This window comes from Pituophis catenifer, unplaced genomic scaffold, assembly GCF_029215685.1.
Source record: "Pituophis catenifer annectens isolate HBS135680 unplaced genomic scaffold, rPitCat1.0.hap2 SCAF_9, whole genome shotgun sequence".
Taxonomy (NCBI): Eukaryota; Metazoa; Chordata; class Lepidosauria; order Squamata; family Colubridae; genus Pituophis; species Pituophis catenifer.
The window spans coordinates 3,225,976-3,294,891 of NW_027256889.1; the positions used below are offsets into that span (position 1 = coordinate 3,225,976).

At 47.6% G+C, this 68,916-nt stretch overlaps 4 protein-coding genes across 6 annotated transcripts in view; 3 read left to right on the forward strand and 1 right to left on the reverse strand.

The window, feature by feature from the left end:
* The first annotated feature begins 286 nt into the window (after positions 1–286).
* NOP53 (NOP53 ribosome biogenesis factor) lies at positions 287–15,872 on the forward strand. The gene is made up of 13 exons (XM_070949334.1): positions 287–530; positions 1,299–1,363; positions 3,092–3,176; positions 4,382–4,584; positions 5,646–5,716; positions 5,799–5,894; positions 6,095–6,199; positions 8,263–8,463; positions 9,098–9,273; positions 11,091–11,157; positions 13,519–13,595; positions 14,517–14,573; positions 15,806–15,872. The coding sequence occupies exons 1-13, from the start codon at positions 301–303 to the stop codon at positions 15,810–15,812; spliced, it is 1,440 nt and encodes a 479-aa protein (XP_070805435.1). The 5' UTR covers positions 287–300; the 3' UTR covers positions 15,813–15,872.
* Positions 15,873–22,966: 7,094 nt separating this feature from the next.
* Positions 22,967–30,441, reverse strand: LOC139320861 (gap junction delta-2 protein-like). The gene is made up of 3 exons (XM_070949335.1): positions 30,371–30,441; positions 25,429–25,894; positions 22,967–23,329 (listed from the first exon to the last, which is right to left on the reverse strand). Exons 1-3 carry the CDS (start codon positions 30,439–30,441, stop codon positions 22,967–22,969), a joined length of 900 nt encoding a protein of 299 aa, XP_070805436.1.
* Positions 30,442–57,695: 27,254 nt separating this feature from the next.
* On the forward strand, positions 57,696–62,054 carry SELENOW (selenoprotein W). The gene is made up of 6 exons (XM_070949871.1): positions 57,696–57,798; positions 58,946–58,970; positions 59,251–59,304; positions 59,899–59,973; positions 60,683–60,798; positions 61,504–62,054. The coding sequence occupies exons 1-5, from the start codon at positions 57,770–57,772 to the stop codon at positions 60,755–60,757; spliced, it is 258 nt and encodes an 85-aa protein (XP_070805972.1). The 5' UTR covers positions 57,696–57,769; the 3' UTR covers positions 60,758–60,798; positions 61,504–62,054.
* Positions 62,055–64,687: 2,633 nt separating this feature from the next.
* LOC139321158 (histone H3.3A) overlaps positions 64,688–68,916 on the forward strand; it is a 5,695-nt gene continuing 1,466 nt past the window's right edge. For 2 of the 3 annotated variants that reach the window (XM_070949794.1, XM_070949796.1), the window contains exons 1-3: positions 64,688–64,818; positions 67,384–67,542; positions 68,843–68,916. The exon at positions 68,843–68,916 is cut by the window's right edge. In XM_070949794.1, coding sequence (XP_070805895.1) covers positions 67,415–67,542; positions 68,843–68,916 — 202 coding nt within the window. In that variant the 5' untranslated portion in view covers positions 64,688–64,818; positions 67,384–67,414. The remainder of the gene's footprint in view (positions 64,819–67,383; positions 67,543–68,842) is intronic. The other variant, XM_070949795.1, reaches the window with a different exon arrangement.

The window sequence follows — 68,916 nt, forward strand, 5'->3', positions numbered from 1 at the left end:
TAAATTCTATTGTATTGTATTGTATTGTATTGTATTGTATTGTATTGTATTGTATTGTATTGTATTCTATTCTATTCTATTCTATTCTATTCTATTCTATTCTATTCTATTCTATTCTAATCCTTTCTCCCTCCTCTTTGTGGTTTAATGAGGGGCGAACTCCCACCTCCTCCACGCAAATGGCGCCACCCTCCGCCGGAAGCCCCCTTTCCCCCTTCCTATTCCGTGAGGGCGACGCTCTTTCCCCCGCTCTTCCGGTTCTCTCTCATCCCCCTCCGTCTCTCTTTCTCGTGGCCCAAGATGGCGGCGCCGGGCGCTGTTCCTCAGGCGGCCGCGTCTTCCTCCTCCTCCTTCCTGGGCTTCAAAGCCAACTCGCGTGACCCCAGCCGGCTCCCTTCGCGGCGGGTGGGCGGCCGAGGCGCCCGGAACCGCAAGAAAGGCTGGAAGCGCTGGCGGGGCCCCGAGGCCAAGCTGGGCCGAGACCTCGGGGAGTGGCTGGAGGAGCGAGTCTCGGAGCTGCGGCACTTGGGGTGAGGCCCGGCGAGGCGTAGGGAGGCTCCTGAAGCGGGGGAAGGGGAAAAATAGAGCCTCCGGATTCGGAGGCAGTCTATCCCTGAGAGCCAGCGTTAAGGGCGAGCGGACTGGAGACTGTATGCTTCTGCGCATGCGCGGAGGGGGTCCTGATGAAAACCTGGCTGCCAGTAGTCCTCGACTTACGACCGCCAACAAGTTCGTTAAGGGAGCTTCGCCCCGTTTTACGGTCTTTCTCAACACGTTAACTGGATTGCTGCCGTGGTTTACCTTTTCATCGAACGGTCGTTAAGTGAAATCCGGCTTCCCCATTCGGACCTTGGCTTTTGTCCGAAAAGGTCGCAAAAGGGGATTGCGTAACCTCAGGGACACAGCAAAGGTCATAAGTATGAGTCGGTTGGCAAGCGTCCGAATTTTGATCCCTGTGACCTTCGGGGATGCGGCAAGGGTTATTAAGTAAACGTGAAAAAAGATCCCAAGTCCCATTTTTTTCCAGTGCCGTTGTAACTTTGAACGGTCACTAAACGGACTGTTGTAAGTCGAGGACTACCTGTGCTGAGGGCTTCATGGTTGTGAAAGTCCTGAGGACATTTCACGAAGAAGATCCCCACCCACCCCAGAATGTTAAGAGTTGGGGAGGAGAAGACTGGCTGCTTCCCGTGACTGAGAACTCAGGAATGTGTTAGCTCTTGACGAAAGACCATGAACTATTTATATATTATATTATTTATATAGTTATAAATATATATATATATATTTCTCCCCAGAGGACCGGTGTCGGAAAAGCCAGATGAAAGCCTCTTCTTCGTAGATACAAGCAATGAACAACAAGGTGAGTGGTGATGATGATGATGATATCCATTCAGTTGTGCCCGACTCTTGGGAAATTCTATCAGCCAGGTCTCTCCACATCTCTCAATCTTGCACTACTACTTTGAGTTGTTCTATTGCAGGGGTGTCAAACTCGATTACATTGAGGGCTGCATCAGGTTTGTGTTTGACCTCGAGGGGGGAGGGGACATAGCCAGCTCAACATCACTCATGGGGGGGGCCTCCAGTGGTGGCCCGAGTGCTCTGCCAGCGAAAACAGGCTCCCTAGCTCCGTTTTCGGCTGCAACAGCCTCCTGCAACCTTCTGCCAGTGAAAACTGAGCTTGGGAGGGCCACACGGGCCGGTCCTTCACTGTTTCCATGTCAGCCTTACGGGCCAGATCTAAATACTCCATGGGCCAGATACTGTCTCCCCCCTCCCCCCCCCAAGGCCTTGAGTTTGACACCCCTGTTCTATTAAATCTGTTTTCTGCGCCTGGGGTTAGCTTGAATGGTGTCCAGCCACCTTGTTCCCTGGTGGCCTGGTTTCCTTTTACCGCTACCGTATTTTTTGGAGTATAAGACACACCTTTCCCCCCCCCCCCCAAGAGAGGCTGAAAATTTGTGTGTGTCTTATACTCCGAATGTAGCTTTTTAGAAACTTTTTTTCAGCCCTAACCAGGCGCTAGCTGAGTGAAGCGATCTCCCTCCTCCCCCCCCCCCCTTTGCCTGCTTTTCTCATTGCTGCTTCCTTTCAGCTGTGCCTTAGAAGCTGTTTTTTATCCCCAAGCAGGGGATTAAAAACCAGCAAACTAATGTGCTGAAGCTGACCAGATGCTAGCCGGATGAATACGTAGTAGGCAGATTCCCCCCCCCCCCTACTTTCCTCCCCAAAAACTAAGCTGTGTCTTATACTCCAAAAAATATGGTAACTCTTCCAAACATAATTGCTTTGTCCAGTGAAATCCGACGCATGACACAGGCAAAATAAGTGAGGCGCAGTTTTGTGATGTTGCATTTCAATGACATGTTTGGTGTTACATGTTCTAGTACTTGTTAATCATCTTTATTGTCCAAGGAATACACAGGAGCCTTTTCCAGGCACCACAACTCAAAATGAGTCAAATTTTCCTGCCTGTCTTGTTTTTTTAAGGTCCAACAAAACCCTTTTGGGACTTGAGTACCTAAAAAAATGAGACCATAGATCTAAATTGAGAGGAAAAGTCTGTTGAGGGTAAGACTAGTAGTCGTTTCGGTGGGTTACAGTATCCCTGTGATCTATTTCTTTGAGATCACCAGTAATCCATTCTGATCACTTCCCCCCCGGTGGTGTTTTTTGGTTCTTTACCTGGCACCTTGGAAGTGAAGATTTGCAGGATTTATTTATTCCATTTCTATAGCTGCCCATCTCAATCAATGACTCCGGGCAACTTATAGTTCAAAAATACATTACAATTCAGACATCGAAGCATGTTAAAACAATTTAAAAAATCATGTTTTTAACAATGATAATGATCTTTTTCATGAAAGCATAATAAAGGGAGTTAGCTACAATTCTCTTTGTAGCTCGGATTTAGTGCCACTGGCAAATCGAGTTTTTGACAAGGGGCTTTGGAGGGCAGAGCACAGTAAGGGAAAGAGACCCAATCTGGTGATTTTACTTCAAGAGTCCAAGTCCTCACCTTGACTGTTACCAGCGCTGGTGTGATTGATTCTCCGGAGTTCATTTCCTGCCTACGTTCTTGTTCCAGGTCAGAAAGAGCAACCAGTGAAAGAGAAACCGCTGAAGATTGACTTGATCCTACAGCCAGATTCCAAGGTCCCCCCACCCAAAGAGTGAGTTTTGTCTCCCGTCTTTCATTGCGAGATGGGTGTGGGGGAAGCCGGCATCTTCATTCCTTTTCAGGGTCTCTCTCTGTCATATTTTGGGGGCAAGGATGTTTGATTCAAGGAAGGACAGTATAGGGCAGAAGAAATGGGTCTTATTTTAATTAATTTGGACGTCTCTTCTTGCAGTTTTAGTAGTCCAGGGCAGCTGAAAAAGTGAAAAACTGAAGAAACAATGGTTCCTTTTGTTTTTGTCATCTTGTAAAATATTCAGATTCCATTTCTGAGTTTTTGCTACGTTACAAGACTGCCATCATTCTTCCCCTCTCCCTTGCCAGCTGCCCTGATCCCAACATTTTTTTCGGTATAACTTACTGGAGTCAATGGAATACTTTTTGATTGTCCGGTGTCATCTTTGAAATGCTGTCCTTTTATAGATAGTCCTCGGCTTACGACCACAATTGAGTTCGAGATTTATGTCGCTAAGTGAGACAGTTGTTAACTCTGTTTTGTCCCATTTTATGACTTTCTTGCCACAATCGTTAAGTGAGTCACTGCAGTTGTTAAGTTAGTAACACCGCTGTTAAGTAAATCAGGTTTTCCCGTTGACTCGGCTTTTCAGAAATTTTGCAAAAGGGGATCACATGACCCTGGGACACTGCGACCGCCGTAAATATGAGTCCGTTGCCAAGCATCTGAATTTTGATCATTTTGGAAACGGTACGACGGTCATAACTCATTTTGTTCAGTGCCGTTGTAACTTCCAGCGGTCACTAAATGAACTGTTGTAAGCCAAGGACTACCTGTACTCCCCGTTGCGCTATTTCCAAAAATGGAGATTCTTCTGGAAATTGTGTCCGAAGAAGTGGGCCCGTTGCTGCCATCTTCTTCAAACGGAAAAATGTCGCAACAAACATTCAAATAGAGCAGTGTTTTTTAACCTTGGCCGCCGGACGATGTGTGGACTTCAACTCCCAGAATTCCCCAGCCAGCTCTGCTGAAATAGAGGAATGTCTAAATTTGCCTTTTGGCATGCAGGGAAAGGATTTTGACGAAGCCCCATGAAACCACTTCAGTTTGTTTCCTGTGATTTATGGCTCAGCGCTGGGTTTTAACTCGTTTTAACTATGCCGTTTTAATTATGCCGTTTTAACTCGTTTCGAACCACACCGAGCTGCCCTGCCCGACCTAAAACCTGCCTCCTTCCTCCTCAGCATCCTTTCGTATCAGGTCCCCAACGGCCGGAAGTTGAAACGGAAAGAGCGACTCTGGGAGAAGCTGGCAGAAAAAGGGGTGGTGCCCCGGAAAGAACGTCTCCTTCATCAGAGGTTACAAAACCCTCCCAAAGCCAACACAGCCGGAGCAGACAGCGGGACCCATCCCTCTAGGGGATTCTACGACATTTGGGCAGATTCAAGTAAGCCTCTGTTTGTTCAACCGATAGCCATAGACCGAATAATAGTTCGAGTCGGGAGTGAAATGAAATACATTTGTGACTGGCCCAAAGTCACCCAGGAGGCTTTCCTGCCTAAGGCAGGTCTAGAACTCCCAGTCTCCTGGTGATTGGCCCTAAGTCACCCAGGAGGCTTTCCTTCCTAAGGCAGGACTAGAACTCCCAGTCTCCTGGTGATTGGCTCTAAGTCACTCAGGAGGCTTTCCTTCCTAAGGCAGGTCTAGAACTCCCAGTCTCCTGGTGATTGGCTCTAAGTCACTCAGGAGGCTTTCCTTCCTAAGGCAGGTCTAGAACTCCCAGTCTCCTGGTGATTGGCCCTAAGTCACCCAGGAGGCTTTCCTTCCTAAGGCAGGACTAGAACTCCCAGTCTCCTGGTGATTGGCTCTAAGTCACCCAGGAGGCTTTCCTTCCTAAGGCAGGTCTAGAACTCCCAGTCTCCTGGTGATTGGCTCTAAGTCACTCAGGAGGCTTTCCTTCCTAAGGCAGGTCTAGAACTCCCAGTCTCCTGGTGATTGGCCCTAAGTCACCCAGGAGGCTTTCCTTCCTAAGGCAGGTCTAGAACTCCCAGTCTCCTGGTGATTGGCCCTAAGTCACCCAGGAGGCTTTCCTTCCTAAGGCAGGTCTAGAACTCCCAGTCTCCTGGTGATTGGCCCTAAGTCACCCAGGAGGCTTTCCTTCCTAAGGCAGGTCTAGAACTCCCAGTCTCCTGGTGATTGGCCCTAAGTCACCCAGGAGGCTTTCCTTCCTAAGGCGGGACTAGAACTCCCAGTCTCCTGGTGATTGGCCCTAAGTCACCCAGGAGGCTTTCCTTCCTAAGGCGGGACTAGAACTCCCAGTCTCCTACTGATTGACCATAGACCAAATAATAGTTCAAATCGGTTGAAACCAGGAGTGACATGAAAAACATTTCTGACTGGTCACCCAGCTGGCTTTTCATGCCTAAGGCAGGACTTGAATTCACAACACTTTCTAGCCCTGGTGCCATAACCACTAGACCAAACTGCCTCTCGTTTCCTTGCCGTCAGACCCCCTTGATCAAGCTCTAGCTGGGCAAGACGCCTTTTTCCTGGAACAAACCAAGAAGCAGCCTGTGAAGGTAAGCGCTGGGCCCGTTCCGTAGCGGGCGGTGGGAAAGGGGCCTGCAGGCTGAGCCTCACATCCTGGGATGTTTCCTCCAGCGTCCTGACCGTCTGAAGAAGACCCCATCCGAGCTGCCAGCCATGGAGATCATCTCGCCAGGAGGGTCTTACAACCCCAGCTTCCAGTCTCACCAGGTACTGGCAGCGCTTAGTGAATTGCCGTGAAGAAGGCAGGGAGGTTTTGTTTCCCTCCTTTCTGGCACTTGGGAATCCCGTGTGATCCATTGGGGTGGATTTCACGCAGGGGCCCAGGTGGGAAGCTTGCTGACGTCCGCGTGAAGAGCTCAACTGGGTTTCTCTTCTTCTTTTGCCCCGCTCTCTCCACCCACCCTCAGGCATTGCTCCTCCAAGCCTTTGAAGCTGAGCTGGTGAGGCAGAAGGCAGAGGAGAGGCTGCAGCGTCAGTTGAATTTCCCCACCGCCGCTGAGGCCCCCACCCAGGTGAGTGCAAGGAGGGCCTGTGCTGTTACAGATAGTGTGTTGTGGTGACTTAGTTACCTTAAGGATTAAAAGCTGTCTCCTTAAGAGATTGCATTGTGGGAGATGTAGAGAGAGATTGCATTATGGGAAATGTAGTCCATGACATGTGACCATATCTGTGTGTCTGATTGGCCACTGAGGCATTCTGTGGGTTTAGAACAAAGACCTGGCCATTTTTTGAATTAGCTCAGAAGAGAGAAAAACATGCTTTCTGAACAGGGGGACAGAACTACCATCCTTTTAAAACTAGGAAATGGGATAGATTATGAAATATGGATGAACCTCACCCTGACTCACCATGATTGTAAGTCTATATGTTCAAGGATTCCCAAATAAATATAATCTGCATGAAAACCTGTTTGCTAGAGTTTATCTGCCTGTTTCCCAGTGGAGCCAGATGCCTGGGGAACAGAACAGGGCCAGTCCTGAACAAGGGACTGAATTCTGTCCTGAATTCTTCTTAGGATAGAATTATTCAGAGAGGAGATTACAATGATTGGAGGAAGGACTTTCCCATGGTTGAGGTCACAATTCCGACGGGGACAGCAGGATTGGCTTGTCTTGAGAATACATGGCGTGAAAGGGATGGTATCAGTGGAAACGGGAGGCCCAGGCCCACTTAAATATGGGAGAAAGAAAGAGCAGCCGTGTGGAAGAAGATAATTGCAGGGGCTGGGGGTCATTTTTGAAGGGATGTTTTCTCCTAACTGCAACCTCAGTTCAGTGATGTTGGGCCAGCTTTTTTCTTCTTTCCCCCTCCTCTTCTGGACGGTGCAGTCTTGCAGACTGCAAAGCTTTGAGTTATTTTTACAAATAACTCAAAGTGGCAAACATAGCTAATACTCCTTCCTCCTCCTATTTTCCCCACCACAACCACCCTGTGAGGTGGGCTGGGCTGAAAGAGTGATTGGCCCAAAGTCACCCAGCTAGGTTTTCTGCCAAGGGCAGGACTAGAACTCCCAGCCTCCTGGTGCATGGTGCCCAAGCTCACCCAACTGGTTTTCATGCCTAGTTTCTAGCCTGGTGCCTTAACCACTACACCAGTGATGGCTAACCTTTTTGCCGTCGTGTGCCAAAAGCGGGGGTAGCGCGCGCGTGCGCCCACACACATAACCCCCCCCCCCCCCCCGGTGCTCTCCCTGCTTTTGGCACGGGATGGCATGGTGGGCCCAGTAGGCCCGTTTTTTTCGCCCTCCCCAGGCTCCAGAGCCTTTCTTGGAGCCTGGGGGAGGGCGAAAACGGCCTTCCCCACAGCCCTCCAGAGGCCAGAAACAGCTCGTTTCTGAAAAACAGGCCTTTTGGGCCCACCGGAAGTCAAGAAATGGGCTGTTTCCGGCCTCCAGAGGGCCTCCGGAGTGGGGGGGGGGTGAAGGCTGTTTTCGCCCTCCCCAAGTTCCTAGAAAGTCTCTGGAGCCTGGGAAGAGCGAAAAATGGGCCTTCCCCACCTCTCCTGAGGCCCTCCGGAGGCCGGAAATAGTTTGTTTCCTGACTTCCGGTGGGCCCAGAAGGCCCGAAAATTAGCTGGCACGCATCAGAGCTGAGCTAGGGCAATGCTTGCATGGCCACCGATATGGCTCTGTGGCACGCGTGCCATCAGTTCGCCATCACGGCACTAGACCAAACTTCCTCGGCCTTTTCCAGACTGATTTGTGTATAAAAACAATAAAGGCAAAGTACAAAATTAAACAAAGAAAATGTCTCAAGGTGGAAACCACCAAAGTGTGGAAGGAACCAACAGGAGGCTTCTCCTTCCTCCTGTTGGTTCCTTCCTTCACGGTGGGGCCGTGACGTACCTGCAGGTCCCACAGCTGGGCTCACCTGGGGCTCCTGGGCAGGGCTTGCCAAGAGGCCGATTTCTGCTTTTGAAAACTGTGTCGAATGGGACACCCAGTTTATTGTGAGTCTGTTGGGAGCAGGGAACCCCAGAGGCCAATCTCTGAGCTCCTGGGTTACAAGCAGGCACGGGCCTGCCTCCCCTCTGGTGCTTCCCTTTCAGCTCCTCTCCTCTTCTGCCCTCTTACCAGGAGTCAGCATTTCAGGAACAGTGCGAGGGCCTCATGGAAGAGGAATCGGAGGGCGAGGAAGGGCAAGGCAGCCCACCAAGACCCCCAGAGGAGGCTCTGCAGGCAGTCTCCGGCGAGGCCTCCCCTCTCTTCACAGCAACGGCGGTCAGAGAAAAGAAAACGGAACAGCAGCGCAAGAAAGAAAAAGCCGCCAAACAGCTGGTGAGTTCTCCTATCCTGCGGAGACTCCAGGAGGGGGCAGTGAAATCTGCTTTGCACGACCTCAGTTTCTAGAAGGGTTAAGACTACAATCCCCCTGGTTCCCAGCTCACGCGGGATTGCCGGTGAAGGTAGCGGTTCTGCCTTTCCGGGCGGCTCAAGAGTGGCATAAGGTACTCTGTTGTGAGAGTAGAGTAAATACAACGCTGTTTCCTTTGCGTCTGCCATTGTTGTGTGTTGTGTGACGGGCACGGCAGGGATTCCTTTTCAAGCTCTCCTCACTGTCCTTGAAGCAACAATGCCACCGCTCCGGGGCTGCCTCCTGGGCCCCTTGCCAACCGGGGCTTATTTAGCCTCTCGGCCGAGGATGTTGTGGCTCCCAAAACGCCCCGCCATCTGGCCCAGCCTTGGCGCTGCCATCTGCCATCTCCCTGCGTCAGCTCTGCCGAAGCAGGGGAGATGCCAGCTTGTGGATGGCGGCTGGAGCCACCGAGACCACGCTGATGGGGTGGGGGGGTGGGAAGACATGGCTCTTTGCTTGGCAGTCCCTGAAGGAAAACACAACTGGCCCCCCGCAGCGCCCCTGATCACCTCCTCCTCCTCCTCCTCTCTTTCCCCGCTGCTTCTCCCGGCACAGAAAGCCCGCGAGCTCTCCGAGAAGGCCACCCGACTCCGGAAACAGGAGCTCTTCCAGTTGAAATCCATCCGGCTGCAGCTGAAACAGCGGGAGGCCGAGCTGCAACGCCGGAAGCAGAGACGGGAAGCCAAGCGGAAACTGGAGGCCGTCAAACCCAAACGGCTGGGCAGGCTCAAGTAAGTCAGAGGGGCAAAGATAGCCGGAGGCTAAAAAACGCACGAAGGACGGTTGCAGGAATTGGGTAGGTCTACTCCAGTGACTCTCAAGCTTGTCGGTCGAAAGGTCGGCAGTTCAGCGGTTCGAATCCCTAGCGCCGCGTAACGGGGTGAGCTCCCGTGACTTGTCCCAGTTTCTGCCAACCCAGCAGTTCGAAAGCAGGTAAAAAATGCAAGTAGAAAAATAGGGACCACCTTTGATGGGAAGGGAAGAGCGTTCCGTGCGCCTTTGGCGTTGAGTCATGCCGGGCACATGACCCCGGAGACGTCTTTGGACAGCGCTGGCTCTTCGGCTTTGAAACGGAGATGAGCACCGCCCCCTAGAGTCGGGAACGATTAGCGCATATGTGCAAGGGGAACCTTTCCCTTTCCCTTACTCTAGTGAAAAGAAGGACTAGGGGTGACACGATATCAGGATTCCAATATCTGTGGGGCTGCTACAAAGAAGAAGGGGAGATCGACCTGCTCTTCTCAGCACCAGAAGGAAAGTCTAGGGAGATTCTCAGTCATCCAGGTCATAGTTGACCCAAAGGTGCCTTTTCAAGACGTTTTTCTTTGAAGATGTTTCACTTCTCCTCCAAGAAGCTTCTTCAGATGAGAAGCGAAACGTCAAAGGGAAACAAGAAAAGTCCAGTAGTTGCCTTTGAGACACCTGAGAGTTGAACAAGAAGCAACAGATGGAAACTCATCAAGGAGAGAAGCAACTTAGAACTAAGGAGAAATTTCCTGACAGTGAGGACAATTAACCAGGGGAACTGCTTGCCACCAGAAGTTGTGGGTGCTCCATGACCGGAGGTGTTTAAGAAGGGATTGGAGAACGATTTATTTTATTTATTTTATTTTATTTCGAATTTATATACCGCACCTTCTCCCGAGGGACTCAGGGCGGTGTACAGCCAGCTAAAAACATACAATACAAACATTAAAAACAATTAAAAGGATATATATTAATTTGGCCCCAATTTTAGATAACAGACCAATTAAAAAATATTAAAAAATATGTTAAGCCAGCCCGGCTTGCTGGAAAAAGAAGGTTTTAAGGGCACGGCGGAAGGCACCGAGGTCTTGGATTCTCCTTATCTCTGGAGGCAGCTGATTCCAGAGGGTAGGTGCCCCCACAGAGAAGGCCCTCCCCCTGGGGGTCACCAGCCTGCATTGTTTGTCTGTCGCTCGTCCTTTCATCCCCCGATCTCAGCCGACACTTCGGGGAACCGCCATCTTGCGCACGCGCAGGTCCATTTGCCTGGAATGTACTAGAAGACTTCCAAGGTCCTCCCTTCCAACTCTGTTCTTCTGTTAACTATTCCAGCCAGCAGCCTTCTCTGCTATCACACCTGCCCTGTGGAACACCTTGCCACTGGGAATGAGATCGGCTCCCAAACTTCCCCAAGAGCCTAAAGAGCCCTGCCAGATCTTAGCTTGGGGCTCCAATGGGGGAGCATCGGGGGGGGGGAGGAAGGTGATCGATCGCTTAAACAAGAGATCCCACCCCCTCCCCCATCCTGCTCTGGCCCTCCCCCATCGTTGTATTGGCCCCGCAGCATTTGGCATATCGGTTTTACCTTTTTCTAAGATGGTAAGCCGCCCAGAGTTACTCACCTGCGGTGAGACGGGCGGCCAAATACATTTGTACAAATAAAGGAATGAATGGAAAGCAGGAAGGTGGCTTTGATGGGCGCGCCCGGGGGGGGGGAGAAGAGAAGGAGGGGGTGGCAGAAAGAAAAGCTTGGCCTCCTGTTTCTCAGCTAGGTTTTTTTTCCCCGGTCTTTTCCCGGCAGGTACGAAGAACCCGATGTGGACGTGCAGTTGAGCAGTGAACTGGCGGAGTCCTTGAGGACACTCAGGGTAAGTGGCCCTCCGGCTTTTTGGCACGCACCTGCATGGCAGAGAATCGCCCACCGCAGGGATTCACTTGGCAACGGTGGCAAGAAAGGCCACAAAATGGGGGCCAAGCTCACTTAAACCACCAAAATGTTGGGCTTCGTCGTGGTCATAAGTCAAGGACTCTACTTGTAGAGCAGAGGTCTTCAAACTTGGCGGCTTTAAGACTTGTGGACTTCAACTCCCAGAATTCTCCAGCCAGCATAGTATAGCTGGCTGGAGAATTCTGGGAGTTGAAGTCCACAAGTCTTAAAGCCGCCAAGTTTGAAGACCTCTGCTGTAGAGCCTTGGGAGAGATCTGGGGTGGGGTGGGGGGCGCCCCCAATAATGGAAGGGGAGCGGCAGAGAGAGCACGCTCCTCCTGCTGAGGTTCTACGGGGGGGGGCGTCTTCTTCCCCCCGCCCCCCTCCTGGTGTCCAATGATGAGACCCATCCTTGCGCTCGGAGAATTCGCAGCAGCTGTTGCTGGGAATGTGAAGGACCCCAGGGGACCCCCTGGTCCTACCGAGTGGGTAAGGATCAGGGATCTGAGGCACCCTCCAGCCACACCCCACACCCCTTACTTCTTTTTCAGCGTGGAAGATTACGCAAACGGTCAATTTAAAAAAAAAAAAAAGTACAATGACATTCCCAGCGAGCAAATATGAAACCCGCTCTGTTTGCAAATTAAAATGGAGACTCTTTTTATACGGTCCGAAAATGATGGCGTCGCGAACAGAAAGTCCTGCGGGATTCCCCTGATAATAGGCTCCAAAAGGGTTTTTTTTTTTTTTTTTTAAAGAAAAAGCAATGAGAGTCGGATGTTCCAAGGAGATGGAAATGCTAGATTAATCGCTTGGGGTATTGCAGCTTTAACCTACTACTCTCTACTAGCACTGATGATGTTACCGAGCTGGGTAATGAAACGTCCGCAAGAAAACCTCAGAGAGCACCAAGGACCCCACAGTTGTCGCCCTCCTCCCCCCCTCCTCCTCCTCCCCCCTCCTTTTCCTCCTCCTCCCCCCCCCTTTCTCCTCCTCCTCCTCCTCTCTGCAAACTCCACTCTCTACCAGCACTGCTGATGATGTTGGCTAGTTGGAGTAACGAAAGGCCTGAATAAAAAGAGCCCAGCTCAGAGAGCACCAGAGACCCCTTCTTTAAACCCTGGGCTTGCAGGGGGGCTCTTCGCACAGCCCCGTCCAGCATTGCCCCGTTCCCTTCCCAGCTTCCCAACCTCCCACCCTGGCAGATCCCGAGAAAAATCACTCTGATCTCAACCGAGCAGGAAGGCACCACCCTGCGTGTACGTGAGGAGCTGAGATGGCGTGAAAAGCTCTCCTTTTGTCGCCTGCAGAGTCTCTTCTGGAGGTGTGAGGGGGGGGAGGAGGAGAGGGAGGGGGGGCTTCTCACTTTGCTTTAAAGAAAAAAAGATATTGTTGGGATTGCATGGAAAGCATTCAAGGTGTGTCTCCCTTTTTCACCACATCTGGTTTGGGCAATTGTGGTCGAAGATGTTGCTGGAGACTGGAATACAGGTGGGAGTTCTCGAGTTACGACACTCCGCTTAGTGACCGAAGTTACAACGGCCCTGAAAAAAAAAGGTGACTTGCAGCCCCTTTTTCACACTCAGTGACCTTTGCACGGTCACGCGTGATTTACATTCGGATCCTTGACAGCTGACTCACATTTATGATGGTGGCTGTTATCCCCGGTGGGGATCGCCTGATCATCTTTTTGCAACCTTCTGACGAGCAAAGTCAGTGAGGAAAGCAGATTCACTTAACAACCGTTAACAAAATCAGGGATTCACTTAACAGCTGTCTCGCTTAGCAAAAGACATTTTGGGCTCAATCGTGGTAGTAAGTCAAGGACTATCTGTACTGTAAATTGGGTTTCGTTTCCCTCCCTCCCTCCCACTTCCTTCTTTTCTTCCCTCCCTCCCTCCCTCTCCCTTCCTTCCCTCCTTCCCCTCTCTCCCTCTTCCTTTCTTCCTTCCCTCCCTCCCTCCCCTCCTTCCTTTCTCCCTTCTTTCCTTCCCTCCCTCCCTTTCTTCCTTCCTTCCTTTCTTCCCTCCCTCCCCTCCTTCCTTTCTCCCTCCTTTCCTTCCCTCCCTTCCTTTCTTCCTTCCTTCCTTCCCTTCCTTCCTTCCTTTCTTCCCTCCCTCCCTCTTCCTTCCTTTCCTCCCTCCCTCCCTCCCTCCCTCCCTCTCTCCCTTCTGGGCATCTCTGATAGCTTTCCTGATTGATCTCTGAAACACGAAGGCCAGCTGGGTCTCCCTTCTCCTTCCCCCTTCCCCGCCTTTGCCGTTGGCCATCCTGAGCTCCTGTTTGCTCTTTTCTCCCGCAGCCGGAAGGCAGCATCCTGAAGGACCGATTCAAGAGCTTACAGAAACGCAACATGATCGAACCCCGAGAGCGGGCCAAGTGAGTCTCTGGGATGGAATAACGGGATGAGAAACGGTGGGACGGGGTCACCAAAACCTTCAATGGAGGCGGGTGGTTCGGAGAACCGGTAGCAAAAATCCCTGCCCCCACCCCCAGCTGAGCCGCACGATCATCAAAGGTTTTTTTCTTTTTTTTAATTTGATTTATATGCCGCCCTTCTCCGGAGACTCAGGGCGGCTTACAATGAGCTAAGCAATAGCCTTCATACTTTTGTATATTTATACAAAGTCAGCTTATTGCCCCCACAAACTGGGTCCTCAATTTACCTACCTTAGAAAGGATGGAAGGCTGAGTCAACCTTGAGCCTTGGCGAGATTCAAACCTGCAGTAATTGCAGGCAGCTAGTCTTAATAACAGCTTAATAAGAGGGTGCCTTAGACCACTGTACTACCAAGGCTCTTCTGGCATTTCTTTTAAATGCCTCTGACGATCAGGCAACTCAGCTTGGATCATCAGAGCCTTTTGAAAGCATTTTTTTACAACCTCTTTGCGGAAGAGGTTGTAGAAAAAATGGTTTTAAAAGTAAAAAAAATAAAAATAAAATTGGCCACACCCACCCAGTCACATTTCCCCCCCCATCAAACCATACCCACAGAACCGGTAGTAACAAATTTTAGATTTCACCACTGGTTGAATGACACAAATTATCCGACTCTATTGAGGGACCACTTTTTTTTTTTAATAAAAAAAAAGATTTTTCAAGGAAAAAACGGAGAGCAGCTATGTAAGCTTCCGTTAGCTAAGGGATATTGATCGACGGACAAGAAACCTCCGTGTTATTTATAGTCCTGCATCCCCTTCCCTTTCACACAACTTTGCCAGCAGCCTCTTTGGATGGAAACAAGCCGGCTTAATTTCCTCCCTCCGTGGATCTAACAATGTGGTTTCTTCCCTAACCAGGTTCAAAAGGAAATACCGATTGAAATACGTTGAAAAGCGAGCTTTCCGGGAAATCACGTAAGTTGCTTTTGGGCTGGGAAGAGCTCTGGCCAAGACCGGCTGACTGGTCCAGTTGTGTTGAAGCGGGCCAGGGTAGAAGGATGCTATAAGGCTGTCCATCCCAGGGCTGGTGCCTTTGGGATGGATTACAACTCCCATCAGGAGCAGCCGTCATATGCTTACGGGCTTTCTAAACTGATGGCCCTTGTTCCTCTTACATTTCAAGTTGAGAAACCCAAGTTTTTGTTTACTTCTTTTGGGAGGTGCCTGATCCCGAAATCTGAAGCTGCTTGTAAGTCGTGGACCCTTCAGTTTTAAGTCTTAAGAAGGGAAATCTATGGAGATTCTCATTCATCCAGGTCATAGTTGTCCCAAAATGTGCTTTTTTCAAAAGGCAACTGGACTTTCTTTGGGTTTTTCCTTGAAGTCGTTTCGTTTCTCATCCGAGAAGCTTCCTCCGTTCTGACTGAATGGTGGCGGATGGCAGGATTGATATTCCTTGCGGTCATCTGGTCGTTAGTTCTCTTTCTGAGAGTCGTTGAGCCCTCATCCACCTTTTGAATCCAATTGCCTTTTGAAAAAGCACCTTTGGGATATCTGAGAATGGAAGAATTTCATCTCACTGGGAAAGATAAATCATTGAGAGAAGCTTACCCCACCCAAAAAGGAGATTAGGACTTCTTGGCACAGGATTTTTTTTTTTTTTTTTAAATTTGATTTATATGCTGCCCTTCTCCGGAGACTCAGGGCGGCTTACAATGCGCTAAGCAATAGCCTTCATCCTTTTGTATATTTATACAGTCAGCTTATTGCCCCCACAAACTGGGTCCTCAATTTACCTACCTTAGAAAGGATGGAAGGCTGAGTCCACCTTGAGCCTGGCGAGATTCGAACTTGCAGTAATTGCAGGCAGCTGGTCTTAATAACAGGGTGCTTTAGACCACTGTACTACCAAGGCTCTTGGTAACTGCCAAGAGCCTTGGCAAACTGCCCCCAATTGAAATCCAATTGGGGGCAGTTTGCCCCTTTCTCTGACACCCCACGAGAGCTGAGGGTTTCTACCCCATCCAGGCTCGGTGGTTCAGTGATGACCTGATTTATATCTATTTTTTCCCCTTCTCACTTTGGGGGTAGCGAGGGGGGTGAAAAGCAAACTTCCAGTTCCTTCTATTTTTTTTTTTAAATCGTTTTAATTATGGCACACATCATTTTCACCCCTCTTTTCTCTCCCCTCCTTGTCTTCTCTGCAGATTATAGAAGCGCGAAAATTAGCATCCCGAGATCTCCCACATGTTTCATTAAAAAGCCACAAACCAACCTGAAGTCTTGTTTTTGCTTGATTCTTTCCCCCTTTTTCTCTGGGTTATCCCCACCACCTTCCCCCACCAGAGATCCTCGCCCGTTCTCCTTTTCCTTAACCTGGGGATCAGTGGGTCTGGCTAGGGCAGGGGCTACGAACCGGGGATGCGAGACGATATTCCGGGGGGGGGGGGCGAAAACTTGGGGTTTTAGACGTTTCAAAATTTTAGTGTATTATATATGATTATATGCATATAAATATTTTTTGGGGCGCAGTGGCTCAGTGGCTAAGATGTTGAGCTTGTCGATCGAAAGGTCGGCAGTTCAGCGGTTCGAATCCCTAGTGCCGCGTAACGGGGTGAGTTCCTGTTACTTGTCCCAGCTTCTGCCAACCTAGCAATTCGAAAAAGCAGGTAAAAAATGCAAGTGGAAAAATAGGGACCCCCTTTGGTGGGAAGGGAACAGCGTTCCGTGTGCCTTTGGCATTGAGTCATGCCGGCCACATGACCACGGAGACGTCTTCGGACAGCGCTGGCTCTTCGGCTTTGGAACGGAGATGAGCACCGCCCCCTAGAGTCAGGAACGACCAGCACATATGTGCGAGGGGAACCTTTACCTTACTAAATATTTTTCTCTGTGGGCACCCCTGCCCTCTGGAACGAGTTACCCACTGAGCTCCGGACGGCACCTGATCTCCGTTCCTTCTGTCGGGGCCTGAAGACTTGGCTATTCCAACAAATGGGCTGATTTAGATTCTTGGGTGTTATGATTTATTATCATTCGATCTTAACTGGTTTTAATTGGGCTTTTATTGTACGTTTTTATTTGTTTTTACCTGTGTTCGCCGCCCTGAGTCCTTTCGGGAGAAGGGCGGCATATAAATACTTGCAAATAAATAAATAAAATAAAAATGTTAAGGGGCGCGAGAATATATCAGAAGCGTTCTATGGGTGCGGGGTATAGAAAAGGTTGGGAACCCCTGGGCTAGGTAGGGGATGATGGGGATTGTAACCCCCAATCGAAGGAGGGCTCCGGGTTGGAGAAGAGGACTTGGGGGCTGGGGAGCCTAAGCAGAAGATTGACTTCCCTCCCTCCGTCTCTTCTTTTTTCCCAGCAAGAACAGATCCAGCCAGATCTTCAAATCTTGCAGCTGGGTGGACTCGAGCTGTGTCTTAATGGGGGAGATTAGCAATCATTTGATTACGTTAGATAAAAAGCGCCTCGGGGGCCCCCACCAGTGCAGGGAAGGCGGGGAGGAAGCTTCACAATTGCTTTGAAATCTGCTTGGGTTTTCTCCCAACGCCCCTTGTTTTCAGGCTGTGATCCTGGGGGCTACAAATCTTTTTGGGGACCTGGCTTCTACAAGTAGTCCTCGACTTAACAACCGCAGTTGAGCCCAATTGCTAAGCGAGACATTCGTTGCGTGAGGTTTTTTGGCCACGTGATGACCTCTCTTGGCCGCCCATTGTGAAGCAAAATCTCTGCAGCCCCCTTCCCTGCGGCACCTGCTTTTCCAAGCCAGGCTCCTTCCCCTCCTCATTCAGGCCTCATTCTCTCTCCTTCCTTCTGTCTCATCGCCGCTTCCTTCCTCCAACAGCCTCTCGGATGGTATTAAAAGGGCCGTCAATTTCCCTCCTCCCACTTCCCGCAGGCCTAAAGCAAAGAGGATTAAAACGTGTCCCCCCCCCACTTCCGATACGAAGCTCAAGGGTTTATCTCCCGGCCCCCAACCGTCTCTTGATTCTCCTCTGGGTTGAGCTCCCAGCTGGGGGTTTACCCTGCCCTGAGCAGGAGTTTAATGGACTAGAAATAGTCATATTTTCGGTCTCCGGCGTAAGCCTTCCGCGGGTTGCAAAATTATGGCTCGCCAACTCGATCTCTGCGGGAGATTGGAAGCTGGAAGGATGCTGGTTTATCTCGGGCCTCGGTTGGATCAGGGGGAGGGTCTCTCGGCTGCAATGGACCCTTTCCCCCGATCTTCCTGCCTCCTGCCTCCCAGTTTTGATCCTCCCAGGTGAAGGGTTCGATTCCTTTCCCAGTTTTTTTATTTATTTATTTATTTATTTTTAATTTGATTTGTATGCCACCCTTCTCCGGAGACTCAGGGTGGCTTACAATGCGTTAAGCAATAGCCTTCATCCTTTTGTATATTTATACAAAGTCAGTTTATTGCCCCCATAATCTGGGTCCTCATTTTACCTACCTTAGAAAGGATGGAAGGCTGAGTCAGCCTTGAGCCTGGCGAGATTCGAACTTAAATTGCAGACAGCTGGAGTTAAATTACAGTGCTTTAGTCTGCTGAGCTATCCAGGCTTCTTTTGAGTGCACCTGTGGCCCAACCAACCTATCTATTGCCCGGGTGCTTTTGGCTTGCTTGTTTGCTTCCCCTCTTGCTGGGGCCACAGTGGACTTTTCTTTTTTTTAATGTTCATAACAATTTTATTAATTTATGATCTACAAAAAAAATATATATATAAAAGCAAAAAGAAGGGAGAAAGGGGAAGGTGTGGAGAAGAAGCAGTGGGGGGAGAGAAAGAAAAGGCCTTGACTTCCAACTCGCCTTCAGTGCAGTAAAATAAGGCATTCACTTCAAACCTCAACTTTTTTTTCTTTTTTTTTGCTTTGACATAATAGTTTAAAACTAGCCATTTCTCTAACAGCAAGTCTAGCTAATCGGTAAAACCCAAAATCAAAGTTTCATTTTCCCCCCCACCTCAAGCACAAGAGGGAGGAAGGGAAGGAAAGAAAGAAAAAAAGAAAAGAGGGTGGAAGACAGGAAGGGTAGAAGGCCGGGAGAGGAAGGAAGGAAAGGAAGGTGGAAGGCAGGGGGAGGAAGGGAGGGAGGAAAAAAGGAAGGAAAGGGTGGAAGACAAAAAGGAAAGGCAGGGGAAGAAGGGAAGGAAGGCAGGAAGAGAGGGAAGGGAGGAAGGAAAAGAAGGAAAGGAGGGAGGAAGGCAGGGGAAGAAGGGAAGGAAGGCGGGGAGAGGGAAGGGAGGAAGGAAAAGAAGGAAAGGGAGGGAGGAAAAGAAGGAAAGGAGGGAGGAAGGCGGGAAGAAGGGAAGGAAGGCAGGAAGAGAGGGAAGGGAGGAAGGAAAAGAAGGAAAGGAGGGAGGAAGGCAGGGGAAGAAGGGAAGGAAGGTGGGGATAGGGAAGGGAGGAAGGAAAAGAAGGAAAGGGAGGGAGGAAAAGAAGGAAAGGAGGGAGGAAAAGAAGGAAAGGAGGGAGGAAAAGAAGGAAAGGGAGGAAAAGGAAAGGAGGGAGGAAGGCAGAGGAAGAAGGGAAGGAAGGCAGGGAGAGAGGGAAGGGAGCAAGGAAAAGAAGGAAAGGAGGGAGGAAGGCAGGGGAAGAAGGGAAGGAAGGCAGGGAGAGGGAAGGGAGGGAGGAAAAGAAGGGAGGGAGGAAAAGAAGGAAAGGAGGGAGGAAGGCAGGGAGAGGAAAGGAAAGGAAGGAGAGAGGGAGGGAGGGAGGAAAAGGGAGGGAGGGAGGGAGGACCATCCTCCAGGTCTCAGGAACATCTGTCTCCCACTGGTGATGCCATCCCTTCTCCCTCCCTGCCCATCCTTTTAAATCTGGCTGACGGAGACGGGTATCAAGGAGAGTCTTGTCCCAGCTACGTTGGGGTCACCCCCTTCTCTTTTCTGTACTTCTGTTCTCTTTCTGTGCTTCTCTTCCACTCCCCCCCAACCCCCCCCCCCACACACATCCCCTAAATCCGTTGCTGCTTCACCTCTCCATGGCACCTCACAGGAACTATGCATAATTCACACCGGATCACACACTCTCTGCTCGTCATGTGCCAGAGCGCCTCTAACCGGGGTGTAAAAATAGCAGACGTCGCCTCACCAGAGTCCCGAAAGTGGTGTTGGCTGCCCTGGGTCCTGAACCCGGGCTGAAGCTTGGGGGGGGGGGGAAGAGGGGCAACGGGATGCCCTGTCCCAGGTGTGAGGCAGGGGTGCGTCTCACAGAGGTAGAAGAGAAGAAGGATCAACACTGGAGACGCAATGGGGCACAGTATGGAGGGGAGCAGAATTTGGCGTGGGGAGCATCCCAAGTGCGGGGTCCTTGGTGTCCTCTGATCTTGATGGTTTTGATCCCTTTTAGCACGGATGATGCTACCTAGTTTGGTAATAAAATGTCCACAAGAAAAGGACCAAGCTCAGAGAGCATCAAGACCCCCTTAGTCGTCGTTGTTCTCCTCCTCCTCCTCCTCCTCCTCCTATCTCACTCCCTTCTAACACTGATGATGTTACCTAGCTGGGTCATGAAACATCTGCAAGAAAACGACCAAGCTCAGACAGCATCAAAAACTCCATAATCATCATCATTATCGTCCTCAAATCCCACTCCCTCCTAACCCTGATGATGTTAGCTAGCTGGGTCAGGAAACGTCTGCAAGAAAATCACTTAAGCTCAGAGAGAACCAAGGACCCCACAATTCAGCCCTGAGCCTTAAATAGACTCACTCTATCGATAACTCAAGTCTGCCCTACGTTTTCCTCTTTAAAACTGTTTATCGCAAAGGGTTCCTGTCTTGAGGGGGGGGGGGCGGTACTCAGTAGCTCCCTGCAGGAAGAAAATGCAAGCACAGCCTGGAAACATACACACACACACACAAATAAACACACTCTCACACAATACACACACACACACACACTTTCAGCCTGCTGCCGTTCGTTCGTTCGTTCGTTCGTCTCTTGAGCTTACTACGCTGAGCTCTGATCCTTTGCTTTCCTGGTTGGGACAGCAAAGCGGCTTAGGAGGTGAAGCTCTAAATACAACCCAGAGTAACGTGGGTGGAAAAGCTACTTGGAGGGTGGGGGGTGGGAGGATGTGGTGGGGGGAAGGAGGGGAGTCAGAGAGCCCTGCCCATTGCAAGGGGGAAAAATCAGCCTCCCTTTGCAAGCTCAGGCAATGGGCTGTTGGGGCTGTACGAAGCAGATGGATGGGCTTGGCTAAATCCTTCTTTTTCTCTCCCATCCATCCGAGGACCGAAGAACGTCCGGAAGCATCTCTGAGCATGTGCAGAGAGTAACAACCAGGCTGGGGAAATGCCCTTCCCTTAAAAGAGTTAAAACAGCCAGGCTGGAATTTGCAAAAGTGAGCCACAAAGGAGGAATTTGTATATTTCAGTTAACAAAGGAAAATGCCCCCATGGAGATGTCTGGGATGAAGATTTTTTTATATGTTATTTATAGTTCTGGATTATTTCATATTGATTAAGGGTGACGTCCACAGATTCCCTCTTAAGACTTTGACAGCAATCTAATCTGCCCTTAAGACACAAAAATACTCCACTTATGCATGGGTTAGAAAAGAAATAGGAATAAAAGATTGTAGAGAAATAAATTGAATAAGGTATAAGTAAATGAGAGAGAAGACAAAAAAGAAATAGAAACTCATAAGACACCTGTGCAAAGGGGAAAGGGGGGTAGAGAAAGAAAATGTTATATAAATGTACATTTATGATGATATGTGTGAATTTAGTAAAATGAAAAATGGAAAAGAAAGTAAAAAATTGGGATTGCTCGAACATCACTTTGGAAAATACTAAATTGAAAACGCATACAACAATAGAGAGAATGGAGAGGGACAGAAGAGAGAAGAGAGGAAGGAGAGAGAGGGAAAGAAGAAAGGGAAAAGGAAAGGAAGAAAGAGGGGAAACGAGGAGAGGAGGTTAGAAGGGAGGTGTGGGGGAAAGGAAGGGGAAGGAGAGAAGGAGAGGAGGAAAGAAGAAAGTAGAAGAGTAGATGGAAAAAGGGAGGGAAAGGAAAGAGAGGAGAGGAAAAAGGATTGTTGTAAAACAAGGTAGGTGAAATGGTAGAAGAGCAACCCCAAATTTACTTAAATTGTTTAGGATGAAGATTGTATTAGTATGAAAGTTAAAAGAAAATATGTATATATGTTAGATAAGAAACTGTACATTTTTGCTACCGGTTCTCTATCGCTACCGGATCAAGCGATCCGGTCCGAACCGGGAACATTTCACCCCTGATTTAAGATATGTTTATGAGGAAAAAAAACTTTTTCAAAAAAAAAAAAAATACTCCACTTCTCCCCCTTTCCTCTTCCTCCTCTCCCCCTCCTCCTCTTCAAATCCCACTCCCTTCTAACACTGATGATGTTACTTAGCTGGGTCCTGAAACGTTTGCAAGAAAACCATCAAGCTCAGAAAACGGTTCAGCCCCAAGCTGCAAATATTCCCTTCTCTCGGAAGTAAGAGATTTCACCAGACATTCCACCCAATAGGTCCCCAATTTCATTTCATCCCCGCTCCGATCCCGAGTCAGAACATCCGCAAAAAAAGAAAGAAGAAAACATTCCTTTTTATTGCATTCTTTACTGGGTTTTTGTTTCTTCTTCTTCTTTTTTTTTTCTCCTCTTTTTAAAAAGAAAAACCACAACATTCCCTCCTTCGTTACACTGCGTTAATATTTACACCACAGCAGCCCAAGAGAGAAAACGCTCTCTCTCTCTCTCTCCGGGCCGGAGACCAGGGGCGGCAGCCAGAAACTCTCATCTTCTTTTTTTCTCGTCTGCCTCCCTCCCTTCTTCGCACTCTTGCAAAAAATAAAAAAAATATATTAAAAAAAAAGAAACCCTACCCCAAATAAGCAAGCAATTCTTTGACCTCCGGCTCAAAAAGCTACCTTCCGATGCCCGATCCCGCCCCGGTCCATACCAAGAAGTCCTAGGCACAAGTTTCCATGCATCTGATGATGGCTTGCACCATGATTGTGTGTGGTGTAGGCCCCTCTTTCTCGGCTGAATGTCTCCCACCGGCCGTTGAAGCAATTTGGAGGCCCCCTCCTCTTTTTTCCCCCCTGCAATGGAGGAAGGGGCCCGAAAAGCACCTGCTGATATATTAGATCAGAGGTCTTCAAACTTGGCAGCTTTAAGACTTGTGGACTTCAACTCCCAGAATTCTCCAGCCGGCATAGTTATGCCGGCTGGAGAATTCTGGGAGTTGAAGTCCACAAGTCTTAAAGCTGCCAAGTTTGAGGACCCCTGTATTAGATGGCTAACCTGGGAGGTACAACTGTCAGTTTTTTTGTTTTTTGTTTTGTTTTTTTGCATTGGCGGTATCCACTCGGCCGAGGGCCGTCCCAGCCCGCTCAGACGTAAGCGGATTCGCTGGATTGAGTCCGCCCCAAAGTAGGCACTTGGGCCAGGGAGGAGAGGTCCTTCTTGCGCACCTCGCAGATGGATTTCCGCCTGGCTTGCACCCCCCGGATGGCCGTCTTGATCTTCCGCCAGCCCAGGTGGTTGAGCTCGGCCAGGTTGAGAAGGACGCAGATGCTGCTGACGGCGAACATGAAAACCAGGAAGACGGTCTTCTCGGTGGGACGAGACACGTAGCACTCCACTTCCTTAACGCACGGATAGCGGTCGCATTCGAAAATAGCCGGCACGTTGAACCCGTACAGGAAGTATTGTCCAGCCAAGAATCCGATCTCCAAGGCATTGCGAAAAACCACCTGGCCCCAGGAGAGAAGTGGTTAAATTATTTAGTATTTATGTCAGCTGACCAGCTGCTACGATGATGTAATCCTAAGAATGAGTCAGCAAGGTTTTGTGCTGTTATCACTTTAAGAGCCTGTAATAAGAAGAGGCCCTGTGGGAACTTATCTCTCTCTCCATGTGTGTTTCCATGCTGTAATTGCTGTTTGTTTGAGGTCTGACAAAAGTACGTGTATGTATATATTCTTTGTAGATAAAACCACTACTTAAATACAAACCTCTTTTTGCTCCGGGGTTGTCTCACATCATCATCACTGTGCGCATTTTGACAATTTATTGTTTTATTACATTTTTTTTTATTATTATTTCTTTTCTTTAAGGAACTTGCGGGTTATTTTTCTGACCAGCATCTGTGGCTGCTCTCCTCTTTTTAGTAGAAAATGGTACCTTATACATCTATAGCCGGGGACATAACTGGGACTTCTTCGTATTTTCATTTTTTAAAAATTTATTTATCACATTTTTGAACTGTCCATCTCCCTCAGATCTGGATGGACTCTGGGCGGTGTACAATAAAATATTAAAATATAGGGAGTCCTCGACTTACAATTGTTCGTTCAGTGACGGAAGTTACAACGGCACTGAAAAAAGTGACTTTAGGACTGTTTTCCACACTTACGACCATTGCCGCATCCCCATGATCATGCGATTTACTTTCGGATGCTTGACAACTGATTCACATTTATGACGGTTGCAGTGTCCCATGGGGGGGGGGCGGTGTCATGTGATCCCCTTTTGTGACCACCTGACAAGCGAAGTCAATAGAGAAGCCAGATTCGCTTAACGGCCGTCTTACTAATTTAAGAAGTGCAGTGAGTCACTTAGCCAATGCAGCGAGAGAAGCCATAAAACGGGACAAAACTCACTTTTAACAACATAAAATTTGGCCTTCGTTGCGGTCGTAAGTTGAGGACCACCTGTGTTACTTTTACAGGTAAGTCAAAGCAGGAAGCATTCATCATGCTCTTTCCTCCTCCTGTTTTCGCACAACAGCCTTGTGAGGCAGGTTGGCTTGAGAGGGAGGGACCGACCCAAAGTCACCCAGCTCCTATTCGTGCTTAAGGTGGGACTAGAACTCACTGTCTCCTGGTAATTGGCCCAAAGTCACCCAGTTTTCTTTGGGACTGGGGTTTCAGAAGTCCTGCAGTTTATCCAAAGAGGCCAAACAAATTAACCTGGGTCCCAGCAGAAGCAGCTGCCTGTTCTGCCCCAGGTACGGACCCCAAAGAACTCAGCACACATAAACTTTGATGGACAAAAGACTGTACATTTAAAGGGGTTGATAAAAAATAAAAATAAAAAAGTTTTGGGGAAAAAATAAATAAATATAGGCCAGTTTCTAAGCATTCAAATTTTGATCGCGTGACCACAGGGATGCTGAGATGGTCGTTAAGTGTGAGAAAAGGACAAAAGTCACCTTTTTTCCCAGCTCCGTTGTAACTTCAAACGGTCGCTAAGCAACCTGCTCATTCCCATTTTGCTTCCTTCCACTCCCATTTTCTTCCATTTTCCTTCCTTCCTGCCTCCTGCCTTCCTACTCTCCCTCCCGCCTGCCTCCCTTTTTTCTCGCCTTCCTTCCTTCCCTCCCTCCCTCCTTTCCTCTCATTCCCATTTTGCTTCCTTCCACTCTCATTTCCTTCCATCCCTTTTCCTTCCTCATTCCCATTTTGCTTCCATCCACTTCCATTTCCTTCCTTCCTTCCTTCCTTCCTTCCTTCCTTCCCCCCCTCCGCTTCCCTCCCCTTTGGATTAGGAAGTTTCCCTTCGGAGATGCTTCCCTGGCTCCTTTCCTTCTACGGGCTGAGCTGTCTCTTCTCTGTCCGCCCTGCAGCTCTTCCTCCTCCTGTCCCCAAGGCCATTCGCACAGACCATTACAAGGCTAATGTCAGCTTCTCTTGGCCATGGTCCCCCCCACCGACATCTTGGATCCCCCCTTCCGAGCCTCCTAAGGCCCCTGCTCCTTCGCTTCCGCCGGCCCTTCCAGGTGGAGGCCCAGAGGACGTGCCCAGCCAGAAGGTCCTTCCCTTCAGTGGTGCCACCTCCCGTCCCAACCCACCTGGATGATGTAGAAGCGCGAGATGCCCTCCTGCCGCTTGACTTTGGCGCTCTTGGGGGGCCTGAGCGGGGTGCTGGGGATCTCCTTCACCTCCAGGCAGTCGGGCTCCTTGGAAGATCCGTCCGGGTTGGGCACCAAGATGCCGTTGACGTTCTTCACCTTCTTGCCCTCGCAGAGCGCCTCCTTCTCCAGCAGCGGGTAGAGGAAGGAGTAGCGCCGATCGCGCTGCTTGGCCGACTGGTGGACGGAGTAGGTGATGAAGCAGAGGCTCGGCGTGCAAACCAGGATGATCTGGAAGACCCAGTAGCGGATGTGGGAGATGGGGAAGGCTTTGTCGTAGCAAGCCTGGTTGCAACCGGGTTGCAGCGTGTTACACATGAACATGGTCTGCTCATCCTCATAGACCGTCTCGCCTACGATGGCCACGATCAAGATGCGGAAGATGACTACCACCGTCAGCAGGATCCTGGGGAGGGAGAGAGAGCAGCCGGTGAGAAGCAGCCCCCTCCCCTAAAGCCCCCTCCCCTGCCCCTGGAATGCCTGACCAGGGCTGGGCTAGGAAGGATGGGAGCTGTAGTCCATCCTAGTGGGAGGGGGCCCTCAGGGCAATTCCCTCCGTTGTCTAAGGGTCTTCACCCAAGGCTGGGTTTCGGGCCCATATTCAAATGAGGGATGACAAAGTTGTTATTCCTGCTTTTATTTACTTATTTACATTGTCTTTTATTGTTTTTATAAATAACTCAGGGCAGCGAACGTGCATAATGCTCCTTCTTCCTCCTATTTTCCCCTCAACAACAACCCTGTGAGGTAGGATAGGCTGAGAAAAGCGACTGACCCCAAATCACCCAGCTGGCTTTCCAGCTAAGGCAGGACTAGAACTCAGCCTTTAAGATGGGGGGACTTCCACGCCCAGAATTCCCCAGCCAGCTTGCTTTAAGATGGGTGGGCTTTAGCTCCCAGAATTCCCCATCCTTTAAGATGGGGGAACATCAACTCCCAGAATTCCCTAGCCAGCTTGCTTTAAGATGGGGGGACTTCCACTCCCAGAATTCCCCAGCCTTTAAGATGGGGGGACTTCAACTCCCAGAATTCCCTAGCCAGCTTGCTTTAAGATGGGTGGGCTTTAGCTCCCAGAATTCCCCATCCTTTAAGATGGGGGAACATCAACTCCCAGAATTCCCTAGCCAGCTTGCTTTAAGATGGGGGGACTTCCACTCCCAGAATTCCCCAGCCTTTAAGATGGGGGGGGGACTTCCACTCCCAGAATTCCCCAGCCTTTAAGATGGGGGGACTTCAACTCCCAGAATTCCCTAGCCTTTAAGATGGGGGGGGGACTTCCACTCCCAGAATTCCCCAGCCTTTAAGATGGGGGGGGACTTCCACTCCCAGAATTCCCCAGCCTTTAAGATGGGGGGACTTCAACTCCCAGAATTCCCTAGCCAGCTTGCTTTAAGATGGGGGGACTTCCACTCCCAGAATTCCCCAGCCTTTAAGATGGGGGGACTTCAACTCCCAGAATTCCCCAGCCTTTAAGATGGGGGGACTTAAACTCCCAGAATTCCCCAGCCTTTAAGATGGGGGGACTTCCACTCCCAGAATTCCCTAGCCAGCTTGCTTTAAGATGGGGGGACTTCCACTCCCAGAATTCCCCAGCCTTTAAGATGGGGGGACTTCAACTCCCAGAATTCCCCAGCCTTTAAGATGGGGGGACTTAAACTCCCAGAATTCCCCAGCCTTTAAGATGGGGGGACTTCCACTCCGAGAATTCCCTAGCCAGCTTGCTTTAAGATGGGGGGACTTCCATTCTGGGAGTTGAAGTCCACCCATCTTCAAGCTTCCAAGGTTGAGAAACCCTGCTTTAAAGCCTTGGCCAACAAATCTCTCTTTTCCTCTAATAATACAAGGAAGAGTCGATGAATACACGAGAAACTCGGGGGCTAAAGAGCATGGCGATACAATGGATTATTTGAGTCAACGAAGACAGCAGCACCTGCTTGAGGGAGCATCTTGGGACACAGGATTCTGCCTTTGTCTTTCTTTTTATTTTCCGCTTTCTATTTTGAGCTTTCAAGAGAAATCTTGTGTGGGCTGGGCGTTGAGACGTGGTGCGAGTGTGCCTGCGGGCGTGTGGGGTCGGCCTGCCCCACTGCTAGAGGTCCTGTAGGGTTAGCAAAATGGGTTTGGACCAGAGAAGCATCTCTGGGTCTCAGTGGGGGAGGGCGGAGAGGAAGTTGCAGCTGGGGTGCAATCCCGCGTCCTTTTGAGATGAGTGACTTCCCATTTGCTCATTGTACAGAGAAGAAGAAAAAAAAAGCGGGGGGGGGGGGGACAGGAATACAAAGAAAAGGATCCCGGATAAAGATGGTGATGAGAATATTGTTCCTATAATTATTAGGACATGAGACTAACTGTGAACCTTTGTTCCGCACATAATATAGGCTGGCACTGTTTCCCCTTCCTTCACCACCCTCTATAGAGCCTTCTCCTCCTCCTCTTATTCTCTTCCTCCTTTTCCTCTCCTTCTCCTTCTTCTCCTTCCCTCCTCCTCCTCCTCCTCCTCCTCCTCTTATTCTCCTTTTCCTCCTCCTCTTATTCTATTCCTCCTTTTCCTCTCCTTCTCCTCCTTCTCCTTCCCTCCGCCTCCTCCTCCTCCTCCTCCTTCTCCTCTTATTCTCCTTTTCCTCCTCCTCTTATTCTGTTCCTCCTTTTCCTCTCCTTCTCCTCCTTCTCCTTCCCTCCTCCTCCTCCTCCTTCTCCTCTTATTCTCCTTTTCCTCCTCCTCTTATTCTGTTCCTCCTTTTCCTCTCCTTCTCCTCCTTCTCCTTCCCTCCTCCTCCTCTTATTCTCCTCCTCCTCCTCTTATTCCCTTCCTCCTTTTCCTCTCCTTCTCCTTCTCCTCCTTTTCCTTCCCTCCTCCTCCTCCTATTCTCCTCCTCCTCCTATTCCCTTCCTCCTTTTCCTCTCCTTCCCTCCTCCTCCTCCTCATTCTCCTCCTCTTATTCTCTTCCTTTTTCCTCTCCTTCTCCTCCTTCTCCTTCCCTCCTCCTCCTCCTATTCTCCTCCTCCTCCTTATTCCCTTCCTCCTTTTCCTCTCCTTCTCCTCCTTCTCCTTCCCTCTTCCTCCTCCTCCTATTCTCCTCCTCCTCCTCCTCTTATTCTCTTCCTCCTTTTCCTCTCCTTCTCCTTCCCTCCTCCTCCTCCTCTTATTCTCCTCTTATTCTCTTCCTCCTTTTCCTCTCCTTCTCCTCCTCCTCTTATTCTCTTCCTCCTTTTCCTCTCCTTCTCCTCTTTTTCTTGACTCTTCCTCTTCCTCCTCCTCCTCCTCCCCCTCTTCCTCCTCCTCCTCCTCCTACTCTCTATGGAACTGCCTGCCACTTTGATAGGGGAGGGAGAAAAAGCAAGCCCTAAACATTAAGGAAAGGAAACCCTTTAATCCTCCACATTTTTAATTCACCACTCAGAATAAAAAAAAAAACTTCAAAAAGAGACACCATCCTTCAATCAACCGACCAACCAACCAGAAGGCATTGCAAATGTGGCCACATGAATTCAAGGCTTAAAAGTTTTCTTTTGCAATACAGGGTCTCCAATCAGTCCAGCAAAAATCTCTCTCTCTCTACACAAACACAGACACACACACACAAATTATCTATCTATCTATCTATCTATCTATCTATCTATCTATCTATCTATCTATCATCTATCTATCTATCATCTATCATCCATCCATCCATCCATCCATCTATCTATCTATCTATCTATCTATCTATCTATCTATCTATCATCTCTCTCTCTCTCCAGCCATCACTCCCTCCAACCATCCATCCATCCATCTCACAGAATATCTACTGTAATTACAGTCTTCCCCAAGCTGGAAATCTACAGGTTGCAAAGACTTTAAAAGAAACCCGCTCCCATCTTTTAAAAAATGTCCTATTTTTTCGGCACTTCTAGAAACCGCCATAAAACTTGCCAAGTAAGGATAAAGCTTGAAGCGTCTCCTTTGAGAAATCAGGGTTGAGAAGACTGGCTCGCTCTATGGTTTAGGAAGAGGACAAGAGAGGAGAAGCTGCCAGCTCCGGGGGTAACCCTGGCCAAATGCAGCAGCAGGAGCATCTCGGCCGCCTCTCAAAAAGATACAGGAATGGATGGACCACTTCTCTGGAGAAGCAAAGCATCTTTTTCTCCCTGCTTTTGTCTGACTTCCCGGGCAGGTTATCAGCTGCCTCTCCCCCCCGCCCCCTCTGCCTCCTGCCCACCCTGGATCTCCCCAGCTGCCTCTCCCCCCGCCCCCTCTGCCTCCTGCCCACCCTGGATCTCCCCAGGCTCTCGACCTCCCTCTACGTCCCCCCCCCACCTCTTGACAATCTGCCTTTTCCCACAACCTCCCCCCTCCCCACGTCTGGGTGCAGCTGTCCCAGTTCCAAAGAGAGATTTGGAGGGATTTCTGAGAAAAGGAGGAAGGGTGTAAGAGCTAGAGACTCCAGCCTGCTTCCTTGGCACAAGGTCTCAGCTCTGCAGGACCACAGCTCCCAGTGGCCCTGTGCTGGTCGGGAGTCATGGGCATTGTAGTCTGCCGGGATGCGCAGAACCTCGAATCACGATGTTGAAAACTTAAGGGTCCTAAGCCAAGAGGGCTCAAGAACGGTTGATGCGGGATGCCAAGAGGCGGGATGCCAAGACGCAGGGTGCTGAGTCTGGGCTTCCTCCTGGTGCCACGGCAGAGTTGGGGGGTGTCTGCGGATCAGCCCCTCTTCTGCCCCATACCCCAAGGCAGACCCACGATCAGTGGAAAGGGGAACCCTGCCGGACCCTCCGGCGTTTTTTACCCTTTACCTCTTCCACCCTTCATCCCCTTGCGCGCGGGCATCTCCGGGCCCTCAGGCGGAGCCAAGGCGCTAGTCCTCTTGAAGAGGGGGGGGCGGAAGAAAGAGAAACCCACCTCCCGATCATGGTGGAGTGCTGTTGCACCGCAGCCTCCAGCAGCCGTTCCAAAATAGTCCACTCTCCCATCGCTCCGGGCTGGACGGTCCGCCCGCATCCGAGGGCTCCTCCGACAAGGGACGCTGGGGGCCGCCGATGCCACCCGCCGATGCCCGCCTCTGCGCCGGCCGCTTAGAGCCCCCCGCCGCCGCCGCCGCCGCCGCCACCACCAGGGGCCCCGGCTCGCCATCGCCTCGGCGGGAGGGGGGTGGCCGCCTGCCGCCCTCGCGGCCGGGCGCCGTTCAAGGGCACCGAGCGCACGGCCCCCTCCTCGCCCTCTCCACCGAGGTGGGCACTGCGGCGACCGCGCAGCGAGCCGGGACCGCCCAGCCTCTCTGCAAGGGGGGGGTGGGGGTGGGAAGAGGCAGACGGACGCGGACACGCGTGGGCCGCCGGGACGTTGCGGGCTTTCTCCGCACCTGCCGACGTTAGAGGAGGAGGAGGAGGAGGAGGAGGAGGAAGGCGGCAGCGGCGGCAGGTGCGCAAGGATGCTAATTCGGGGCGTGGGGGGGCATCTCCAGAGAGGGGCATCCCGTTGCAATGCAACCCTTCCCCCCCCTCTACCTTCCAATCCCGGCTAGAAACGCGCGGAAGGGAGATTTCGGGGGTAGGTGCCCGCGGGCGCAGCCTTGCAAAAGCCCCGCGGGGCGTCTCTCTCTCTCTCTCTCTCTCTCTCTCTCTCTCTCTCTCTCTCTCCCTTTCTCTCTCTCTCTCCATCCCTCTCCCTCTCCCTCTCCCCCTCTCTCTCTCTCTCTCCCTCCCTCTCTCTCTCTCTCCCTCTCCCTCTCTCCCTCCCTCTCTCTCTCTCTCTCCCTCACTCTCTCTCTCTCTCCCTCTCCCTCTCTCCCTCCCTCTCTCTCTCTCCCTCTCTCCCCCCTCTCTCTCTCCCTCTCTCTCCCTCCCTCTCTCTCTCTCTCTCTCTCTCTCTCCCTCTCCCTCTCTCCCTCCCTCTCTCTCTCTCTCTCTCTCCCTCCCTCTCTCTCTCTCTCCCTCTCCCTCTCTCCCTCCCTCTCTCTCTCTCTCCCTCTCCCTCTCCCCCCCCTCTCTCTCTCATTCTCCAGTTGGGAGTTTCCCCCCCCCCCGGGCGCCTTTATTTATTTATTTATTTATTTATTTATTTATTTATTTATTTATTTATTTATTTATTTATTTTATTTTATTTACAAATATTTATTTTATTTACAAATATTTATTTATTTATTTATTTATTTATTTATTTTTTAATTTTATTTTATTTTATTTTATTTACAAATATTTATACGCCGCCCTTCTCCTAAAGGACTCAGGGCGGCGAACGCAAGTTAAAAAAAACATAGAATAATAAAAAGAAAATCCTAATGAAAACCAATTAAAACAGGGACAAATCTATAATAAATAAATGTAGAGTTCTCTCGCGGGAGGATTGTCCGTCCCCCTCCGGGCTGGGGTTTTTAGGGAGGGATGGGGGGGGGCGAAGCAGCAAGCATCTCCTTCCATATACACGCACACCTGTCCCGGGCACGGAAAGTGAGCGGGTTCCGACGTGTTTTACGCGAGGGAGATGCAAGAGGTGTAGGTTCCCACAACGTGCCACAACGAGGGTTGTTTTGGGCTGCGCTTAGCGGACGGTTTCGGTGGGTTGGAAGAAGCCAGAAAGCGAGCGGGTTTAAAGGAAGGGAGGAGGGGTGTCGTGTGAATCCGGTCCCGGGCATAATAGAACCCGTGGGAATGAAAGCGAGACAGAGAGAGAGAGAGAGAGAGATTCGGGATGGTTTGTAAGCCCAGCTGGCTGCGGAATTCTGAGAGTTGCAACTCCAGACAACTGAAAATTAAATAAATAAATAAATAAATAAATAAATAAATAAATAAATAAATAAATAAATAAATAAATAAATAAATAAATAAATAAATAAATAAATGTTACCAAGGTTGAGAGACGCTGGTGGGTTAATGCATCAGGCTGAGCCTGTCTCTCTCCCCCCCCCCTATTATTTGCATTCTTGTTTTTCTCAGAAGAGCTCCTTCACCTGTTGAATTTCTGCCTAAGTGGCTAAGCGAACTGGAAGCAGAAGTAGAAGACAGATAAGGCCACCCGCTCTGACAACAAGGGAGAGCCAACTTGAAATCAAATTACAATACCTAGGTCAGGTTTTCCCAACTTTGGCACTTTCTTTCTTCACCCAGACTAGGGAATTCTGGGGGTTGAAGTCCACAGCTTTAAGCTCTGGTTGGGGAATTCTGGGGGTTGAAGTCCACACAGCTTTAAGCTCTGGTTGGGGAATTCTGGGGGTTGAAGTCCACACAGCTTTAAGCTCTGGTTGGGGAATTCTGGGAGTTGAAGTCCACACAGCTTCAAGCTCTGGTTGGGGAATTCTGGGAGTTGAAGTCCACACAGCTTTAAGATCTGGTTGGGGAATTCTGGGAGTTGAAGTCCGCACAGCTTTAAGCTCTGGTTGGGGAATTCTGGGAGTTGAAGTCCGCACAGCTTTAAGCTCTGGTTGGGGAATTCTGGGAGTTGAAGTCCAAACATCTTTAAGCTCTGGTTGGGGAATTCTGGGAGTTGAAGTCCACACAGCTTTAAGCTCTGGTTGGGGAATTCTGGGAGTTGAAGTCCACACAGCTTTAAGCTCTGGTTGGGGAATTCTGGGAGTTGAAGTCCACACAGCTTTAAGCTCTGGTTGGGGAATTCTGGGGGTTGAAGTCCACACAGCTTTAAGCTCTGGTTGGGGAATTCTGGGGGTTGAAGTCCACACAGCTTTAAGCTCTGGTTGGGGAATTCTGGGAGTTGAAGTCCGCACATCTTTAATATCCCAAAGTTGAGAAACCGCTAACCCACGATGCATCCAACTAGACTCATCGTTGGCTGAATCCTGGCCTATTGGTTAAGTTAAGGGATAGAACGGCCTGGGTTTGCAGAGTGCGCTAAGCCATAAATCATGGTTTGTGAACTGCAGCCGTTCAGAAAGAGTGGTGGGGTTTTTTGGGGTTTTTTTGCCATTTGGAACAATGCAACGCAACTTGATTCCTGCCCCTTGTGTGTGGCCCTCTTTGGGATGGGGACAAGGGGGTGATGGGCTTTTGAGGTGTCTGGTGGGCTCTGAGAAGCTGGACAGAGCTGAGGTCTCTTCCCTTTGAGGAGGGACCACTCGAGTCCCCCCCCCCACATCTGGGGGAGATGCTGGAGTTCTGGAGTTCCTGAGCGACCGTTGCCACGGAGACAGCGAGGAGGCGAGAGCCTTTCGTGACCCCAGTTGCCATCTTCCTCCTTTTTTTTTTCTTTCTCTGAGTGGGGAGGGGGCAATCCTGACTTTTTGCCCGGCCCCCACCCCACCCCTTTTCTTCCCCTGGCCTCACCCTCGGCCTGAACCCTGGCCGGGATAACGGTGGGATCCGAGGCCAACACAGGTGGCAGGAAAGAGGCTTGAGGTTCTCAGGAAGGGATACAGATGGATGTTCTTTTAGATTTAAACTAGCCAGCATCTTTGCTAAGCAGATAAAAATGGGCTCCCCGTAGCCCTGGGCCAGGCTCCAATAGGAACCCAGCCACAACGATGGGAAGGCCGAGAAGGAGGGATCCCAATTGGCACCCCCGGTTTCCTTTCAAGTCCACCCCCAACTGCAAACCCTTCCAGGAAATGAAATTGGGATTTGCAGCGTGATTGCAAGGATGCTTAGCGATAGTGTTCACACAATCCACATACAGGAATAGTTTTCTGGTGTTAGGTCTTGCTCCTTCCTTCCTTCCTTCCTTCCTTCCTTCCTTCCTTCCTTCCTCCCTCCCTCCCTCCCTCCCTCCCTCCCTCCCTCCCTCCCTTCCATTCACACAATCCACACAATCTCTTTTTGGTGTTGGGTCTCCCTTCCTTCCTTCCTTCCTCCCTTCCTTCCTTCCTTCACACAATCCACACAATCTCTTTTTGGTGTTCGGTCTTCCTTCCTTCTTTCCTTCCGTCCTTCCTTTCTTCCTTCCTTCCTCCCTCTCTCCCTCCCTCCCTCCCTCCCTCCCTCCCTCCCTTCCTTCCTTCCTTCTGTTCACACAATCCACACAATCTCTTTTTGGTGTTGGGTCTTCCTTCCTTCCTTCCTTCCTTCCTTCCTTCCTTCCTTCCTTCCTTCCTTCCTTCCTTTCACTCAATCCACACAACCTCTTTCTCTCTCTCTCTCTCTCTCTCTCTCTCTCTCTCTCTCTCTCTCTCTCTCTCCCTCTCCTCTCCCTCCCTGCAGTTTCCTTGACAAAATTATTGGAAGTGGTTTCCTGGCAGCTTTTTTCTTGCACTGAAAGAGAGAGATAGAGGGAGGGAGGGAGAGGGAGAGAGAGGAACCAGCCCAAAATCACCCAGCTGCTTTTCACACGGAAAGAAGGATTTGAACTCACGACTCCCCCACCCCAGTTTCTCCTGTAGCCCCATCCGCACTGCACCAACCTATCGAAATTATTTGACTTGGCCCAACGTGCTAGGCTACCCTGGCAACGAACCCACCTGGACCCCGATCGAAGCGCGGAGGTCGGGCGAAGGCAGCCGTTTGATTTGTAACGAACTTGATTAAAGCCGATTAATTGGATCCCTGGGCTACCTATTTAAGTCTGCCCCAGATTAAGGAAGCACACTTGCTACGTTCCCAGAAGACGTATCGCTCTTCAAATTAAAGCATATTACGGCTTCAAGTGGGGGCCTAATTAGGGTTTCCAGTGAGTAAAGCAAAACCATGATTTGGTCCCCTGATCATCCACGGCACAAAGTGAATTTCACGCACGTTTTTTGAGACATCTCAAGCGAGGGTGTGCGATTTAAGGCTGGGCTAAGCAGCCGAAGCTTCCATCCCACCATTGCAGCTTCCCACTTCCTCCTTTTTTTTTTTTTTTTGAAAAAAACTCCCCAAAGTTGCACTCTGGGCTCTGCACACCGATCTTCTCGGGCCAGGCCGAGCGCAGCCAAAGGACCCAGTCCAAAGACTTTCCGTGGGAGAATCCCTTTCCTCCGCCGTTGCCATTTCTGCTCACTGCTATTAACAAATGAAAATGTAACCTATAGATAAATGACATCCTGTAAAGTCTTAAATGTTGCGTAATTAATCTGGTCTTGATTGGCTGCTGGAACAAATGCACAAGCGGCCTTAGCTTGTGCGTTTCAACAACGGAGACTGGGTGGGTGGGGAACAGCTCCCTTCGCGTTCGCAGGAGAGCTGTGGATCAAGGGAAGAACTGGTGATAGCAATAGCCCTTAGACTTATATACTGCTTCACAGCGCTTTTACAGCCCACTCTAAGCGGTTTACAGAGTCAGCGTCTTGCCCCCAACAATCTGAGTCCTCGTTTTTCCAGCCTCGGAAGGACAGAAGGCTGCGTCAACCTTGAGATGGTCAGAATCGAACTCCTGGCAGTGGGCAGAGTTAGCATGCAATACTGTGTACTAACCACAGCGCACCACAGAAGAGAGGGAGGGAGGGAAGAAAGGAAGGAAGAAAAACAAGAACAGGTAGAGAGGAAGGAAGGAAGGAAAGGGAGAGAAGGAGAAAGGAGGGAGGGAGGGAGGGAAGAAGGTAGGAAGGAAATGATAGTACATAGATGATAGAAGATAGATAATAGATAAATAGTAGCTAGAGATACAGTAGATAATAGATAACAGAAGATAGAGATGATCAGTAGAGAGATAAAATAGACAGATTAATAGAGATGATAGAAGTGAGAGTGACAGATGAGTCCATGGATGAATAGAGTGACAAATGAATAGATAGATGATAGATAGATAGATGACAGATAGAAGATAGAAAGATAGATAGATAGATAGATAGATAGATAGATATAGATAGATAGATAGATAGATAGATAGATAGATAGATAGAAGATAGGTAGGTAGGTAGGTAGGTAGGTAGATAGATAGAAGATAGGTAGGTAGGTAGGTAGATGATAGAAGATAGATAGATAGATAGATAGATAGATAGATAGATAGATAGATAGATAGATAGATAGATACCAAAACAAGACATCCCCTGATAATAAGCCCAATCGGGCTTTTGAGCACATTGACAATAAGGCCAAGTGCTTATTTCAGAGTTCAAGAAAATATAAGACAGGGTCTTATTTTCGGAGGAAACACGGTAGATAGATAATTAGCTGTTATGTTTCTGACTGCAGTGATTGATGAAGTTAGAATTTCGGGAGGGGTAGGGAAGTCAAAATATTTGATTTCGCCCAGCCTGTCCAACTACCATGGAAACAAAACTAGAGGGTGGGGGGGAAAAACTTTAGAAGAAAGTTTGGGGAGAACAAAAGGCTGGGCTGTGTACCATTGGACCAGCCCAGGTGAAGTGAGGGTCTTGGCTGAGGGCCAGTGGCACACCTTCCCTCCCCACCTCTGTCTTGGCTAAACTCAAGGAGTCTTGAGGAAAACCACGACTTACCGTAGGGAGACGCCAGTCTGTTCCAAGGCGGGGGGGAAGGGGGAGATGGTGCAACCCCGTTCGAGACCCTGAGATGCTGAGCTTGAGTGGCTTGAGTCACCCTTCGGGAATACGGCGTCCCGGGTGCCTACCCCACAAGAGGGTTCTTTGTTTAGCACTTGGACTGGTGTCCCTCGGCTTCTGCCAAGTGGGTGGAGTCAGCCGTGTTTGCTGGGTGCTGCCCACCCTTTGGAAGAGGAGTTCTTGAACGTGATCACTGGAGACTTTCAAGAAGAGCCTTGGTAGTACAGTGGTCTAAGGCACCCTGTTATTAAGCTGGTTATTAAGACCAGCTGCCTGCAATTACTGCAGGTTCGAATCTCGCCAAGGCTCAAGGTTGACTCAGCCTTCCATCCTTTCTAAGGTAGGTAAATTGAGGACCCAGTTTGTGGGGGCAATAAGCTGACTTTGTATAAATATACAAAAGGATGAAGGCTATTGCTGAGCACATTTTTTTTTTTTTAATTTGATTTATATGCCGCCCTTCTCCGGAGACTCAGGGCGGCTTACAGTGCGTTAAGCAATAGCCTTCATTCTTTTGTATATTTTATACAAAGTTAGTTTATTGCCCCCACAATCTGGGTCCTCATTTCACCTACCTTAGAAAGGATGGAAGGCTGAGTCAACCTTGAGCCTTGGAGAGATTCGAACCAGCAGAAATTGCAGGCAGCTGTGTTAATAACAGGGTGCACTAAACCACTGTACTATCAAGGCTCATTTGTAAGCCGCCCTGAGTCTCCGGAGAAGGGCGGCATATAAATCAAATTAATAAATAATAATAATAATAATAATAATAATAATAAAGAGACTGGGCAGCCACCTGTCTGAAATTGCAGGGTCTCCTGCCTGAGCTGGAGGTTGGATTAGAAAGCCTCCAAGGTCCCCTCGGACTCTGTTATTCTTCCACCAAGTTAGGAAGGTTGAATTTGACGGGCACCAAGAAGTAAGCCTGACAGTGATACAGCCCACACTTCAGCAAGCATCTGGGGCAAAGGCAGCGTTTGGGGGCAAAGGCACGGATTGAACCCAGCGCCAACAAATCCAACAGCCTTTCGCTGCTGTTTTTCAGGCCTGAAGAGCAGGAGGGGAGGGGGGGGGAAAACAAATCTCTCCATGCTCGGGGGTCATTTCCTGTTCAGAGCGACCCACCTTCAAACAATTGGCGCCTTTAATCTTCAGCGAAGAGAGGAAAAGTCAACAAGATTGCGTTCCTTGCTGGCGCCACCGGGAACCTGCTTCTCCCCAAGTGCTTTCTAGCAAGCGAGCAAAAAGGTGCATTGGAGGGTGGGTGGGATTGGGGGGGGGTGGAAGGAAGGCTGGGTGAAAAGGACAGTCAATATTGGAAGAAGCTCTTGAGGAGCTGAATTGCATGAGCTCACGGCATTCTTAAGGCTCCTGGGGTTAGACCAGGACGGGACGTCCTGTACAAGTGAGAGAAGAGGGATACACGATACAGAAGGAGACCGTTCGGAAGGGACCTTGGAGGTCTTCTAGTCTGACCCCGATATTAACAGGAGACAGGGAGTAACGAAAAGAAGAACTTGCGCACGGTCACTCATGCCCTCGTCACTTCCCGTCTGGACTACTGTAATGCTCTCTACATGGGGGCTCCCCTTGAAGAGCACTCGGAGGCTCCAACTGGTCCAGAATGCGGCCGCGCGGGGTGATTATGGGAGCGACACAGCGCACCCATGTAACACCTCTCCTGCGTGAGCTGCACAAGCTCCCGGTGGTCTTCCGGGTGCGATTCAAGGTGCTGGTTACCATTTTTAAAGCGCTCCATGGCTTAGGACCTGGGTACCTACGAGATCACCTTCTGCCACCGATAGCCTCCCACAGCCAGTGCGCTCCCACAGAGAGGGACTCCTCAGGGTGCCGTCGGTCAAACAATGTCAACTGGCGACCCCCAGGGGGAGGGCCTTCTCTGTGGGGGCACCTGCCCTCTGGAATGAATTGCCCCCGGAGATACAGATGATCCCTGACCTCCGTACCTTTCGCCGTGCCCTTAAAACTCTACTGTTTCAACAGGCTGGGCTGGCTTAAAGAATGAATTTTAATGGGTGTTTGGGGGATTCTGGGAGTTGAAGTCCACCCATCTTCAAGCTTCCAAGGTTGAGAAACACTGGGTTAACCAAATCTAGAAGCTACAGTTCCCCAACATACCACACTTAATTAGCCAACACACTTGGCTTCCAATTCTGTTAATCTAATATCTTAACTTGTGCAGTTATTCATGGAGGCAGGTCTTAATGCAACCATGCAGTTATCTACATTTTTTGCAAACTGAGAACCGACGTGAATTCAATAAGAAAGTTAAACATGTTCTTGTGTGAAGTCAGTCATTGTGTAGAAGGCGAAGGATGTGTGTTTGTGTTTTATTTTTATAGTTATAATGTACTCTGAAGATGGCATTTAATTTTGTTGTACGAGGTGCAATGACAATAAAGTAAATTAAACTAAAAAAAAGGGGAGTATCTGAAAAAATACATTATTTTTATCTTTAACACTTATTAGAAGAAACGGCCTTTTCAGGCCCCTGGTGAATATATTTGCGACTTTTATTAATATTTCATTTGGCGTGTGGGAGCGCGTGGTTTAACCAGCTTTGGCACCAAAAAACTATTTTAGTCTGTTTGCAACGTATCTTTTCTTTTATGTACACCGAGAGTGTATGCACCAAGACAAACTCCTTGTGTGTCCAATCACACCTGGCCAATAAAAATTCTATTCTGTTCTAGTCTGTTTGCAACAAAAGAAATAATGATTTGAAAAAGTCACAATCGGGTAGATTCAGGTCATAGATAGGATTCTTGCAAGGAAGAAGGGAAACTTATCTGAGTTAAATAATATTCAACATCCTCTGATGCAAAACATGCTTTTAAGGTGATCTGAAGAAGTTTATTGATAACAGCAAGCTAGCAAGTCATTCATTAACAGAGAAAAAGAAAATGGTTTTCATGGATGCTGGAAAAAAAATTCCGATCAACTGGTGCTTTTGAACACAACGCATTGAAAAGAAATCATTGAGGAGGAAAAAGAAATTGCAGTGAATGTTTCTTTGGAGAGCAAACAATTGTATTGAGAAATTTTAAAAACACGGTCTTATTTCAACATATAAAGCCACAGACTTCCTTGAGTAGATTCCACTCAGTGCTACAACAGCTTCCTGTAAAAGCAAGGATTTAAGGCAGGGCTGTCCCCAAATCTAGGTAAATTATCCCAAATTGGGTAAAAAAGTGTTTTTTTTTTCTCCCTTTGGGCTCAAACCCATTACTCAAATCACCGCAGAGACATTTTAAACTGACCCCCCTCTCTGAAAGTTTTCAAGAGTTTGGACAGCCAAATTGTCCAGGGTGAAACAGGATCTGAGAAAGGGGGTTAGACTAGAAGACCTCCCAGGTCTCTTCCAACCCTATTATTCTCTTTATGTTCTTAAATCTACATTTTGGGGTATGAAAGGCTTCCTGATAAAGGGGGAAAACAAATTGGGAAGCTCTGCTAAGCAATCCTTTTGACATGCGGGAGTTAAAGTCATGCAGATGGTGCTTTTTGTCTTGGGAGAATTTGCAGAGCCCCTGAGGGCCAGGATCAGCCTGGGTTCCCCCCCACTCCCCACTCCCCCACCAGTGGCTGAGCAAGGTTAGCCTCCAGCTCAGCTGTTTGCCCCAGGCAACAAAAAAAAGGCTGCAAATTTGAATTGCAACCATCATCTGTAATTTAAATTGCAACCGGCTGCAATTCCTAAGAAGCAGTCTTTCTCAAACTCATGGATTTTAAGCCAGGTGGACTTCAACCCCCAGAATCCCCCCTCCCCAACACACACACCCTTGGGTAAGCCCTAAACCAGAGTTTGCACGCCACAGAGGCCACCTACCCTGCAGGATCTCACGCACCTGGTCGGTGGGTGCTGAGAAATATAATTCCTGCTTCCCAATTTGGAAATGACCTGACTCTGAGCTGAAGGGGCTCTCTCTCCCAGCCATACACACCCCAATTGTCCTACACCAAGAGGTCTTCAAACTTGGCAGCTTTAAGACTTGTGGACTTCAGCTCCCAGAATTCTCCAGCCAGCTATACTATGCTGGCTGGAGAATTCTGGGAGTTGAAGTCCACAAGTCTTAAAAGCTGCCAAGTTTGCAGACCTCTGTCCTACACTGTCTTGGGACAGCAGGTTCCTTGCAAGGGGGCTGCTGTGAGGACTGCAGAGCGATCCCCAAGAGATCCTTGGCACGTTCTCCTGCCGCGGGGCGCAAGCGAGCACGGTTGCTTCTGTAGGCTGCGTGTCTGTTGGCAAGAAACACTTTTCTGAAAAATGGGGAACGCATCACTACGGGGGTCTTTCATTTCTCTTAGCCCCTCTCTGATGCTCCCCGTATCTTAGCGGTCTCTTCGCAGGGGTCACCAGTCGGCATAAGCACGATTCAATGAATGACCTGACGTTGTTTCTGAGATACAGATAGTCCTCGACGTACGACCGCAATTAAGCCAAACCTTTCTATCGCTAAACCAGACATTGGTCAAGCGAGCTTCGTCCCATTTTACGAGCTTATTAAGCGAATCACTGCCGGGGTTCAAATTAAGTCACACGGTCATTAAATGGATCTGGCTCCCTCCTTGACTTTGCCGGTTGGAAGGTCGCAAAGGGACGCTGCAACCATCATAAATACGAGTCAGTGGCCAAGGGTCTGAGTTTTGATCACGTGAGGCTGCAACGGTCATAAGTGTGAAAAACGGTCATCAGTCTGAACGGTCATTGAATGAACTGTTGGAAGTCAAGGACTATCTATGAAACCTCTGGGGAATAATGATGTTTAGTGTCTCATCCACCTGCATGTCTAGCTGACCTCAGAGGGTCTCGGGTGAAAAGACAGCACCTGATCTGCTTATTAAACTGGATGGTAGAAGGAAATTCCAGGATTACGAGAAAACAGGGAAGTTCTCAATTTACAACAGTTCCTGTAAAACGGGACCAAGCTCATTTAACAAATCTCTCACTTAGGCGGTATAAATTTTAGATTGTGGTCATAAGCCGAGGACTTAACCCAGAGGTCTTCAAACTTGGCAGCTTTAAGACTTGTGGACTTCAACTCCCAGAATTCTCCAGCCGGCATAACTATGCCGGCTGGGGAATTCTGGGAGTTGAAGTCCACAAGTCTTAAAGCTGCCAAGTTTGAAGACCTCTGACTTAACCTGTAGTTGAAAAATACATTTGGGAGTCATTGTGCCAAGCAAGCACATCTGGAAACGCCCAGGTTGCGCTATCCAACTTGGTCCAAAGTTCTCAAATCCTTGTCCAGCTCAAATCTTGGACAGCAAGTTCAAACCCCCTCCCCCCCCCCCCATACACACATGCCCCACAAAAATACCTTTTGTGGCTCCTGTTGGAGAAAGACCCTAAAATATTTGCCCGAGATACGAAGGCTCACCAATTGTGGGCCACGAAAAAAAGGCTCTTACTCCAAAATAACACATGGAAAGTTTTGGAGGAATTCTGGCTGTCCGCTCAGATTGTGGAGGCAGGAAATGTTTGACAGCTCAGGAGGAGAAGAGTTTGGGAGATGTTCCTGCAAGATCCATTGAAGGATCTGGATTCTGATGGTAGAGACCGGAGAGGGGCTGACATGATCAACGGGTCGAAGTGGGCCGGGGATCCGGTCCAATTGACCCACAACACTTTTCCTCTGGAAGACTTTCAAGACTGAGGCTCCTTGAAAAAGGCTCGAACGCTCGGCTGCCATTGGATGGATGTGTGTCCTGTGGAACTCTCTGCCACATGAAGTTCAATCGGCCTCTTCCCATTTTAGCCTCCTCGAAGCCCTAGCGTTTCCTCCCCCCAAATTCTGCCAAAGAAGAGTAGACCAAGTCTGATTCGAAACCAGGGTTCTTCTCGTTTCTAATCTTCTCATCGGATCGTTTTTTTAATGTGATTTGATTTTGTCGTTTTTGAGTTTTCACCTGGGAGCCATCCAGCGGGGGTTGAAAGACGGGGCACGGCTATATAAATAATAAAATAAAAAAATAAAACTTTTGTCCTAGAGCGGCTGGGCTCCGTCGCGCTCCTCCGTGGCAATCCGTGGATAGACTACCTACCACGGTCTGCCAAAGAGAAAACCGCTTTCGGGCGTTTCGAGGCCCGGTTGGGAATCGGCGGTGGAGCTGGGGCTGGGAGACAGGTGTTGCAGGAGGAGCTTCTCTTCCACGGGCGTCCGGTGGAACGGGTAGCCACCGGGGTGGGCCACGGTGCTACTGTCACAAGGCGGGGGGCCCTCCTGCCGCAAGCCAGCCTTTGCCTCCGCCGGCTGCCCCCGTAGCTTCTTCAGCTTGTAGCGGTGGTTCTGGAACCAGATTTTCACCTGGTTGGGGGGTGAGGCGGGTGACGGTGGCCAGGTGTTCCCGTTCGGGGGCGGTCAGGTATTTCTGCATCTCAAACCTCTTCTCCAGCTCCTGGACTTGAGCTCGGGAGAAAAGCACTCGGCGTTTACGCTTGGAGGGGTTTCCCGCAGAGAAGGGGGGTTGCTTGACTATTTCTCCCAAGTAACCCATACAATCTGCTCCGGGCATGCTGAAGCCAGGGGTGCCCATAAACCTGCAGACTGGAGAGGGGGGGGAAAAAAAGGGGGGGGGGAAATTTAGGCAAGAATCATCTCCTCTTTTAAATTTAAATTTTAAACATAAATTTTAATCTGTTTAATTATGGGGTATTTTAAAATTCAGCCTAAATTATTTAATTCGTTTTAATTTATTTTAAATTTTTTTGTATTTTGTAAGGTTTCCTGCCTGGGCAGGGGGTTGGACTAGAAGACCTCCAAGGTCCCTTCCAACTCTGTTATTCTATTCTATTCTATTCTATTCTATTCTATTCTATTCTATTCTATTCTATTCTATTCTATTCTATTCTATTCTATTCTATTCTATTCTATTCTATTCTATTCTATCCTATCCTATCCTATCCCATCCCATCCCATCCCATCCTATCCTATCCTATCCTAAATTGCATTAACAGAGGGATTATTTTAAATTTTTTTGTATTTCTGTGTTTTATCTTCTGGCTGTTCACCGCCCTGAGTCCTTCGGGAGAAGGGCGGTATGGAAATTTAATAAAAGAAATAAATAAAAGAAAGAAAGAAAAACCAAAAGAAGAACAGACTAATAGCCTGTTATTAACATTCAGCTGTCTGCAATTAAAGTAAGTTCGAATCTCGCCAGGCTCAAGGTTGACTCAGCCTTCCATCCTTTCTAAGGTAGGTAAAATGAGGACCCAGATTGTGGGGGCAATAAGCTGACTTTGTATAAATATACAAAAGGATGAAGGCTATTGCTTAACGCATTGTAAGCCGCCCTGAGTCTCCGGAGAAGGGCGGCATATAAATCAAATTTTAAAAAAGGACATATATAGACTGGGTGAAACCAGATTTAATAGCAGTGACTCAGAGAGGGATCTTGGAGTCTTCGTGGACAACCAGCTAAATACGACTCAAGAGTGTATGGTGGCAGCCAAAAAAGCCAACACAATAAAAAAAACATATGAAGAACGGTTGCAGGAACTGGGTATGTCTAGTTTAATGAAGAGAAGGACTAAGGGAGACAGGATAGCAGTCTTCCAATATCTCAGGAGTTGCTTCCAAAAAGAGGGAGTCAAACTATTCTTCAAAGCACCTGAGGGTAGAACAAGAAGCAACGGGTGGAAACTCATCAAGGAGAGAAGCAACTTAGAACTAAGGAGAAATTTCCTGACAGTGAGAACAATTAACCAGTGGAACAGAAGTTGCCTCCAGAAGTTGTGAGTTCTCCAACACTGGAAGTTTTTAAGAAGATGTTGGATACCCATTTGTCTGAAGTGGTGTAAGGTTTCTTGCCTGTATTCTATTCTATTCTATTCTATTCTATTCTATTCTATTCTATTCTATTCTATTCTATTCTATTCTATTCTATTCTATTCTATTCTATTCTATTCTATTCTATCCTAATTTGCATTAACAGAGGGATATGATTAAGATCAAGGGAGGTACTAATACCACTCTGTAAATCCTTTGTAAGACCACACCTAGAGTACTGCATCCAGTTTTGGTCACCACACTACAAAAAAGATGTTGAGACTCTAGAAAGGGTGCAGAGAAGAGCAACCAGGATGATTAGGGGACTGGAGGCTAAAACATACGATGAACGGTTGCAGGAACTGGGCATGGCTGGTCTAGTGAAGAGAAGGACCAGAGGAGACAGGAGAGCAGTCTTCCAATATTTGAGGGGCTGCCACAGAGAGGAGGAAGGGGGTCAAGCTATTTTCCAAGGCACCTGAAGGCCAGACAAGGAATAATGGATGGAAACTGATCAAGGAGAGATTCAACCTGGAAATAAAGGAGAAATTTTCCAACAGGGAAAACAATCAACCCATGGAACAGAAGTTGCCTTCAGAAGTTGTGGGAGCTTCATCACTGGAGGCTTTCAAGAAGAGACTGGACTGCCATCGGTCAGAAATGGTGTAGGGTCTCCTGCTTGGGCAGGGGGTTGGACTAGATGACCTACAAGGTCCCTTCCAACTCTGTCCATCTCTTAAAGTGGAAGGGGGAGACGTTCTCGGAGTTAATTTATCCAGGTTCTGGATTCTTGGGAACACAGGTAGTTCTTGACTTAACAGCCACAGCGGAGCCCACCATTTCTGTGGCTGAGCAAGACGGCGGTTCTGAGTTTTGCCCCATTTGATTACCTTTCTTGCCATCGTCGTTATGGGAATCGTGCGGGCGTTAAGGGGATCTGGCTTCCCCCACTGACTCTGCTTGTCAAAAGCTGGCTGGGAAGTTTACAAACCGTGATCACACGACCTCAGGACAATGCAACGGTCATAAATAGATGCCAGCTGTCAAGTGCCCAAATTTTGATCATGTGGCCGTGAGGGTGTTGCAAAGGAACCAAACCGTGTGTGTGTGTGTGTGTGTGTGTGTGTGCCACTTGTATGTAAGGAGATCAAACCCTGCTCCCTTCGAGCACTGATGATGTTCCCTAGCTGGACCATGAAAGATCTGCAAGACAACCAGAAAACTCAGAGAGCTCCAAGGACCTCGCAATTCTCTTCTTCCTCCTCCTCTTGGCAAATCACACTCCCTTCCAGCACTGACAATGTTACCTAGTTGGGTCATGAGATGTCTATAAGAAGCAAGAATCCCACAGTCCTCCTTTTCCTCCTTCTCTTCTTCCTCTTCCACTCTGCAAACCCCACTCCCTTCTAACACTGATGACGTTAGCTAGATCGGTAATGAAATGTCTGCAAGAAACCCATCAAGCTCAGGGACTTCATAGTCCTCCTCCTCCTCCTCCTCCTCCTCCTCCTCCTCCTCCTCCTCCTCCTCTTCCTCCTCCTCCTCCTCCTCCTCCTCCTCTCCACAAACTCCACTCCCTTCTAGCGCTGATGATGTTCCCTAGCTGGACCATGAAAGATCTGCAAGACAACCAGAAAACTCAGAGAGCTCCAAGGACCTCGCAATTCTCTTCTTCCTCCTCCTCTTGGCAAATCACACTCCCTTCCAGCACTGACGATGTTACCTAGTTGGGTCTAGTTGGGTCGTGAGATGTCTATAAGAAGCAAGAATCCCACAGTCCTCCTTTTCCTCCTTCTCCTCCTCCTCTTCCGCTCTGCAAACCCCACTCCCTTCTAACACTGATGACGTTAGCTAGATCGGTAATGAAATGTCTGCAAGAAACCCATCAAGCTCAGGGACTTCATAGTCCTCCTCCTCCTCCTCCTCCTCTCCTCCTCCTCCTCCTCCTCCTCCTCCTCCTCCTCCTCCTCCTCCTCCTCCTCCTCTCCACAAACTCTACTCCCTTCCAGCACAGTTGATGTTACCTATCTTGGTTAATAAAGCATCTGCAAGAAAAACAACCAAGCTCAGAGAGCATCAAGGACCCCACACTTCTCCTCCTCCTCCTCCTCCTCCTCCTCCTCCTCCTCCTCCTCCTCCTCCTCCTCCTCCTCCTCCTCCTCTCCACAAACTCCACTCCCTTCTAGCACTGATGATGTTACCTAACTTGGTTGTTGAAGCATCTGCAAGAAATCCACCAAGCTCAGAGAGCATCAAGGACCCCACAGCCCAACCCCGAGCTACAACTGTCCTCTTCTAAAGCAAACTATCGTGAATCCAAGAAAGAGAACTTCCCATGGGAATTCCATTAGATCCGTCCGTTCCTCTCTGGTCATTCTCCTTTGCTTCCATAGGATTTGGAGAAGAGCACAGAAATACATGTGTCCCTCACTTTTTCTCTCGGCCATCGCCTTCCCCAGCTGAGGCTTTCCAGATCGGATGTACTACACCTCCTATAATCCACAGCACCTCAGAGCCCTGGTTCCCCCTACTACTTTGGGCTCCGATCCTCAAAAGACTCTTTGTCCCCAGTTTCCTGCAACTCTGATCCACTCAATGACAACTCTTTTTCATTTTATTGGAAGATCCTGTTGGCCTTCCGGAAAGCGTTGAAGACCTGGCTTTTCCGACAGGCCTTGATCTCGCCGTTCAATCTTGCGAGATCCGGCCATGGATGGTGTGCATGTGTTTTTAATGTTTTTAAAATGCTTTTATAATGTTTTTTATAAACATGTTATGCTCATTGTTTGTATTATTTTGGTTGTAAGCTGCCCAGAGTCCCTTGGGAGTTGGGCAGCATAGAAATATTATTAATTACATTAAATTAAATTAAATTTACAGCGGCTTTCGTTCTTTGCGCCTGCAGTCCAGGGTGGGGTGCATATTTATTCCTCTCTTTTTTTAAAAAAAAAATATTTCTGAACCCCCCCCCCCCTTTTTTTAAAAAAAAAAAATTTAGCCCTGTGACCCAACCCTCCCCCTTGTCTGGTATCTTCCAGTTCCAGATGGATAGGATTACAACTGGGCATTCTTGAAAAGAAGATACCGGACGGACAATTTTGTTTCCTAAATAACTATTTAAATTCACTCCGGAGCAAATAGTTTGGAGCCCCACCAGGTTATAGGAAGGTCCTGTAAGACACTGACTGGGTTGACACATCTCGCTACCCCTGAAACGATGGTTTACACAAGCCATCTTGGCTGAATTTACACAAACAGACGCGATCAAGATCAAAGAAGCCGTGTTTACGCTGGGAATCATGGATTGTGTTTGGCTGAACGGAAGGACTCATGTGTTGGGGTTAGGCCACACTTTGAAAACTGGTGCTTTTAAATAACCTGGGTTGGTTTGAAATGGGGTGGCCGAGTTCCTCCTGATTTAATACAAGGAGAATCCTTGTAGCTCAGGGTTGACCGGAGGGGTCCTCGGTGCTCTCTGAGCTTGGCTGTTTTCTCTCAGACGTTTTATTACCGAACTAGGTAATGTCATCAGTGCTAGAAGGGACTGGGGTTTGTAAAATGGAGAAGGGAGGAGGAGGAGGAAGAAGAGGAGGAGTGTGGGATCCTCCATACTCTCTGAGCTTGTTGGTTTTCTTGTAGACATTTCATTACCAAACAAGGTTACATCATCAGTGCTAGGAGGGTATCAGAAGCACCGGATGATATTATTACCCAGTTTGGGTAAACGAAATGACCGCAAGAAAACAACCAAGCTCCGAGAGCACGAAGGACTCCTCCTCCTAATTTTTTTTTTCCTCCGCTCAGAGTGGCCTCGAACTGCGAGATGGATGACAAATAAAATAAACGGATCAATAAATATATATTTTCGCCACTTTGGATTAACCCACGTCTTTTCAAATTAAATCTTGTGCCAGAAAGCTTTACTCTCAAATTAAATATTTATTCACCACTTGAAGTAGTTTTCGGAACATTATATTAAAAACACCTTTTGGGAGGTTGGACTAACCCAGTTTTCCCTCTAAAAAAAAAAAAAAAATAACAAAAGAGCTAAAGGAAAAAGAAGAGACAGAGTACTACAAAATTTGGAACAAATGGTACCAATGGTATAACGCCACTACTGAAGAAACACAATTAGAAGAAGGATAGAATAGAAATGTTAATATGTATACAAATAACTTCCTACAGGCAGGTAGAGGGAAGCCTAAAAAGAAAGGTAGAATCCAAACATATAGTATATAGATTATCAAGGGGGGGAATTCTTAGGGGATGAAAAGAGAGGGGAGGGGGAAATGGAAAAAGGAAATTATTAGGTTAAGATTAAGGGGAATAAGTATAACCGTACTAATTGAAGGACCAATACGAAACAAATGCTTCAAAAGATCAATTTACTTACATGTTGTTTGTTGTGTAAATGTTTTTATATGTGTTTTATATGTGTGTTTTAATAAAGTTTATAAATTAAAAAAAAATGCCAACAGCCAAGACATGCACTTACTTGAAGAGTAAGGTCCTTCTGGGGGGCTGGAGGCGTACCACTCCCCATTCCTGAAGCTCTCCTGGGGGTAGGCAGGCAGTTCGGCTGGGCTGGGGAAGGACCCCGAGTAGCATCCCAGCATGGGGTTTTGGGAGAGGCAGTGGGCCAGGGAGAATCGAGAACCCACCAAAGGAGGCTGGTGGGTCCCTGCTGGCATCACCTGGGAGAAGTCTTCCAGGCTCTCCATAGCGAAGCCCTTGAGATCCTCCATGGGAAGGAGGACCCCGAAGGGATGGCAGCAGCTTCAGAGCTGACCTCTTGAGTTCCTTTCTCTCCTAGCTTTCAAAGGAGGCGGCCAGAGCTTCCTGTCCACAATCTCGGGTTTTTATCTTAAGTCTGCTGCACCTTATCAAAGATTAAGGACTCCACCCCACCCCCCCCCCACCACCCTGGAGGTGGGGTAAGGTGAGGTGGGCAGGGGAGGGGAGGGGCGGGGAAGGGAGAAGGTGGGGGGGAGGAAGACACCTCCCCTTCTCTTGACAAAACTGAATTAAACAAGAGCAGCAAAGAAAGAGCCCAGCCAGCTGAATAGAATAGAATAGAATAGAATAGCAGAGTTGGAAAAGGGACCTTGGAGGTCTTCTAGTCCAACCCCCTGCTTAGGCAGGAAACCCTACACCGCTTCAGACAAAATGGTTATCCAACATCTTCTTAAAAACTTCCAGGGTTGGAGCATTTACAACTTCTGGTGGCGAGTTGTTCCACTGGTTAATTGTTCTCGCGGTCAGGAAATTTCTCCTTAGTTCTAAGTTGGAAATGCTGTGAGCTAGTTGGATGTCCAGGTTAAGTATTGGTTAGTCCTCTACTTATAGCAGTTCGTTTAGCAACCGTTCGAAGTGAGAACGGCCCTGGGAAAAGGGACTTCCTCGCACTTACAGCCAGTGGTGAAATGTAAAATGTGTTACTACCGGTTCTGTGGGCGTGGCTTGGTGGTGGGGGTGGGGGTGGTAATGTGACTGGGTGGGCGTGGCCAACTTTTTTTTTTTTTTTTTTTTTTAAAAGCATTTTTTTCTACAACCTCTCTGAAGAGATTGTAGAAAAAATGCTTTTAAAAGCCTCTGACGATCAGGCAACTCAGCTGGGATCGTCAGAGGCTTTTAAAAACATTTTTTCTACAATTTCTTCAGAGAGGTTGTTAAAAAAAATGCTTTTAAAAGCCTCTGACGATCCCAGCTGAGCTGCGCGATCATCAGCGGCTTTTTAAAAAAATTTTAAAAGCATTTTTTTGGCCGAAGAGGTTGTAGAAAAAATACTTTTAAAAATAATTTTAAAAAGCCTCTGATGATTGCCTGGCTCAGCTGGGCATGGGGTGGGGGCAGGGATTTTTGCTACCGGTTCTCCGAACCACCCATTGCCATCGCTACCAGATCGGGAGATCTGGTCTGAACCGGGAGCATTTCACCCCTGCTTACAGCCCTTGAGGCATCCCCATGATCACGGGATCCAAATTCCGGCGCTTGGCCACTGACTCGTATTTATGACGGATGCAGTGTCCCCGTTACTAACTTAAAACAACTGCATTGATTCACTTAACAACTGCGGCAATTAAGGTCATAAAATGGAGGAAAAGCTCACTGAACTAATAATGTCACACTTAGCAACAGAAATTTTGGGCTGAATTGTAGTTGTAAGTCCAGGTCTACTTGTATAACCAGGCAAGGTTTACCTTTTTTAAAAAAAAAATCAAGTTTCTAGTCCTTTTTGTCTGCCCTTAAGTCACACCCACAACCTCAAACCTCATCAAGAGTTCCCAGTCGCAATGTAGCCAAATTGGTGGGGGGTTTTTTCCCCCCAAACTTGGCAACTTTGAAGATGGATGGACTTCAATTCACAGAATTCCCTAGCCAGCTAAGCTAGGCTGTGCTATGTTATGCTGGCTGGGGAATTCTGGGAACTGAAGTCCACCCATCTCCAAAGTTACCATGGTTGGTAAACACGGCCATACAAAAGGCAACCCCGTATCAAAAAAAACAAAAAAACAAAAACCTTTTCAAATTAAATCTTGTGCCAGAAAGCTTTACTCTCAAATTAAATATTTATTCACCACTTGAAGTAGTTTTCGGAACATTATATTAACTCTGCCGCTTGCATTGTTCAATTCATCTATTTTCACCACGGTTCTGTGTTTTGCAACTACTAGGCTGGCTGACAGAGAAAGGAAAAGCTGAAGCCGGAAAGTTGCAATAATAGACCAAAAATCACACTTTGAGAATCCTAGTTACAAGAGATGGGTTCATTGCAATTTTTTTCCCTTGTCCACTAGGGGGCAGTAGAAATCAACATTGCCTTCCATCTGTAGCCAATACAGCAGTGGTGGGTTTCAAATTTTTTTACTACCGGTTCTGTGGGTGTGGCATGGTGGGCGTGGCAGCGGAAGGATACTGTAAAATCTCCATTCCCACCCCACTTCAGGGGAAGGATACTACAAAAATCTCCATTCCCTCCCCACTCCTGGGAGAAGGATATTGCAAAATCTCCATTCCCTCACGACTCCTGGGGGAAGGATACTGCAAAATCCCCATTCCCTCCCGACTACTGGGGGGAAGGATACTGCAAAATCCCCATACCCTCCCCACTTCTGGGAGAAGGATACTGCAAAAACTCCATTCCCACTCCTGGGGGAAGGATACTGCAAAATCCCTATTCCCTCCCCACTCTAGGGGAAGGATACTGCAAAATCCCAAATCCCCATTCCCTCCCCACTCTAGGGAAAGGATACTGCAAAATCCCCATTCCCTCCCCACCCTAGGGAAAGGATACTGCAAAATCCCCATTCCCTCCTGACTCCTGGGGGAAGGATATTGCAAAATCTCCATTCCCTCCCCACTCCTGGGAAAAGGATATTGCAAAATCTCCATTCCCACCCCACTCTGGGGCCAGCCAGAGGTGGCATTTGCCGGTTCTCCGAACTATTCAAAATTTCTGCTACTGGTTCTCCAGAACCTGCTGGATTTCACCCCTGATTCACGGACCTTAACCTCCTTACCTAGAGCTACGAAAGAATAGTTTTTTTAATTGGAAGTGCAAAGAGCAGTCATCCTTGGGAATGTGCTTTCGCTCCCTCTCTCTACAGAAAGCATAGTCGGAGATAAACTTTGCCAGTCTCATGATGCGTCTCCAATGCGAAATGACATAATCCTGTGACTGTTTTGTTCTTCCTTTAGAATTGCAAAATTGTCGCTCCAGACAAGCCGGCTTTGTGTTAGCAGACGATCATCCTAATTTTGGTGTTGTCAGAAAAAACACCCTTCGACCACAATCAATTGGGCGATCGGCGTGAAATCTTTGATTTTAGACAGGCGGTATCTGATGACCAGTTTTTAACCAAGGCAGCTCTGATCAAAAGCCGGAAAAATATTAATGCGATGTTCGGCGCGATCCAAACCAGAAGGTCATCTTGATTATAGAATTAATCTATTTTCTGGGCTCTCAAAATATATCGACCATTAAAATAGCCAAACCCAGCATAATGCACGAAGCGGCCGGAGAGAAAACTAGCAAAGTTTTTCACTTTTCAGAAATCCAACTCTTCGAATGAACATCTGAACAATCTCAAATAGCTACTGGCAGTCCTCGATTTACAGGAGCCCCCCCGTCCCCATTGGGACCAGAATTTCTGTTTCTAAGCAAGGCCATTGTTAAATGAATCATGTGCCTTTATTGCCACCGTTGTTAAGTGAAAATTGATTGTCTATTTTTTTTTTCCTTGAAAACCTCCAGTGATGGTTTTCCGGCCTCCGCTCTGAGAGGGAAGGTGTTTCACCGCTTGATTGTCCTGTCGGGAAATTGCTCCTTAATTCCCGATTGGATTTCCCTCTGACCACAATAACAAGAGTTGGAAGGGATCTTGACCTAGTCCCGTGATGGTGAACCAGGGGTGAAATGCTCCTGGTTCGGACCGGATCGCCCAATCCGGTAGCAATGGCGGCGTGTGGTTCAGAGAACCGGTAGCAAAAATCCCTGCACCCACCCCCCCGCCCCATGCCCAGCTGAGCCACACGATCATCAGAGGCTTTTTTTTTCACTTTTAAAAGCATTTTTTCTACAACCTCTTCCGACAAAAAAATGCTTTTAAAAGTAAAAGAAAAAAAAGCCTCTGATGATCGCGGCTCAGCTGGGATCATCAGAGGCTTTTCAAAGCATTTTTTTGGTGGCTTGGTGGGGGGGGTGATGTGACTGGGTGGGCGTGGCCAACTTTTTTTTTTCACTTTTAAAAGCATTTTTTCTACAACCTCTTCCGACAAAAAAATGCTTTTAAAAGTAAAAAAAAAAAAAAAAAAGCCTCTGATGATCGCGGCTCAGCTGGGATCGTCAGAGGCTTTTCAAAGCATTTTTTTCATGGCTTGGTGGGGGGATGATGTGACTGGGTGGGCGTGGCCAACTTTTTTTTTTTTTTTTTACTTTTAAAAGCATTTTTTCTACAACCTTAAGAGGTTGCAGAAAAAAAAAAGCCTTTTAAAAGCCTCTGACGATCAGGCAACTCAGCTGGGATCGCCAGAGGCTTTTAAAGGCATTTTTTTTCCCTACAATCTCTTCGGCTGAAGAGGTTGCAGAAAAAAAATGCTTTTAAAAGCCTCTGACGATCAGGCAACTCACCACCTTTTGTGATGACTCATTCAGCCAACAAACCACGGTCAGGGCCAACCGTGGCTTAACTCTAGCTTCTGGGCGAAGGGAAATGGAAGTGCAACTGTGAAACTCCCTGGAATCATTGGTTATTTTTATCAAAATCTTTCCAGGGATAGTTAAAATCTAAATTTCAACGGGTGTTATTTATTTAGACTGAGAATTTCCCTTCACAGAAATCGCAGAACGGTCTCAGCTGGGCTAATGTTTCGGACGTTTTCATCGCTTCCTTTCGTTCCTCCCTTCCGTTCATTTCAAGCACGCATTCCATGCATTCCATGCACTATTTTTATTCACTTTTAACAGCGATTTGCATGTTCGCATCACTTCCGTGGGCGGAGAAACAAAAGGGAGAGAAATTATTATTTTTTAATTATTATTTTTTAAAATCCCCATGCTGTTTTGCGGCTGTCACGGGACAGCCACAAGAATCGTGTGTCAAGAGAAGGGGGAGACACCGAGTTAATACTGCTCTGAAACATAAAATCGCCACAATTATTAAATTTGTTCAGTGAATCTGGCTTCCGCGTTGACTTGGCTTGTCAGAAGGTCTCAAAACGGAATCGCGTGACCCCAGGGATACCATGACGGTCATAAATAGGAGTCAGGTGCCAAGCGTCTGAATTTTGATCACGGGGACACTGTGATCGTCATAAGTGTGAAAAACAGTCCTAAGCAGGGGTGAAATCCAGCAGGCTCTGAAAGGTTCTGGAGAACCGGTAGTGGAAATTTTGAGTAGTTCGGAGCACCGGCAAATACCACCTCTGGCTGGCCCCAGAGTGGGATGGGAATGGAGATTTTGCAGTATCCTTCCCCCAGAAGTCAGGAGGGAATGGGGATTTTGCAGTATCCTTCCCCTGGAGTGGGGAGGGAATGGGGATTTTGCAGTATCCTTCCCCTGGAGTGGGGAGGGGATGGAGATTTTGCAGTATCCTTCTCCCAGGAGTGGGGAGGGAATAGGGATTTTGCAGTATCCTTCCCCTGGAGTGGGGAGGGAATGGGGATTTTGCAGTATCCTTCCCCTGGAGTGGGGAGGGAATGGGGATTTTGCAGTATCCTTCCCCTGGAGTGGGGAGGGAATGGGGATTTTGCAGTATCCTTCCCCTGGAGTGGGGATGGAATGGGGATTTTGCAGTATCTTTCCCCTGGAGTGGGGTGGAAATGGAGATTTTGCCCACAGAACCGGTAGTAAAAAAATTTGGATTTGAACACTGATCCTAAGTGCCTTTTTTCGGTGCTGTTGTCACTTTGAATGGCTGCTAAACAAACTGTTGTAACTAGGGGACTACCTATATTCCTATGGCCCTCCCTAGTGCAGTCTGTAAATATTTTCCGGTAAAAGGCCTGGTGGCTCAGCAGACTAGATAGCGTTGTGATTAACACCAGCTGCCTGCAATTACTGCAGGTTCGAATCTCACCAGGCTCAAGGTTGACTCAGCCTTCCATCCTTTCTAAGGTAGGTGAAATGAGGACCCAGTTTGTGGGGGCAATAAGCTGACTTTGTATAAATATACAAAAGTATGACGGCTGTTGCTTAACGCATTGTAAGCCGCCCTGAGTCTCCGGAGAAGGGCGGCATATAAATCAAATTTAAAAAAATAAAATTCTCCCTAGAAAGTCTATGGTCCGTAGACATTATCTGCTGATTGTGTGATAATTTCTCAATCCAACGGAACAAATGGGGGGGGGCCGGTCATTTGCGTTTTTCCAACGTTATCAGCCTCATAAATAAGGACAATCCATCCATTTATGTCACCTCCTTGTCAAATTCAAATTGCACGCCGGCTTGGGAATTCAATTTTCCCGTGAATGTATCAACCAAGTCATATGTGGAAGGAGACCAGATGATTCCGTATGACGGCATTTATTCACCTTCTGGTGAATGGGAAAAAAAAAAAAAATCTTGCTCCAGACAAGCCGGCTTTTTATTAGAGTCCAAGTCCTAATTCTGGGGTTCTTCAGATAAATCAAACAGTGACTAATGGGGTTGAGAGCCATGAAACCTTATTGCCCATTGAACGGGCAATAAAATGAGTTCCAGTTAATGACCGGTTATGTCCAATGACTTTCCATCATTTGCCATGCAGCCAGTGTTTCAGCTGGTTCACCACAAGTAGTCCTCGAGTTATGACCGCTCATTTAGAGTCCAGGCAATGTTACAATGGCAGTTAGGACCGGTTCTTGCACTTATGACCCACATACAGTGGTGGGTTCCTCCCGTTCCCGCCCGGTTCCGCCGAGCCGGTAGCGGTGACGATATGATGTCACCGAACCGGTTCTGGGGCCCCTTGCCCCCCCCCCAGCGTTATTTTTACCTTTTATTTGGCCCCACCCCCAATCTATTGCTGCCTCCTGAGTCCCAGCTGATGGCTAGAGGGAAAAAAACTGTTTAAACTCTTGCCGTGGGGCTTCAAAGGGCTGCCCTACAGCTGATCAGTGTTAAAAGAAAACAAATGAGTAGACCAGTGCCTGCAAAAATAAATGGGTAGATCAGTGCCTGCAAAAATACATGAGTAGACCAGGGCCTGCATAAATACAGGAGTAAATCAGTGCCAGCAAAAATAAATGGGTAGACCAGTGCCTGCAAAAATACATGAGTAGATCAGTGCCTGCAAAAATACATGAGTAGACCAGTGCCTGCAAAAATACATGAGTAGACCAGTGCCTGCAAAAATACATGAGTAGATCAGTGCCTGCAAAAATACATGAGTAGACCAGTGCCTGCATAAATAAATGAGTAGATCATTCATTTACACAGAGTATTATTTCCCTTCATTAAATTCAGGGAATTGCAGAACGGTCTCAGCCGGGCTAATGTTTCGGTCTTTTTCATCTCGTTCTTTTTTCCTCCCTTCGGTTCATTTCACACACGCATTCCATGCATTATTTTTATTCACTTTTAACAGCGATTTGCATGTTTGCATCGCTTCCGTGGGCAGAGAAACAAAGGAGGGGAATAATTATTAACTTTTTTGTTGTTGTTAGTTGTGAAGTCGTGTCCGACCCATTGCGACCCCATGGACAATGTTCCTCCAGGCCTTCCTGTCCTCTACCATCCTCTGGAGTCCATTTAAGCTCATGCCAACGGCTTCAGTGACTCCATCCAGCCACCTCGTTCTCTGCCGTCCCCTTCTTCTTTTGCCCTCCATCGTTCCCAGCATTCGGCTCTTCTCCAGGGAGTCCTTCCTTCTCCTTAAGTGGCCAAAGTATTTGAGTTTCCTCTTCAGGATCTGGCCTTCTAAAGAGCAGTCAGGGTTGATCTCCTCTAGGACTGACCGGTTTGATCGCCTTGCAGTCCAAGGGACTCGCAGGAGTCTCCTCCAGCACCAGAGTTCAAAGGCCTCCATTCTTTGGCGCTCAGCCTTCCTTGTGGTCCAACTTTCACAGCCATCCATTGCAACTGGGAACACCATAGCCTTGACTATACGCACTTTTGTTGGCAGGGTGATGTCTCTGCTTTTTAATATGCTGTCTAGATTTGCCATAATTTTCCTCCCCTGGAGGAAGCGTCTTTTAATTTCTTGTCCCCGTGTGCGATTATTATTTTAAATATAATTTTTAATATAATTAAATCATTATTTTTTAAAAAAATCCCCATGTTTAGATCTGCGGCTGTCACATGACACTGGTCGCCGCTAGAATCGTGTGTCAAGAGGAGGGGGGGGAAACACCGAGTTAATACTGCTCTGATACCTAAAAATAAGAGATAAATCCAATATCGACGGGCACATTTTTGCGTGTGCGGGGGTTAAGCTCCTCCGGTTGATGCAAACCCGGGGGGGATTGGAGAAGAAAAGCGGGAGCAGAAAGAGATTTTATTTTAAACTTCTCCCCCCTTCCTTTTCCCCGCGCGGTGGTATCGTCCGGAACGTCAGGTTAAAAACCCCTGGGCAACTCAACGCTCCAAATCAGAACGTTGGAGGTCTGAACGTTCTGTCGGCCCTTCCGAGGCGGCGCGCGCAGCCATGGCGGTCAAGATCAAAGTGGTCTATTGGTGAGGTCGGAAGCGCGGCCCGGGGATCCCTGCAAACGTTTGGGGAGGGGGCTTCCAGCCAGGCGGGGCCCTCTTCGGCGTGGCTTCCTCTCGCCCTGCAGCGGGGTCCCCATTCCCTCCCCACTCTAGGGAAAGGATACTGCAAAATCCCCATTCCCTCCCCACCCTAGGGAAAGGATACTGCAAAATCCCCATTCCCACTCCACTCCTGGGAGAAGGATACTGCAAAATCTCCATTCCCACTCCTGGGGGAAGGATACTGCAAAATCCCTATTCCCTCCCCACTCTAGGGGTAGGATACTGCAATATCCCAAATCCTCATTCCCTCCCCACCCTAGGGAAAGGATACTGCAAAATCCCCATTCCCACTCCACTCCTGGGAGAAGGATACTGCAAAATCCCCATTCCCACTCCTGGGGGAAGGATACTGCAAAATCCCCATTCCCTCCCCACTCTAGGGAAAGGATCCTGCAAAATCACCATTCCCTCCCCACTCTGGGGCCAGCCAGGGGTGGTATTTTCCAGTTCTCCAAACTACTCAAACTTTCCGCTACCGGTTCTCCTGTCAGAACCTGCTGGATTTCATCCCTGAATAAAAGGAGAGAGCATCTCCTCAGAAGCCAGGCACGGCAGCTGTGTTATGCCTTTTGAGTAACTTAACCATGGCTTACTGAATTATATTTGGGGGGGTGGGAAGGGGGGTTGCAGGTCCCTGGATCCTGTGACTGGTATCATAGAGGATGCCAGGCTTAAAAATAAAATAAAATCTGGTTGGTTTGGGCTGAGCCTTGTGTTCAGGAGCTGGAGGGGGAGATGTGAAATCCTTCATTTTCTTGAACGTGAGATTTGCCAAAAAAATTGGCTTGTATAGGTGTACTGTGGAGTGCCTTTTTTTTTTTTTTTGAGTGCTTTTTTAAAACAATGGGGCATTGATGCTGCCTTTTTTGAGGATGGAAATTAAGAGTTGCTCCATGAGCGAGATGGGTGGCTTTATTATTAATTCAATTTATATGCCGCCTTTCTCCGAAGACTCGATGCCATCCCAGGGATCTGATCATGCATAATAGAGTATAATGATGATGATGATAAGCTTCATGTGCTGACAAACAGAAAGCAATGTTAATTTTTCCTTTTGTTTTGCTTCTAGTGGAGCCTGAGGCTACAAACCCAAGGTACGTCAATTATTTTTAATTGTGAGCTGCCGTGTTGTGTGTATGAAATGGGCATCCATGCGCATGTATAAAGTAAAATACAATAAATTTATTCACTTAGCAAAGATACTTTGAGCCTGATTGAAGAGCCCAGATAAGCGGCTTGTCATATCTAGTTCTGTCTTTTAATTGCATTTTTTTTTTAATATTGCTGCTTTCAAGTGAGCTTTAATTTCTCAGAGAAACCATTTAGCTTGGATCTTTCTCAATTTTAAAACTTTCTCCTTTCCCCCCCTTGTAGTTTCAACAGCTCAAGAAGGAACTCGAAAAAGAGTTTCCTGGCAAGCTGGAAATTGTGAGTCTTTCCAGCCATTCCTGATTCCGTCTTCCTTTTTTTTCCTTTTCCCGCCCGTCATTTCATGGGGTTCCCTAAATGAGTAGATTTAGGGCAAGAAGAAGGATTTTGTCATTTGGCTGGCCATTTTAAGTAATTTATCAACTGCACTTTAGTTAAAGGTCTCGTCTCTATAAAGACATGATGCAGGCTGAAAAACCTGCTTTAAAAACATCTGATCTTTTACAGACCCCTTGCGTGTAATATAATACAAGTTGCTGAGGTTGAGAAATAGTTGAGATTTCTGCAGGTAGTCCTTGACTTACAACAGTTCGTTTAGTGACTGTTTGAAGTTACAATGGCACTGAAATAAAGGGACATGACCATTTTTCACACTTGACCGATGCAGCACCCCCATGGTGATTTACATTCAGATGCTTGACAGTTGCATTCAGGTTAGATTCAGTCCATACACAAGAGTGTGGGAGAGGGATCTGGATTCAAAGATTAGGAGACGGGTGATTGGGAGATCCATGACGGAGAAGTGGGGTGCATGTTTGTGTGTTTCGGCCTGCGGTGGTTAAGGGGCGATGATGGTGTCTTGGTTCCATCTAGAGTGGCGAAGGGACTCCACAAGTCACAGGATGGTTTGAAGTGATGGTAGCCGGGAAAATGGTGCACTCCAAAAAGGTAAGCAGCTCAACAACAACAACAAAAACCCTTCACTGAAGTCAACAAAGAACACGGAGGAACAGAGTTGTTGGGAGCTCAGCTGTGAAAGTTCTGGTGGTTTATGAAATCAACTCTGGGGGGTCGCACAACACCCCGTCAAGCCGTAAAGCTAAATAAACCATATTATGGGTTAGCATCCTGTCTCGATTCAGAGTTAAGCTACAAGAGAAGGCGCTGTTTGGAAGACAATCTGGTTTTGTTTGCAGCTCTTTGGATTCTGGGTAGTTCATGTAAAGTCCACCACGGGAAGGGAATCATGGCTTCTTTGTATGTACAAGCATGTGGGCATGGAAGGAGCTGGGCTGTAACTCTGCTTTAACCGGTATTTCAAATACATAGGAAACCTCCTGTTGTGGAAGAACTCAAAGGCACAATTTTCTGGAGAGAGGTCCCGAAATGATAGTCCAAGAAGATGGTTGCGCGTTCTTCCGCTTTTTCCCACTTCTATAAATAACTAATTTCTGTTATGCTGAGAACAATGCTTCCTCTCATTAAGAGCAAATCTAGTTACAAGATGGGCAGATTTGTTTTTCCAGGGAGAGTAATAAATCTGCCCGGAGGCAGTGGCTTGAGCATGCCCTGGCATGAAGAATCTTTACTATTTTTAGAACTGCAACAAATTCCTTGTGTCGTTTACACAGCAGAACTAAATCCTTCTTTTTTCTAGAACGGAGATGGCTTTGTGGACAACGATGCCAAACTCAACAAGATAATTAAGGCCATCAAAGCAGCTTTGGCATGAGGACCACTTTAGGTGTGGGCTAGCAGCTGAAAATGCAAGAGGTAAAATCAGAAAGACCTCGGTCTAAAAAGTATCTGCTATAAACAATGATGGGTCTGAGGTTAAATCTAGGGATGACATCATATAGGGTTGAAATTCTCAAAGGGTCCCAGTCAAATGTTGCATGTGCCCTTTTTCATAGAAAAAAAGGATTTGTTACAGAAAACACTTTTCTTTAAAGGCTGATCTGGCGAGGATCTTTTATTAACATTGGCTTGGAGAATTTCTACAAATGGCTTTTTGTCCATGTACTGCAGATCTCAAGCCTAAAAAGGCTAATATGTTTTTTAAAAATAGCTTCTATCCTGTCTCCTGCAATTATCAAATGTGATTACTTTTAAGGTTATTTGCAAAAATAGCTACAAATATTAGCAATCCTTCATTCTAAAGAACCTTTTAGTCTAGGTAGTATTTATGAAGTTTCAACCCATAACCCGGGGTTTATGATTCCTCAGTTCATATAAATTGAGGCTTGCATGAAATATTTTTAAGCCACTATCTGAGTGGGGCTCTGCCCCCCCCCAATAAAACCTAACCATAGCTACTCCATATCTAAAGATGGGGTACATCTTGCCAGCTAATATGTGAAACCTGTTCAGATCTGCAGGAAACTCAAAAAGTATTTTGCAGAAAGACATGGTGCTTTACGTATAACTTTTCCTTGTACGTATAAGTTTTTAAAAACAAAATTCTTTTTCATTTGGTAGCTCAAGAAAAAAATCTGTTTTGTTCATCTTGGCCAATCGCTCAATGACGGGAGCTGCTGAAATGTTGCCTGACACCTGGCAGTTCCCTGAAAACTCTGCGCTGGATGCCAACTTGATCAAGGCTGGATGGAAAAACTTGTGCTCTAATTCAGTGTTTGGGTATGAATTAAGTGCAACTCCTAACCCGTCTGCCTTCTGTTTTCATTGTGTGCTGCATGCAAATACGGCTTTGTGGGTTTTTAAAAAAATACTTGCATTATAGGCCAAAAGGATTACTGAAAAATAGGCAGAGTTGGAAGATTCATCAAATGTTTGCTTTCATCATACACAAAACGCTTCCAATATATGACGAAACCAGATGCAAAAAACCCTTTGTCTCGAACAATTTTAGACCCCTAAAACATCTTAATTTGAAAATATGCATCCTTTCTTTCCCACTGCTCCTAACTTTCCTGTTGCAGGATTGCGTGCTTTATACCCACTTCTGACTTCTTTGCTCAAACATTGTCAAATGCACTGAACATTTAATAAAATGTTACTTCCAAAATGTTGCAACCTGTGTGGTTCTAAGTCTGCACATGTGACACAGTAACTCTTTAGATCTATTAGAGATTGATACATTACTTATTGATTGCATTTATATACCACCTTTTCTCTTAATAGAATTCTTTTATTGGCCAAGTGTGATTGGACACACAAGGAATTTATCTCCGGTGCAGAAGCTCTCAGCGTACACACGTACAACAAAGTGATAGCAATAACTTTAGACTTAATATACCAGTGCTTTTACAGCTCTAAGCGGTTTACAGAGTCAGCATATTTACCCCAACAATCTGGGTCTTCATTTTACTGACCTCAGGATAGCTCATAGATCATAAATCATAGTTACAATCAACCATAATTTGCAAACAAGTGATAAATCATAAGATTACCAACAGGAGATAGTAGGATGATAGTAAGATAGATGAGAAAAAAGATGAATCCGGCTCCCCCCACCTCGACTTTGCTGCAAAAGTCATGAGGGTAAGGACTGGTCATAAATCACTTTGTAACTTTGAACAGTTGCTAGCCAGTTTGGTCTAGTGGTTAAGACAAGCTAGAAATTGATAAAAGTCCATTAGGTGACTTTGGGCCCATCACTCACTCAGCCAAAGCCACCTCACAAAGTGATGGCTTGTGGGGAAAATATAAGCAGAAAGCAGTATTGGATATGTTTGCTGCCTTGAGTTATTATTTTTTTTAAAAAAGTGGAATGTATCAAAAAATGAGTTAAGTATAAGACCACCTGTACACGTAGACCTCAACCTGCGATCACAATTGACCCCAAAATTTACATTGCTAAATTGAGGTAGTATTTAAGTGAGTTTTGTCCCATTGACCTTTCTTGACATAGTTAAGTGAATCACTACAGTAAGTCACATAGTTGTTAAGGGAATCTGGGATCCTCATTGACTTGGCTTGTCAAAAGGACGCAAAAGGGGATGATCACACAACCCCATTGCAGCCGTCATAAGTATGAGTCAGTTGCCAAGCATCTGAAATGTTGCTCATAGGACCAAACGGGGGATGTGGCAACGACCGTAAGTATGAAAAATGGTCCCAAGTCCCTTTTTTTCAGGGCCGCTGTAACTTTGGATGGTCACTAAACGAACTGCTGTAAGTCGAGGACCACCTGTATATACACCCACCTGCTTACACAGCCCTTTCTAGTGCATCTAGATTATCTAATATAAAGGCATCAAAAACGGGGGACAGCCATAGAAGAGAGATAAAACCACAGATACGAGATCGATGACAATTAAATCCAAGAAATTCCCCTCAAGAAGGCAACGTTTCCAATCGGGTTCCTTCTGCGTCCCCTTCCCTCCGGGATGATTGGGTATCCTGCAAAGCCAGATTTATTTGAAGACCTTGTTGTTCCGCCAGGCAGGGCTGTCAATATAATAATTTTAAATTGGGGTATTTTAAATTTTAGAGTTTTTAAAGCAGCCAAATCTATTTAATTATTTTAATTTTTAATTGTTGTGTGTTGTTGTGTCTTGTGTTTTAAACTGGCTGTACACCGCCCTGAGTCCTTCGGGAGAAGGGCGGTATAGAAATAAAATTATTATTATTATTATTATTATAAATATCTCTTTTTTTAAAATATATATGTGTGTGTACAGTTAATATCTCGGGTTTCTTCCTGTGTAATTGTAAACATATCCTTAAAAGAGTAGTAGTGACGTTTCGACGAAATCGCATTCATCATCTTCTGGCTGAAGTTCTTGGTTTGGTGCTTATGGGCAAACCAAACCGAGAACTTCAGTCAGAAGATGACGAATGCGATTTCGTCGAAACGTCACTACTACCCTTTTAAGGATATGTTTACAATTACACGGGAAGAAACCCGAGATATTAACTGTACACACATATATACCCGTGAAAACTTACATAAACATACATACATACATACATACATACATACATACATACATACATATATATATATATTTCAACAAACACGAAACTAGAAACAAACATACTTGGCTTTTCCAACAAATTTGCTGATCTGTTGGGTGATTCTTAATTGGGAGATTTTAAATTGATTGTTTTTAGTAGTTTATTGTTTTTATCATTTAATTTTGTGAGCAGCCCCGAGTGCTTTGGGAGAAGGGCGGCATATAAGTATAATTAATTAATTAATTAATACATACATACATACATACAAGCAAAAAAAAAAACCGAGATACAAAAAAAAGGAAAAAGGAAAGGAAAAAAGATTAAAAAGAAAAGAAAAAACCATTTTTTATGCAGAACTGTGTCCATTTACAAAACTTATCCTTATAAAACTCTTATGGTCTATATATTCTACTTCATCGAATTTTGTTATGTCTGAGCCTGTTTCATCTTTCTCTTTTTAATCCATTTGGACCATTTCTCCCATGATACATACTAAGCCAGATTTAGAAATCTCTCTTATTTATCCCCGGGGTTGCCTCATCGCAGCCGCCCTGGGGCCGAGAACCACGGCTCCCGCCTGCCGCCAAATCCACCGGGGCTCGTACGAAGCCGGGACGATGAGGGGCTTGGAAGGCCCAAGATGGCGGCCTGCGCGCCATGTTCACCTCAGCTGACCCTCCCCCTCCCTCCCTCGCTCCCGCCTCCTTCTCCAGCCGCGGTGCATGATGGTTAAAAAGCCTGGCCTTGGAACCCGCCATTTTCTGTGGGGGCAGGCGGGAAAGGCGGGAAGTCGGCGAGGAGGCAGCGCGAGCGCGGCCGCGACACGACCCACGGCGCCCACGGTCGCTAGAAGCGCGAGGCGGACGAGCTGAGGTAAGCCCCACCGCCGCCTTCTCCGTTAGCGGCGGCGGGTATGTGTGTGTGTGTGGGGTGGGGTGGGCAACGAAAAAAAAAAAGGGCGCATTAAAAAACTTGAGGTAGTTTGAGGCGATGCGTTTCATCTTTTTGCCCCCCCCCACACACCCGTAGAGCTTAAATCCCGCCTTCCGTGTGCCTCCCCCGGCGATTGGTCGGAAAGGCGACGATTACGGTCGCATCCGTGATAGGTTGGAAAGGTGGAGGCTGATTGGCGCCCGGTCTGTGTCAGTCTGCTCGGAGCCTTTGAAGCCATCCCGCCGCCCAAACCCCCCACCCCCACCTTTTGCTCTTTAGCGAGCCCGGGCTAGAAGGCGATTGGGTGGCCGCGCGCTGGCCACTGGGAAATAAAAAAGCTCCGCGGCGTACGTGCGTTCGGGGGGGCGGGCGGGGGTATGGTTGGTGTACCATAATGTTCCGAACAGCCAATTGGAGGAAACGGTTTCCGCAAAGGATTCTGGGGCGTGGAGTCTTCTCTATTCTTGCGCAAGCGCAGCCCAGCCGGCTGGGTATAGGTTCTACTTCAACTCCCAGAATTCCAAGCTGTTTATTTGGGAAGAAGGAATTCTGGGAGTTGAAGTCCGGTGGCCCTGACAGGATAGTTGTATCTCTAATTATTTCTAGAAGTTAATTGCGAGGCTGCCGGGTTTTTTTTTTTTTTTTCTCTTCCTCTTTTTTGTTCCTGGGTGCTGATCCTACCTTAATATCTGTTTCATTTATTACAAGGAACTCTTATCCACTTTTAATGAATTTTTAAAAAATAAAGCATTTTTGCGGCCTTTTTTTTTGCTGGGTGGCAAGAAAACACGAAAAAAAGCTGGGTTTTTAGGTATAGGTTTTGCCAATATTTAAGATGTTGGCTTGTGCTGCAAAGTTATCGCCTGCCCAGCACGTTAATCCTTATTTTACAGGGAGTCCTCGATTTACAACCACAATGGAGCCTCCAGTTTTTGTTGCTAAGTGAGACATTAAGTGTCAAGTGAGTTTTGCCCCATTTTACGGCCTTTCTTGCCACGGTTCTTGAGTGAATCACCACAGTTGATAAGTTAAGTAACCCGGTTGTTAAGTGAATCATTGCCGTTGTCAAGTCAGCAACATGGTTGTTAAGTGAATCTGGCTTCCCCCCATTGACTTTGCTTGTCAGAAGGTGGCAGAAGGTTGATCACATGACCCTGGGGACACTACAACCGTCATAAATACGAGTCAGTTGTCAAGCCCTCTGAATTTTGATCACGTGACCAGCTGCAGCGGTCATAAGTGTGGAAAAACAGTCGTAAATCGCTTTTTTCAGTGCCGTTGTAACTGATCGGTCACTAAATGAACTGTTGTAAGTCGAGGACCACCTGTATTTACTGCAACCTCTGTGCCGCTTCAGTCAGAGCAAGTGGCTTACAACGTTAGAGAAACACAAAATGCAAAAATAAGACAAACTGTAATCAGACTTCTCTAATCTAAACAGATCCAGCACCATTTTTTTTAAATCTTGGGACAAACACAGCCTGAATAAGATCATTCTTCTCCAAAACTGCTTTGAAGCATCCAATTTTTTGTTTTTGTTTTTTTAAAAAAAACTTCTGAATATGGTTCAGGAGATCCAGTGGATCCAAGGACTGTAAGCATGCCTTGTGGTTTGACAATACCAGTAGTCTCCAACTTACGACCAGTTGCTTAATGACCATTATGATGGACCCGCAAAGCTACTTAGCATCTCAATTTTGAAGTTACAGTGTGTCTTCCCCACCCCCCACCCCCCTTTTGCAATCACAGGATTGCATTTCGGGGTGTTTGGCAACCGGTTTATCTTTGCAGCATCCTGCAGTCGCATAACTATAATTTTCAACATTTTTTGCTGGTTTCTGGTGCTTGCTTCTGATTTCCAGCAAAAAAAAACCCAAAACCATTGGATAAAATTGATCCATTTAACAACTGCTCCATTTGCTTAACAACTGCTTCAAAAACTGCTGCCTCTAGTCACACAGTGCCTTGATTTATGACCCCAACAACTGTAATTCTGGGCTCAGTTACTGTCATTTGTGATTTACAATCATAACTCAAGGACTACTTAGGCTTATGAGTTGTTTTAGAATAGGAGGAGAGGTAAGCCCTCTCTTGCAGTGTCCAGAACTCAGAATATAACTTTTTCTGAAGCTGAGTGATTTGTAAACAGTCAGGAAAAAAATATGGGATCGTTTACATTAGTTTACAGAAGAAACTCCTGAAATAATATAAGTATGTTGGAAGAAAGAGGGTTTCAAGAAACTCACATTGTCCACAGATTTTGGTTGCCAAAGCAGGAAAGTTATTTTTTGAAACATTGGAAGATTTTTTCCCCCTTTCTCTCATTTTATTCTATTTATAAATATATTCTTTGTATGCAGACTGTTTTCCAAGAAAGTGAATTGACTTTGTACATCAAGATAAATATTCGAAATCGTCAGGCTTCTTAGTCGTTTTCTTTTAAAACAAGAACATGTTGGAAAGAGTGCTATTGTCTTATAATGAAGCATCCTCTCTTTTCATTAGCAGAGGTTTTGCATCCTAAGAAACTTCCAGAATGGCCCGTACCAAGCAGACTGCCCGTAAATCCACTGGTGGGAAAGCACCACGAAAGCAGCTGGCCACGAAAGCTGCTCGAAAAAGTGCACCATCGACTGGTGGAGTGAAAAAACCTCACCGTTACAGGTATTTGGATTAAGCCTTTTGGTGGAATTGGTGAGTGGTTGCTCTAGGCCATGGGTCCTCAAACTACGGCCCACGGGCTGCATACGGCCCGCCAAAGCCATTAATCCAGCCCGCTCAGGACCACGAGGCTGCCCCACCCACATCGCCCTGCCCACCCTTCGGCCAAGCACAGTACTTACCTTTGCGAGCCCCGCAGGCTGGAACTGAAAGTAAAGCCAACAATTTTGGCCTGCAGAGACGTTCTGGAGGTGGAGGTGAAAAATGGGGTGCACAGATGCCCCAGGAGGCCAAAAAACGGGCAAAAAGGCCCATTTTTGCCCCCAAAACGGGCCATTTTTGCCTGGTTTTGGCCTGCAGAATGCTGTTGGAGGCAGGGGAGGTGAAAAACGGGGTGCACAGATGCCCCAGGAAGCCAAAAAATGGGCAAAAATGTCTTGTTTTTCACCTCCCATGCCTCCAGAAGTTAGATAGAAAAGAGAGATAGATGGAGAGAGAGAGAGAGAAAGAGAAAGAAAGGGAGAGACAGAGAGAGACAGAGAGAGATTTCTCAATCTCCTTGGGGATGAGAAGAATTGCTGCAAAACAGTTTCCTGAAGTGGACCACTAGACTCCTAAACAACTGAAAAAGCGATCTAGTAAAAAGAAAAGTCAACCAAAAGAGCACCATGCAAACAAAAGCAAATAAAACACCCCCAGGAACAAAACAAATTAAAGCTTAATTTGTGTGCATTGTTCAATGGACTGTTAAATTGGCCACAACCATCTAGTCACATGACCTAGCAATGCCCCCCCCAGCCGGTCTGGCCCCCCCAACAGTCTTAGGGACCGTGAATTGGCACCCTGTTTAAAAAGTTTGAGGACCCCTGCTCTAGGCCCTGCAACCCAACCAGGCCCCATTCTCCCCTCCAGAATTATTTGTCCTTTGGGGAAGTTTGCCTGTCCATTTTGTTTGATTTGCCACCATTAATAACTTTTCTGTGGAAATCCCAAAGGTGCTTTCTCAGGGCGCAGCTGGACTTCCTTGTTTTTTGCTTTTGAAAATGTTTCGCTTCCCATCCAAGAAGCTTCTTCAGCTCTGACAGGATAGTGGGGAATCAACTATCTATGTTCATTCATAGATTCACAAAATAGATTCGTATCTTCAACTATGAGCTGAAGAAGTTTCTTTCGTGACCAGGATGACTGAGAATCTCTACAGACTTTTTCTGTGGGAAAGAACGTTTCTGATTCTCAAGGGTCCCTGGGAGTTGCTTGCGGGAGGTGAGCCATGTTAAACTTATTTCCACGCTATCCCATCCAGGCCTGGCACTGTGGCCCTGCGAGAAATCCGGCGGTATCAAAAATCCACAGAGTTGCTGATCCGGAAGCTGCCCT

What these genes read in the sequence shown, in the direction of transcription:
- NOP53 (XM_070949334.1), top strand. Translation starts at nt 301, where the DNA reads ATGGCGGCGCCGGGCGCTGTTCCTCAGGCGGCCGCGTCTTCCTCCTCC. An exon ending in AAGGTCCCCCCACCCAAAGA is followed by an intron (nt 3,177 to 4,381) that starts GTGAGTTTTGTC and finishes CTTCCTCCTCAG; the next exon opens with CATCCTTTCGTATCAGGTCC. An exon ending in AAACGGCTGGGCAGGCTCAA is followed by an intron (nt 9,274 to 11,090) that starts GTAAGTCAGAGG and finishes TTTTCCCGGCAG; the next exon opens with GTACGAAGAACCCGATGTGG.
- LOC139320861 (XM_070949335.1), bottom strand. Translation starts at nt 30,441, where the DNA reads ATGGGAGAGTGGACTATTTTGGAACGGCTGCTGGAGGCTGCGGTGCAA. An exon ending in CACTCCACCATGATCGGGAG is followed by an intron (nt 25,895 to 30,370) that starts GTGGGTTTCTCT and finishes CTCCCTCCCCAG; the next exon opens with GATCCTGCTGACGGTGGTAG. An exon ending in CGCGCTTCTACATCATCCAG is followed by an intron (nt 23,330 to 25,428) that starts GTGGGTTGGGAC and finishes TCCTGGGGCCAG; the next exon opens with GTGGTTTTTCGCAATGCCTT.